A 72,089-nucleotide genomic window follows, 5' to 3' on the forward strand; every position below is an offset into this window, starting at 1 on the left:
TCACTCATATTGTCAAACAATTGATCTACTCATGAAGGAAAATGAAAAAGGTGAATAGGTGCTTAGAAAAGAATTAATGACTAAGCCACAATTCGTCATATAGCTGATTAGGTTACTGTGCACCCAAATTTCTCTATCTTTTGGAAAGTTGATGTAACAAGATGGAACAATATGATTCTCATAGTTGTTCATCAACTGATTTGATTAATTTAGATACTTCCATCATTTTTACTGACACATATAAAAACACATGCTCTCTATAAGTTGGGCATACTCCACGGTGGACAGGTGTCGTACCGGAGCCATGTGGGTTGACGCGTGGTAAACTGACGTGGCGGGGAGGGCGCACATGTATTGGCGACCCTCCCCTAGGTGATTGATAAAAATCATAACTATGTTCTTTATTGTATTTCTAGTTTCCAGCAATGTAAAGTTCTTATTCATTCTAATTCAATCAATAACATGCTAAGTATAGAGTTCCTTACTACTAGTGCCTCGTACATTAGAAGCGAGCAGGAGGTGTTTCTAATTGTGAGTGTAGACTTCTATTCAGTGTTAAGTGATTGTAAACTTGCCCAGCACTGTCATCACATTATAACGGTCCACTTATTGGAGCCATAAGTGAGTTTAGAGCTTTGTACAGTGTGCACAGAATAACTTATAGAAATAGTTTTATCATAATTAATATTTTACAGAAAGACATATTCCATTGAAAATTTCTTATCAACACACAGTTAGGTTGCCACAAGAAATCACTACTAGGTTGTAAGCCAAAATGTTGCTGTGCCAAGAAAAAGATACAATCCATCCAAAATCCACATCATAATGTGGTTAGAACCGAAAACATATGACACCCCTATTCTTTATGGCCCTGAGAATCTTGAGTGCCAAAACTCCCCGAGTTACCTTCTTGAGCCAGGTAGGTTTGCCTACCAGGCTGATTAGGAAATGGTTGATTGTTGCCATATGATTGATTCCAATTTGCAGCTTCCAACCATGGAGGTATTGAGTACCCATACCTCACATTTGCACTACTGACCCCTGCATTAAGTGGAGGTGTGTAATGAGCATACAGAGAATTGACACCAGCTCTGGTAGGAACAAGGCAAGTGGGTAAACCCTCGGTTTGATAGTGGGGCACTTGAATGTTTATGAGATCTTGGAATAATGGTGTATTATCTGCAATGGAGTCCAATGAGTTTGAAATAATCCTAGTTTCATCAGCTATTCTTGTATCGTTGATCATCCCTTGTTCCTTTTCAAGCATTTGTTGTGCCTTTCGTTTTTCCTTTTCCTGTCTTGCCATTTGCTTTTGTTGGTCCTTAACTTGCCTTGCTTTATCTCTTTCAATCCTTTCTTCTGCTCGCTGTTGTGCTGCAACAATCCTTGTTGCCTTCTTCTCCTTGACCATATCCTTCTTTTTCTGTTTTAATTCTTGCATTTCAAGTTTCTTTTTTTCTGACTCAACTAACAGGTTTATATAGTCCTCTGAGGTGAGTAGCTGTGAGCTTCGGCCCAGACGAAGACTACCCGGTGCACCTTGCGTTTTTCTCATTGATACTCTCTCTACTGGTAGCTTTAGGAACCGTCCAAGTGTCTTCTCCACCCCTTCCACCTGCATGTCATTGCTTGGTACTTCCCTTTCAGTATCTGTTGGAACTGATTGAACCATATCATTATCTTCATTTGATGCCTCATTATGTCCTTCATCTTCTTCCATTGATCTATTGTCCACAAAAAAATGAACAATTTCACTGTTCAATTCTGCTGGTTGTGAGGGCATGTTCATGCTTTCTTCATTGGTTGCTGAGACACTATGTGCATTCAAATTGATCATTGCTTCTGCTAGCCATGAAGGTGGGGTTACTTGGCTTGGCAATGTCAATTGGTCATTGTCAACTGCATGTTCAACAATATCATTAGCAATATCAGCAACAGGAATTTGATGTTCTTGAGTTGGTGGAACAATCTCCATGTTACTAGGAATTTGTTCATTGTTATATTGTGTTTCACATACAGTTTCATCATCTTCAGCATATAACTGTCCTTGAGACAGGGAAATCATATTACCAGCTGCAACAACATCATCTTGGTCATCTTCTTCTTGCACTTCAACACATGTTTGGACATTCCCTTCTTCCTGACCATCCACATGAAACGCTTGGCTACAACCAGTATCATGCATAAGAGCATCATAGTTCAGTGGCCAGATTCCTGTCCTCCTAAAGCCAGCCTTGATATTTGATGGTGTCAAAGCCCTTTTAAAAGCTTTACTTGCAAGCTCTGCTAGCTCAAACCTTTTCACCTCAACCCCTGGATTCTTTGCCATCCATGCAGCACGCTCCGACCTGAAATAGTTCTTGAAAGGGCCAAACACACTAACATCAAGGGGTTGCAGCCTATGAGTGGTATGAGCGGGCAATGTCAACAGGTCGATGCCTAAATTGTTTGCTTCCTCAATTGTTTGTACAGCCATGTGGCTCCCATGGCCATCTAATATCAAAAGGTGTCTGTTATTAGGCGAGACGCCACCTGGTACCGATGCAGCAAAGTGAAAAAGCCAACTTAGAAACAGTTCTTTAGTCATCCATGCATGGGGATGTGCAGCGATGCATGCACCTGGTTCACAGTTCTGTATATAGTTTTTCAGTTGATTTTTACCTTTGAATAGATAAAATCCTGGGATTGAAGTACCAATTGCATTAACACAACATAAAATAGTTATCCACTCCCTGCTCTTGGGCAAAATCTTTGGCACATTTCGGATCCCTCTCTTGGCAATTACCCGCATGCCACAATTCCTCCCTGCCTGTAAACCTGTTTCATCACAGTTCCATATATGGTCTGCTCCATAAGAATGTTTATCATAAGCACTAGAAAGTGTGTCATAGAATTTTTGCACAACTGCAGGGCGCAAATTTAATGCTCTGTCTCTGTCAAGGCCCTCAGCAGTACGCAATACAAGTTCTGGATGCCTTTTTTTAAACCCAAACCACCATGATTTACCAGGAAACCCATGTTTGAATGGGTTTGGCCTCCCTTGACAGATTTGAGCAACTGTTGATTTGAGTTGTATCAACTCTAGCCCATGTCCCAGTTGGGCCATCTCTTTACACCACTCAACCACCTCGGCCTCCTCATTCTCAGTCATAACTGTAAGAGGCCCTCTACGTTTTGTATGAGTCAGTCCATTTATCCAATAATGTATTGACGAGGGAGGAATACCATGTTTTTTTGCAGATGCCCGAACTGAGTATCCATTAAATTCTATGTCGTCAATTGCAACTAACATTTGTTCTTTTGTCCATCCTCTTATAGCACTGATCTTTTTAGTTGAGCTTGCCCCTTGGACTGTTGTTGATGGTGGTTCTGTGGCTGATGGTGTGTTAACATCAGCGGCTGTCACATGGTCATCTTCAACAATGTTCCCTGGTGCATTGCTGGCATCGACATCAGCTGGCCTGTCATCATCAGACGATGTGCATCGCAGCTGCGCACCCCTTGTCACTCTCCTGCCACTTCTCCTTGTACGAGCAGAGTAACTTCCTTTTGCCATAGATGCAACAACCTGTAAAATTATTGCATGCATTTAGACATTAGAATATATGTTAAATTATGCTTTATTACTTCTGCAAAAATTACTTTTCCTCTATTACAGGAAATTATCAAAACATTTTGGATACAGAGCTTGTTACAGGAAATTATCAAATGTGAAGGAGATACGTGCTACTAAAATAGTTACACTTCCTCCATACAAATATGTTATTTTCCATTTTTATTAGGCTAAAAAGAAGTGTGGGTGGGGAACTGATTGTCAGTTTGCTCACTCAGAATAAGAACTTCAAAAGGGTCAGCAAGTATTTTCTATTTTTGGTCAGAAACTAGAAACAATTTATGGCAATGCAATAAGTTCCAACATTTATGACGAGGTAAATAATTATAAAATCAAGTTGTCCATGCATTATGAGAAAAAGGGAACCTATTCAAATGGGTTGAAGTGCAAATTTTCCCATGGACACAATGAGCTTAGGCCTTTAGGTCACAGATTCATGCAACAATTTTTCCTAACAAAGCATTTTTTTTCAACGTTGTCAAAGAAAGACTCAATTTGTTGATTTTGTCCTGATAGAGCATTTGTTTTCAGCTGTCAAAGAAAGACTCAGTTTTTTGATATTTTACAAGGATCGAATTTGTAACTTTTTTGGCCATGAATATTTCACTGAGATTGTGTGTTGAATTTCAATTTGATAAGAGATGAAATATTTCAGAACAAATATTATTCTATAGTTGCTAACAATTTGAGGATATTTAATGCTATTCCTAATTTGCTCTACATTTTTGGAATTAAAAAATCTTGGTCTTTGATTCCTTCTACTTGTTTACCCATGATCAAATTCTATTACCAATTGAAAATTATGTTACCCACATTTTTCATTTTTTCAGTAAGGACAAAACATTTTGGATACAGAGCTTGTTACATTATGATTCTATGGTCTCCCAGGTGTCATAGACAATTGGTTTTACTTCAGTTTAATTGAGTTTCATTGCAGTCATTTATTTTTTATATTTTTTCATATAATTTATTTACTTATTTTGAATATTGTGAAGAACAATCTCTGCTCCAAGATTTCTCTCCATTATCTGTGACTTAATTTACAGTGCTGAATTATGTAAATCCCCATTCCTTTGGTCCAACTTTTACAACTCCGTATGGCTTGGGCTCTCCATACCCTAAGGTCTCGAGCTCAACGAGGTGAAAAGATATGAAGGCCAATAAGACTGTCATCTGCTATGTTACTTATAATTGTGTTTTCTCATTATCTAAAATCTTACAGTCATCTAATCCAATAAAGAGAAATGGTCATCTGCTCGGGCTTCCATTCTAAGAAACCATTCCCCAGTTCTATGGTCCATTCATCAGTAGTATAAATTCACTTATTTGCAGTCTTTCGACTCAATATCAAAATGTTTGCTTTCTCAATAGCTTCATGCTTCTGAAAATATGTGAAAAATTGCTAAGTTTATCAGAGTCATTAAAGTTACAATTCGTTTTTGTTCTATGTTTTAACTCATCCATGTTCACTCGGATATTGTCACTTCTGAATTGCCCAAAATCGGATGGTTCACACTAGGAGTACAGTTTGACATCGGCTGGCATTCTTTCTTTTACAATAACCTTTCCTTCTTTCTGACAGGAGGTCTTATAATAATATAGTTGTCGACCAGTAAAGTAAGTTAAGCAAGCCAGTTCCGTAGCTGTCCAACGGGCAAAGGCTTCTTTCTTTAAAGTGCTGCCCGCCCCCTTCTTCATTCATTCATTTAGGCCCGACTAGGAGTGGATCCAGGGAACCTGGCTCGGGAACAGCTTCTTACTAGTAGGGGCTAATCACAGTAAGAGAGTCCAATCTCTGAAATAGAGCTTAGTCTCTCCCCATAGTAGTATACTAGTAAAAGGCGTAGATTGTGACTTGATCCAATAGAGTCAGAACACCTTTATATCTAAAAGAAATGGTGCTCGATGAAACGATCCAGATTCCACACTATGCTGTGGGCTGGGGGGAGAGCTGCTCTGCGAAGCTAGGCATTCAGTGTTCTTATGGAGGAACCATAGAACCCAAGCCATAATAATCGCTCAATTCCTGTAAGCTAAGGTTCAAGGTTCAATTCCTGTTAGGTAAACAAGCTATCGCTCAAATCCTGTAAGCTAAGGTTCAAGGTTCAATTCCTGTAAGCTAAGGTTCAAGGTTCAATTCCTGTTAGGTAAACAAGCTATGACTACAGTACTAGCACGACATACGTAACATTTGGACATACGTAACATTTGTGATATGTAAGTTGTAATCCCTATGAAGTTGATGATCGAATAATTCGTGTAAGCTAACCTTCAATTCCTGTAAGGTAAGCAACCTGTGACATTGATTAGATGGATACGACTGTATTCGATAGCTTAACTCTATAAGCTAGAACACATACATAAACTCTGTATAAAAAAGGTTAACTGTAACTGTATAGGTTAACTGTCACCACCCTATGGACAGAACTGTAATGTAAGAAATCTGATAAATGAATGGAAAGAACTGTAATGTAAGAAATCTGATAAATGAAAACAATGAAAACAGAAAACAATGAAAACAGAACTGTAAGAAGAATGAGTTGTAATTCATATAACTGACTTGAATATATTGGCTACTGTTTTGTGATGTTGTCTTGAAGTTTGCTGAATAGTTTGAAAGCATAAGATGCAACTTCAACAGTGGGTGGACTTCTTTTATAGTTTTGGGGACTTGATTTTAATTGGTGGACATGGATGCACATGGATTGCAATGGCTTCATTTTGAATGTGTGGTATGGATTTAATTTGCTGTGATCTAATGGTTGGGAATTGTTTATTTGTTGATCCATGTGCTTTGATCTGTTTTAATGAGAAATAGAGTGAGTTGGGTGTCATTTATTGCAGTTATTGGGTCTGGGTGTCATTTATTGAACAAAGTGGATTTAATTGTTATTGGGTTGGGTGTCATTTATTGAACAAATTGGATTTAATTGTTATTGGGTTGGGTGTCATTTATTGAACATAGGGTGTTTAGTTGTTGAACAACACAACAGTTATGGCTGACATACATTCCTTTTGTTATGTGCAGGTAGGCATATTTATTTGGGATGCAAAGTTGCAGTTCTGATGAGTGGGGGTTGAAGTGACTGCTGTTTTGTACTTCTGGAATAGACCAGTTTGGAAGCCTTTATGGCTCTAGCTGTTTTCTACTTGGGTCAATATGTTTTGCAATATTAAATAGTTAAATACTATTTATGGACAGTTGTGGGCCCAGTCAATATATGGGTGATTTTTGGACATAATTTAAAACTTATTTATACATAATGTTATTTATTTCTGTTTAAATTTTGGTTTCAAAAGTCTTAATCACTGGTGGTTTGGTGGGACCAGTATTATATCAACTACTGGTCCCTGCACAATATTAGGAATCTCTCCCCTAATCAGAAAACACACGCCCGCCGAAGCGGCCTATGAATTGCCATATCGGTATGAATATACTCACCTCGCCTTCCAGATAACCAAGGGCAGTTGCTACCTGGTTTCAAAATAATATATAATAATTAAATAAAATAATATATGTTGGAAAATAATGAGATATAGATTAATTAATTTGTGGAGGGTTTAGGTTTTTTTTACCTTTAAATTTATTATGTTATTTAGAAAAACTATATTTAAGTAATAAGATTTTAATTATTTTTTCACTTATTCAGAACAAATTTAATTGACTTTTAGAAAACTTATTTTTTTGTTATTAATTTAAATTTTATATAAAAAAGTTAAAATTAAAAACTATTTATTAAAAAATTAAAATAATTTTAAAATAAATATATTCCATCTAAATTAATTATATTAAACCAGTTAAAATGTAAAATACAATTTTATTTAATATATATTTAAAATAAAAATTCAAAAAAATTTGATTGTATGATTTCTAATTTGTATTCAGCGTATTATTATTATAAATGTTTGTTAATTTATAACAAAATACATAATAACAGGGGCCATGGTGCTATCATGTTGGAGCAGGGGCGGGGTCGTCGAGGAGCCTGGACCAGGCTAGATCGGCATTGTAGCACACACGCGAAGCCCGGAAAACTAGAAACAAAATTATATATATATATATATATATATATATATATATATATATATATATATAATCATTTGTTATGAAAAAATAACACTTAAAACAAGGTATAAAAATATTACATTTATGTAACAAACAAAGTAATCTAATATTAAATTTATAAAACAAATAATGTTCATGTATTATAAGTAACACTTTAAATAATTTATTCTTATTTAAGTATGATTTCTTTTATTTTTTATAATGTCTAGTAAATGTGTTATTTTTGGAATAAATTTTGAAATATTATTTTAATATAAATTATTTTTGCAATTAACCATTTTATTAATATTAAAGAAAACTATTATAATCAGCTTAGATCCATCTAACATCAGAGGGGTCAAATTCCTCGAGGTGCAAATTTTCTTTTTGGAGTGGAGGAAATGTTTGCAGTGAAATCAATGCATTTAGTGCAAATAATGAGATCTAATTAGGAATCAACATATACATTGAAATTAGTGCATCTAGTGCAAGCAATCAAATAGGATTAGGAATCATCATCTACATTGAAATCAATGCATCTAGTGCAAGAAATCTTCTTCCCTCTCCCCCCCTCCATCTAATGAGTTTCAAGATTAACAATATCTAATCCATCTAATACAAGCAATCAAATACGATTAAAAAACAACATCGACACTAAAATTAGTGCATCTAATGCAAGCAATCAAATAAGATTACAAATCAACATCTACACTTAAATCAATGCATTTAGTGTAAGCAATCAAATAAGATTAGAAATCAACATCTGCATTGAAATCAATGCATCTAGTGCAAACTATCAAATCGGATTAGAAACACCATCTACACTGAAATCTATGCATCTAGAGAAAGCAATCAAATAGGATTAGAAATTAACATCTACACTGAAACCAATGCACCTAATGCAGGCAATCAAATATAATTAGAAATCAACATATACACTGAAATCAACTCATCTAATGCAAGCAATCAAATAGGAATAGAAATCATTATCTACACTAAAATCAATGCATCTAGTGCAAGAAATCTTATTCCCTTTCTCCCCCCTCCATCTATATCTTTATCTCCCTCCATCTCTCCTTCTTTATCTCTCTATCTCCTCCCCCCAAACTCTCTCTCTTTCTCTCTCTCTCCATATCTATATATCTTTGCCTCCCTCCTTCCCTCTCTCTATCTCTCTCTTCTTCTCTCTCTCCACCTCCCATCTATATATCTATCTCCTTTTGCCTCTCCTTTGTCTCTCTATATCACCCCCAAAACATACACACTCTTTATCCATATCTACCTATCTCTCCCTCCCTCTTCCTCTCCCTCTCCCTCTCTCTTCTCCTTCTCTCCCTCTCTCCCCCTTCTATTTCTCTTCCCTCTTGCTCTCCTCTCTCCCTCTCTCTATATCCCTTATCACTCTCTCTCTCTCTCTCTCCACCTTTCTCTCTCTATGTATTTCATTTTACCTCCCTCTCTCTCCCCCTCCAACTCCATCTCTATCTCCCTCAATCTCTCCTTCACTCTCTCATGTCCTCTTCCTTCTCTTGCCCACCTCCCTCTGTCTCCCCCCCTCTCTCTTCACCCTCCAACTCTGTCAATATCTCCCTCCCTCTCTCCTTCTCTCTCTTCATCTCCTCCCTTCCTTTCATCCCGATTTATTTATATCTCTATTTGACCCTCAAACTTACACACACTCTCTCCATCTCTCCTTTGTCACTCCCCCTCTCTCTCCACTTCTCTCTCTTTGTTGTTCTTCTTCACTCCCTCTTTCCCCTTCCAAATCCATCTCTCTATCTCTCCTTCTCTCCTCCTCTATCTCAAGTATTCTCTCTAGCCGTTCCCCTCCCCCCCTTTCTCTCATACCTCCCTCTCTCTTCCCCCATCTCTCTCTCTCTCTATGCCATCCAACCTTATCACCATCTTCCTCTCTTTATCCCCCTCTCTCCCCCTCCATCTTTGTGTCTCCCTCTCTCTCTCACTTACCCTTCTCTCCCTCTCTCACTACTCTTTTTCTCTCTCTCTTCACTCCTCCTCCCTCCTCTCCTTCATTTTATCTCCATCTCTCCCTTGTCACTCCCTCTATCTCTCCACCTCTATCACTCTATGTTTTTGTTCTTCCCTCCATATATATCTAAAGTTAATACATATCATGATATATTAATATATATTGTAATATGAAAAATTGGATATTATATTAAATTTATTATTGTATTAATCAAAGTTATTAAATTTAATAATATTATAATATATTAATATTAATATTATATTTAATGTTAATATTAGATTTAATATTTTTTTACATGGCATGGTAACAAAATTTAGAATAAAACTACATGAAATTAATATTTTCAAATATTGCAACTTTGATGTGAAAATATTTATGTCTTTAAATATTTTAATATATCCATAGGATATGATTTTCCCTTTAAAGATTCATTTTACAAATATTTATTTAAAAAAAAATATTAAAATATTTTGGACCAAGGTTTTTTATTCTTTGTGTTGAATTAACCTTTTTCTTTTGATTTAAGAAATGGTATTGGCTTTGGTAAAGAGTAAAAATGTTTAATTTAATGTAGCAATTTCTTTTTATTAAAGGTAAATTTATGACCCATTCAAATTCATGTATATGATAAGCATGAGATAATTTGTTATCCATTAAAATTGTATATAACAATACATAGTTATATTTTAATAATCAATCTTAGTAAAAAGTTATATATAATCTAAAGATTCAAGTTATATATAGTTTAAGATTCAAGCTAATGTTTTGGCTAACATTAGCCAAAATTACATGTATTGTTTTTTGAGACGTGACATATTAACACATCGGGGTCATACTGGGTTGTAGAATGCGCCTCTCGGTGCAATAATTTCATATTGTCATCAATCATTAAGCTAAAGTATTTGGTTAATAAATATTAATATTTATAAAAAAATCTATCAAAATTAAGTTCTCTCCTCTTAAGAAGGATTGAGGATTTTAATAGTGTTTGAAAATAATAACACCTATATATATATATAGATTGGGAAAATGACTTAGCATGATTTTTATTTTTGTTCACATTCCTTATCTAAGTATTTGAAAGACAAATACTTCCATTGCTTGAACTCTACCTACACCTATTAATTATATTAAGGTATATTCTTCATCCTTTTTCGTTATAACAATTTTGATGTCCAAGATGGATTCATATATTTGGTCTATTCTAATTAACTTTTTTTTTTTTGCTAGTGTTGTCCTTATTATTCACCAACTTAGGACATAAAGGATTTGTTGAGTTAGTATATGCCGACCAATTCCATGTATTTGGTCTCTCTACTTTTGGAAAAGCCTATGTCTAGAACCTACCTCACACTGTTTCGTGTCAATATACTCAATAGGAGTGCACCTTCTTTTGCCTATAACTACATTTTCAATGCATTCAACTTATTCTCTAGGATGCTTGGAAAAACACTAATGGTACTACCAATTAACTCAAACCATCACCTCAACTTGGGCGCTAGTCATTTTCTTCTTTCACTCTGACCCTTCCAAATTCTTGTGCGCTTTTTTTTTCTTCCCACACTTATCCCTTTACCATTTGATTTTATCCCAACAATAATCTATCTTTGAATTCTTAAAGGATGAGATGAAAACATAAGAAACCCCAAATTACTCAAAAGTATTTTAAGAATGAAATAGGGCCACACAATAAAAAAAACCATAGAAGAGAAAACCAAAACCATAGGGGGGCAATTTAGGATGAAGAAAACCAAAACATCAAGATTACAGCTAGAGTTGGAGGTAATATTGGGGAGCCTCTTGCCATCCATGTTACTTATCTTATTCTTGTACATTAAATACCTAACCATGGCCATGGATTCATTTGGGAAGAGGTTGGATTTTATGAAGATAGGATTGGATTTATTGTTTTTAATATTAAGATTATAAGTTATAAAATTCTCTTGGATTTGATCTATCTATTGTCGTTTTTTCTAGCACCTGCAGCACAAGTGCTTCAAGAGATATAAAAAGCTTCCTAGAGGTAGCCTTTGGGCTGATTGTAGACCAGTGCCAAGGACATCTTAAATAAAGGAGTGCATTTGAGATTATCTGAGGGATTAGTTGCACTCCAATTGTCACAAAATTTGAAAAAGAGAATAAAAGGGGGCTTGGTTCAGTAGCACTTCATCAAGGTAGACTCAAGCCAATAGATGGATCCAAATGTTTAGGGGGTAAATCAGGCCAACCTCAAAGAGAAATGTCTGGTTCTAGTGGCTGACACACAACAATAGGCAGCTCAATATTAGAGTTGTAGTAAAGGTGAAGAGGAGGAGATAAAGGATGGAAATAGATGCATAGGGCTGTAAACAAGACATAATCCTAAGCAGCATTGTTCCGGCCGAAGGATGGAAGGCGGAAGAGATGGAATGACAGGAATTATTGAGTGCGAATTAATGTTTCATATTCTATAGCTCATGGATACACTTATCACTAATCAACATATGTAAATCTGTGCTCATACAGGTACTGTAGGCTATCTAATAACACAAGTAAATCTATAATTACCACAGGTAAATCTGTGCTCATACAGGTATTGTAGGCTATTGAATAACACAAGTAAATATGTAATCACCACAGGTACTGTTACTACTTAGAAACATACATATAACCATGAAAGAATGAGACTGACAGCTTCATTACACAATTTCAGTAGGAAGAAGAACATATATGAAATGAGAGTTACAGAGAGGAAAAACATATTGCTTACAACCATGATTGGAATCACCAAATAGTTTCATTAATCCTCAAAATGAGTCCAATTGACCAATCCATTACATTTAGCAATACATCGCTCAAGTCCCTCATGAACAAGAAGATAGAACCAAAAGTGGAATCACAGAATTTTACCCTTGCTGATGCAGAATTCTGGAACCTATATTAAGTGTTTCTTCCTCCCTTTTATAAGGAGAGGGAGAGTTTGGAAATTAATTAAAAAAATATCTCAGCCTGAGCATCCAGTTGTCTAATCGACTAGCTGTCTCGGTGTGCGATAGATTTGTTTCCCAAAATGATTCTAAAGGATTCAATTCCGTTCTTGGAAATATAGAAATTATAGGAAAATAGAAACAAGGAAACTAAATGATGATGGAGGAAAATATCACTTTGCGGTTCCTATGCAGGCCCTTGATTAGGCCATGTCTCTATGCTGATGTGCCTCTCCTGCTCGGTCAGTTCTTGTCGCTTTCACCTTAACTGCTCGACTTCTCCACTCTCTAGAGTTGGTAGTGATCAACTGTGTTTGCTTGTCATAGAGTAGAAGCAGAGTTTATCCAGGAACTCCTTTACATTTATGCCTGAGTGGAGCTCCACGCTGAGGCATTAAGTCTTTCTAAGTCCCCATACTGATTTATCGCTGCACCATGCCTTCATTCAATGCCTCAACTACCGACCCATTCGCCTTCAAAGCTCTATGCCACACTATCGGAACATCACCGCATCGGGACTTTTACTCTCAAAAGTGTTATAAATAGTGAGTTTCGATGCTCCTTAGCCCCCTTTGGTTTAGCCCCTTTTAGTATTTCTTCATCATAGGACTGCCGGCTATGACCCAGGGCTCATCCTTTATATCGGAGCTCCCCAGTCGATGTTTTCAAATCCGGGATTCAACTTAGAGTGACGTGATATCAGGTTTCGTCAACCACCTTCCACGCCTAGCCCTTAGTTCCTTTGTCTCTTTATGTGACCGTGGGCCAACCCCTGTATCATAACCCCTTTATCGGTGGATTTGTGTTAGGGTTTACATATTGGATTCACAACATGTTTGCGATCTCTGATTGCGATAGTACTTTAGCGCTTGGCCTCTAGCTCCACCTTTGATTTTTATGCCTTTGTGACTGTGGATCAACCCCCACATCGGAGCCCCTTTATCACACTTTCCCATGTGTGCACTATGTTACAAAGTGCCGATAAGCCTCAACCTTTGATTTGCGATTGCTGATGTGACGTCATCACTAACATGTGGCACTTTCTGAGAGGTGACATGTGTCACCTAGATATGCCCTCTTTGGACCCTTGAAAATGCCAGATTTACATGCCACATGTCCTTTGTATCGCCACGTCATGCTAACATTAGTGCTACCATGTCTTTACTGGATCCAATAACACTCTGCCACGTGTCTCCCTGGAGGAGAGAGAAAAAGGCCCGCCTACCCCTGGTTTTTCACTGATTTCCTTTGTAAATCACTTTTGGCCTTCTTGGTGCTTCAACACTAACATATCGCAACTCGAGATATCGAAATATTTTAGATTTGTCACCTCGCTGGTGCGCCGATAAGCCATGTTGCCTGGTCCTTTGATTTGTGATTTGCGATATATCTATGTTATTGTGATTGACGATCACTAATTCACCCCGTCAATATGCTTGATTGCTACCTTGGACCTCTGACATTTGCGATCGCCGATATGTAGGATCGTTGGAAGCTCCGATCTCTAATATCGGTGATCGATGATCGTTGGTTTTCTCTACCCTCCCCTGCTATTGCTTTAAGAAAACTCCAATTGCAATTTGCAATATGCTCCTGGAACTCCAATATGTGATTCTTTCCTCCTTTCAAAGGTGACAAAACCCCCATATTTAACATGACATATCTTCCTTTTTTGGGGTCCACTGGAGGGGTTCCATATACCATCAGAAATCTCATACCGAGTACTATGAAATGGAGGGGGTTCGATTTGGCTTTGAGTGATTATGCGGTTTGGGAGATGGATGCAAAATTTTCTGCTCTTTTGCACCCTTTGGGCAACTGAAAACACATTTTGCAGTGAGTGACAACATTAGCTCCAACTGGGGATAGTGCCTTGCTGGCAAGGTGCTGAGAACCTGCAGACCAGTAGCCTTCACCATTGGGCATGGAGTTAAAAATATAATGAATTTATATAACCAGAAAATCTCCATGAAACTTTATTCGCAGAGAGTCCTTTCCTCATCAAACTAAAATGCAGAAAAATAAATTCTACCAACTGGAAAGTAAATGCTCAGCTAGTGAGCTTATTTATGTACAATTCCTACTTACGTATAGGGCATTAATTCACCTAAGTGATTTCAACCCTCCAATGGTACCAGGTCAACATTTGGGTGTTGGACCTTATGCCATTGTGCTATTGGGAGTCAACAACTAAAACAAGCATACACCACTGCCCCCAAACAGATATTTGAGGCTCATTTCTTTTGATCTCCTCCATGAACCTTCTAATTTGGATGTGTTCTTGAAAATCAGTGACTAAAATAGGCATGCACCATGAAAAATCTTCAGAAAAAAGTTTTGATACATACCCCAGGGATGACATCTATTGCTGACCAAGGAATGTTGTCATGTAGTCAGCTACTGGGTCGTAGAACTGATGAGAGAAAATTGCAGCTGCCTCATTTTCTTGAAAAGTCTACTGACCAATATTCTCTTGGTTAGGGTAGCCACAAACACTACTTGGCTCTTTTCCTTTTTCACAGATGGGCCAGAGAGGGGAGGGTGACTTCTCTTCTTTGAGGATTTCGGGCTTACAGCAATTTGGATCTAAAGGCCCCTTCCCCTTGTCAGCTGGCCTAGGAGGCTCTTCAGAGGAAGTGCCTTCATTTTGGTCGTGTCCCCTTGATCTCTTTCTAGATGACCGAAGAGAATTTCTCTTGCGCAACTGAGCCATCATGAAATCAAAGAACTACTTGTAGCAATCATCTATCTCATCATCATTTAGCATTGCATCAAGATCATCCTCCTCTTCTTCATGTGTCCTGACTTCTTGTTCTTCATTAGAGAAAGAGGAATACCGTCGTCGGAGGTTTATTCTAGTTTTACCAATCTATATAAGGAGTTATTTATTGAGCTATTGATCTCTTCCATGTCTTGATAGTGGAGTCATGAGATTGTTTACAATTAATATTCAAATAGTGGAGTCGTCAGGGTATTTATAATGAAATTCAGTCAGTGGAGTCGCCAAGGTGAGATATCTTCAACCCACACTTCCCTTGCTCACCTAACAAAGGAAATGTAAAGATTTGTCATACCCAGGGAAAAATATTCTAATATGTTCCCCGAAAATGACGCCAGAAAGATGTTGTTGATTTTTCTAGCACCTACAACACAAGTGCTTCAGGAGATATAGAAAGCTTCCTAGAGACAGCCTCTGGGTTGATTGTAGACTAGTGCCTAGGACATCTTAAATAGAGGAGTGCATTTGAGATTATCTAAGGGATTAGTTGCACTCCAATTGTCACGAAATTTGAAAAAGAGAATAAAAGGGGCTTGGTTCAATAACCCTTCATCAAGGTAGACTCAAGCCAATACATGGATCCAAATGTTTAGGGGGTAAATCGGGCCAACCTCAAAGAGAAATGTCTGGTTCTAGTGGCCGATACACAACAATAGGCACCTCATTATTGGAGTTGTAGTAAAGGTGAAGAGGAGGAGGGAAAGAAGGGAAATAGATGCATAGGGTTGTAAACAAGACAAAATCCTAAGCAGTAATGTTCTGACAAAAGGATGGAAGGCAGAAGAGATGGAATGAAAGGAATTGTGTAGCGCAAATTAAGGTTTCATGTTCTATAGCCCATGGATACACTTATCACTAATCAGCATATGTAAATCTATGTTCATATAGGTACTGTAGGTTATCTAATAACACAAGTAAATATGTAATTACCACAGGTAAATCTGTGCTCATATAGGTACTGTAGGCTATCGAATAACACAAGTAAATCTTTAATCACCACAGGTACTGATACTACTTAGCAGCATACATATAACCATGAAAGAATGAGACCGACAACTTCACTACACAATTTAGTAGGAAGAAGCACATATACAAAATGAGATTTACAAAGAGGAAACACATATTTCTTACAACCATGATTGGAATCACCAAATAGTTTCATTAATCCCAAAAATGAGTCCAATTGACCAGTCCATTACATTTAGCAATACATCACTCAAGTCCCTCATGAACAGGTAGATAGAACCAAAAGTGGAATCACAGAATTTTACCTTTGTGGGTGCAGAATTCAGGAACCTGTATTAAGTGTTTCTTCCTCCATTTTATAAGGAGAGGGAGAGCTTGGAAATTAATTACAAAAATATCTAATCCTAAGCATCTAATTGTCTGATCGAATAGCTGTCTCGGCGTGTGGTAGCTTTGCTGCCCAAAATGATTCTAAAGGATTCGATTCCGTTCTTGGAAATATAGAAATTACAGAATAATAGAAATTACAGTAAAATAAAAACAAGGAAACTAAATGATGATGGAGGAAAATATCGCTTTGTGGTTCCTGTGAAGGCCCCTGATCAGACCATGTCTCAGTGTTGATGTGCCTCTCCTGTTGCTCGGTCGGTTCCTGTCGCTTTCGCTTTAACTATCCGACTTCTCCACTCTATGGAGTTGGTAGTGATCAACTGTGTTTGCTTGTCACAAAGCAGAAGCAAAGTTTGTCCAGGCAGCCCTTTACATTTATGCTTGAGTGGAGCTCCATATTGAGGCATTAAGTCTTCTTGAGTCCCCATACTGATTTACCGTTGCACCATGCCTTCATTCAATGCCTCATCTGTCGACTCATCCGCCTTCAAAGATCTATACCATGCTATTGAAACATCACCGCATCAAGACTTTTACTCTTAAAAGTGTTACAAACAACGAGTTCTGATGCTCCTTAGCCGCCTTTGGCTTAGCCCCTTTCAGTATTTCTTCATCATAGGGCTGCGAGTTGTGACCTGGGGCTCAACCTTTATATCGGAGCTCCCCAGTCGGTGTTTTCAAATTGGGGATTCAACTTGGAGTGAGGCGATATCAGGTTTCGCCGATTTCTGATCGATGACCACCTTCCACACCTAGCCCTTGGTTCCTTTGGCTCTTTATGTGACCACGGGCTAGCCCCTATATCAAAGCCACTTTAACAGTGGATTAATGTTGGGGTTTTTTATATTGGAGTCACAACATGTTTCTGATCTTTGATTGTGATAGTCCTTTAGCGCTCGACCTCTAGCTTCAGCTTTGGCTTTTATGCCTTTGTGACCGCAGACCAACCCCCACATTGGAGCCCCTTTATCACACTTTCCCATGTGTGCACTGCATTACAAAGTGTCGATAAGCCTCAATCTCTGATTTGTGATTACCGATGTGACATCATCACTGCCACGTGGCATTTCTTGAGTGGTAACACGTGTCACTGGAATATGCCCTCTTTGTACCCTCGAAAATGCCAGATCTACATGCCACGTGTCCTTCGTACCACCATGTCATGCTGACATTAGTGCCACCGTGTCTTTATTGAATCCAATAACACCCCACCACGTGGCTCCTTGGAGGAGAGAGAAAAAGGCATGTCTGCCCCTAGTTTTTCGCTGATTTCCTTTGTAAATCGCTTTCGGCCTTCCTGGTGCTTCAACACTAACATATCGCAACTCACGATATCACAATATTTTAGAGTTGTCACTCTGTTGGCGCACCGATAAGCCATGCTCCCTATTCCTCTGATTTGCGATTTGCTATATATCCATGTTATTGCAATCACCGATCACTGATTCACTCCGCCGATATGCTTGATCACTGCCTTGGATCTCTGACATTTGCAATCGCTGATATGTGGGATCCCTGGAATCTCCAATCTTCGATATCGGTGATCGCTGGTTTTCTATGCCCTCCCCAGCTGCTTCTTTCAGAAAACTCTGATTGTGATTTGCGATATTCTCCAAGAGCTCTGATATGCGATTCTTTCCTTGTTTCAAAGGTGAAAAAACCCCCATTTTTAATAGGCCATATCTTCCTTTTCTGGGGTCCATTTGAGGAGTTCCATATAAGGTTAGAAATATTGTTCTGAGAAATATGCAATGGAGGGGTTCCGATTTTGCTTTGAGTGATTCTGCAGTTTGGGATATGGCTGCAAAATTTTCTTCTCTTTTGCACCCTTTGGGCAACTGAAAACACATTTTACAGTGAGTGACAACACTATCCTTCTCCAAGAGTCTTTATAGATACTTCATCTCCAAACTTCACATTCATATAAGATAAGATGAGTAATGAGAGTATTGAATAGTTATTTTTTCTTATCTCACAATCAAAGGTCTACCAATGTACACTTGTCTTCGAGCCCATAGTGACCTTTCCACGCACCATTTATGTTCATGTTTCGATTTTATGTGCTACACATCATGTAAAGTGAGAGAAATGGTTGGCATGCATAGGTTAATGAACAAACATTTTAGCATGCATCAAAGTGATTGCAGAGATAATAACATAATAGAATTAGACTATAGCATCTACTCAACTTTAGTTTTATGGTGAAAACTTTACATGGGCGCACCTCGAGGTCAATGCCAAAACTCACAATCATTTTTATCATTACTCATTAAAAACCAATTCATACCCATTTGATGGCGTCCTTCTGAACCCCATCTCCATAGATTTGTGGCATCCACATGTATATCTATGGATTTCTGCATTATTATAATTATTTTCATTTTAATTATATGTTATATTAATATTATATGGCTTATATTACAAGTATACAAATTTATCTAGGGGAAACCAACTGGTAAAACCCCCTTAATCTTGCTTGCATTAATTAGATGAATAGAGAATGTATTACAACTGCTTGCTCACTCTGAGCTCAACCTGCAAAATAATAGTTGTTCTCTCTGCTCAATGAGAAGCTCTGACCCAGACTTAGTCAATTTCTTCCCCCACCTGAGCTCCTATTTCCTTTCACAAATCCCAAGGACTTAGGCCCCTATTTTTTAGGAATTTTTCTCCAATTGATTGTGCAATTCCCAATGATTGATCATTGATTGCATGCAACACCTGTACACTCAATACTAGTCTACAACAGATGTTACATTTCCTTGGAATATCCACCACAAATGAGGAAATTGAATTCCTTGCATGCACTAGCAATTTTGAGTTGATTGATCAGTTAACTAGATGATCTCTCAGTTAGACTTTTGTCCCACTACACAACTTACTTCCAACTAGTTCTATTAATTGTTAGAACTAGTTTAACTGAATACAACTGGAAATAACTAAAATCAATTTCTACAAGTTAGCAATCAAACATGCATAACTAAAATCCAAGCCATATAACTCAAATTTACTAAGCTAACCGAGTGAGAAGATCCATGTCACCTCAGTTAATTGCCTCCAAGTTGTCTGCTGATGTGGAAATTTTGATTTTTTTCAATTTGACCAATGCTTAGTCACATTGAGCCTTTCTTGCTACACTTCTCAACACTGCCTCTTAGCAAGAAAAGTATTTTCAACCACCCCTATCCTGCACATGTGGAATTCAAACTTCCCTCTTGAGAAATCCTTTGTCAAGATGTCAACATCTTGTTCCTCTATCGGAATTTATTGTAGCAACATTATTCTCCTCTCCAAACATTCCCGTAAATGATGATACCAAATATGTATATGTTTGGATCGATCATGAAATACCAAATTCTCAGAGAACTTAATGCAACTCTGATTATCACAATGGATCATAGAAGAAATAGAAGTTACACCAAAGGAATAGAAGATTTGGGAAGATCATCTTGAAAAAATAAATCACTAAATATAGAATCTCTTATTTCTATGAAAATAAATGTTATATAAAGATCAAGGTCGATCTCTTGTCGATGTCCTAGAGCCCAACGACTCATTCCCTAGGCCGCACAATGGGTCCTCCTGCTAGATTCCACTAGTCTAGTCGACACTACTTCATGAATGAGGCTAATGTTCTTAGTACAAGAAGAGCACAAAAATTGTTGGATTATGAAGAGAAACCTTCTACTTCAGTGGTTGCTTACTTGCTTATGGAAATTTGTCGTTGCAACATTTGGTTATGCCTAGAGTAAGATGACTGATGGTAAAATACGCAAGTACATATGATGTAAATTCTAGCATAATTACCAAAAATATCACAATCATATAAATGAATACATCTAGAAAATATTACCCTAAAGTATTCATTAAGATTCTCTTGATTTTAACTTCATGTACTATAAAATGTGTCATTGGGCCATAATTCATCTATGAAGTTTTCCCTCAATGGCATTATAATTTAACATTAAGTTGATAAAAGGAACATAAGCAAGTCATGACTTAACCTTTGCAACTAAGTCTGGCTTATTTCTAAATCTAAATAGGAAACTGATAAAAAATAAATAAAAATCAATTACAAAATGTAAATTACCATAAAATTTGAACCGGATAGAAATGTAACACAATCCACAACCCAAGCCATCCCAATACATCTTGCTTAAAATCAATAAAAACAATTCATTAGCATTAAAAGATTGGGTTCAGGGGCAGAACTCCCTAGAGATCCCCCTTCTTCACCATTGGATGGCCAATATTTCGACTCTCTTTCATTATTTCCTTGATATCTCCTTTCTCCATGTGTATCGTGAGAAAAACATGGAGGCAGATTCCCTATCTAAACGTGGGATCCCTCTCCGCCCTAGGATGGTGTTTTTTGAATTTCTGATAAAGGGATTTATTCACAATTTCGACTCCTTTGAAATCTAAATCGGAGTGATTTTGATCTAGTTTATTTTTGCATTGTTTCTGAGATGTGCCTGAGATGCATAATGATTTTGATTTGGTCTCTTTTTGTATTGTTTCTGAGATGTTTTTGTATTGGCCCCTTGCCTTCTCTCTCTACCCCCTGGATGGGCTCAGATTCGTTCTGTCTCTCTTCAATATGTGTTGATGTTTTCTCTATTTCTCTTGGTTTTGTCTGCATGACATACTTTTGTTTTCCCTAAATTGCATGCAGGCGATTACCTATCTTCCTCTCATATGTATGTAAACTCCTCATTAATTATTAATGAAGGATGTTATGTTTTTTTTGTTGAAAAAAAAGAGCATTGTTTGTCCTTGAAATGATGGTAACATGATGATTATTATATCCTTTATAATAATCTCTCGTGCAACAATATTATAGATGAACTTAATGGCAGAGTGGTAGTAAACACAAACATGGATATTCTTGATATAACATGAATAATTTTTCTAGATAGTGTGTTAATAAGTGCAAATGAAATTGCCAGCTCCTCACTATGGTGAAAAAGAACTTGTTCCTTTAATAAGTGCAAATGAAATTGCCAACTTCTCACTGTGATGAAAAAGAACTTGTTCCTTTAGTAAGTGCAAATACAATTACCAGCTTCTCACTGTGGTGAAAAAAACTTGTTCCTTTTGGTTATCCTCCATGTCAATTAGGGTGAATCTTGTGTCGGCGCATACCATGCAACCTTCATCTGCCTTGAAAAATAGTCAAGCTTGGCATAAATCCTCTACATTTGTGGGTGTAAGTTGTCTCCTACAAGAAAAGTATGCACATGTTTGTTAACCTCAACCCAACTGTATCCAGGTGGATTTTGCACCCTCCGATATTTCATCATTTTCCTTACCTTTCCAACACCATCCCACCTATCAGCAGTAGCATAGATGTTTGACAAATGCATAAAATGTGCAACAATATTAGAATCCAACTCAAAAAGGTATTCTTCCACCTTTTGGGCTAGCTCTACATTGTTATGTATTCTACATGCACCAAGTAAACATGTCCACATAGTAGTACAAAGTTCTATTGGCATCTTGTCCATACACTCTTATGCCTCCTTCAAGAGGCCAACATGGCTAGGTGCATCAACCATGTAGCCATAATGCTTTATTGCGGGTGTGATGAGATATTGTTCATTCATGCAATCAAAGTAATGTCAGGCCTCTTCGACCAAGCCTCCATGGTAGCATTTCATCAAGACAAAAACTAAGGAAAGGTAATATGAGTTGGGTTCATAGTAAAGAGTTACATTTGTTCAAAGATTTTGAGGGTAATAACCACATGAAAGCATCCACTTGGGGTAGCTCAATGTTGGGTTGTGTTATATTCTTTCCACGACTAGCCCACATAGTTAACTGGGGGTTTGAGGGGTGTAGGTAACCCCACTTTATGGGGTCCGGGGTAGAGGCCCAGAAAATTTTGGTTTTGGACCCTATGTTAGGTTGGGTGGACCCACCTGTGGTTTTAGATGCGATGGTTTTCGGTCCATGGTTTTGGATGCGATGGTTTTTGGTCCATGGTTTTGGACGCGATGGTTTTTTGGTCCATGGTATTGGATGCTTCGGCATGTATAAATATGTATTGTAACATTGAAAGGAATATAATGAAAAATCAAGTTGGTAGTCTCGGTTTTGGGATCCAGGGGAAAATCTCTGTGTATATGTGTTTTATGTGTTATGCTCTCACATTGTTTATTTTCTGTGTTTTAGAATTCATATGCAGGTAATTTCTGTACGGTGTTAAAACCAACATTTGGTATCGGAGTTGTTTTGGCTTCAAGGGGACACCTTTATTGCTGAGGGGTTTTTCTCGAGCCTGTGGTAGACCTTGTTCAGTGGGAGATCTGCGAGATCGATTCTGGTGGTGAAAGAAGATGGCGAGCAGTGGAAAGATAGAGATCGAGAAATTTAATGGTCAAAGTTTTGAGTTGTGGAAACTCAATATGGAGGATCTGTTGGTGGATAAAGATCAGTGGATCACGGTAGATCCAGGTACTAAACCAACGGGAGTGTCCGATGAAGAATGGAAGAAGTTGGATCGGAAGGCAAAGAGCATAATACGATTGTGTGTCTCAGATTCAGTATTGCTAAATGTATCAGGGGAAGCTACGATGAAGGCTTTGTGGGACAAGTTAGGGACTTTGTACCAATCTAAGTCTCTGGTGAATAAACTATTCCTACGGAAAAAGTTGTATAACCTAAGGATGAAAGATGGAGACTCAGTGACAGAGCATCTGAACGCATTTAATACTGTGGTAAGTTAGTGAGCATTTGTTGATATTAAAATTTCAGATGAAGATAAGTGCATCAATTTGTTGTGTTCTCTACCAGATTCGTGGGATAGTCTGGTTATTGCAATAGGTAGCAATGCAACTGCCTTGCAGTTTGATGAAATAGTCTCATCCTTTCTGATGGAGGAGATGAGACGGAAAAATATGGAGAGCCAGAATGGTGATGCCTTGTTTGTACGAGGACGGTCCCAGAACAGGAACAAAAATAAGTCATCGAGTAGGAGATCTAAATCTAGAGGGAGATCTAAATCTCCAGGAAAACCTGTAAAGGTGGTGTGCTAGAAATACAGAAAGGAAGGGCACTACAAAAGGGACTGTAAATCTAAAGCTCCTGATAAAGGAAAGGGATCTGATGATGCTCCTTCTGCAGAGGCGAAAACCACCTCAGATGAAGGTGGGGATGTGTACTTGGCTTCTTCAAGTACACATGTAGATCATGAGGCATGGTTGATTGACTCAGGTGCATCCTTTCACTTCACTCCCCATAGAGAGTGGTTTTGTGAGTATGAGAAATATGATGGTGGTGATGTCTTCTTGGGGGATGACAGGAAGGCTAGAATCGTTGGTCGTGGAAAAGTAAAGTTGAAGTTGAAAGGTGGAAGGGTTAGAACACTTCCGGGTGTTCTGCATATTCCTGCATTAGCCAAAAATCTGATTTCTGTAAGCAAGCTGGATGATGCAGGTGTAAAAACAGTGTTCGAGAAGGATACCTGCAAAATGGTTCGGGGAGCATTGGTATTGATGCGGGGAGTTCAGATTGGAACTCTATACAAGATGCAAGGTAGCACTGTTATTGATGGGTGCAACAGTTCTGTGGTTCCTAAAAGTGGAGCAGAAAATCTAGTGGTCTCTGGAGAAAAGACCATGCTGTGGCATCAAAGGCTTGGACATATTGGAGAGAAGGGCCTTTGAATACTTCATGGTAAAGGTATGGTAGAAGGTATGAGTAATAGCTCTCTGGATTTTGATTTCTGTGAAATTTTTTTATATGGGAAGCATAATCCGATGAGTTTCCCCTCTGGTAGTAAGAGGGCGAAACAAATATTAGAGCTTATGCACACTGATGTTTTTGGACCTGTGAAGGTTCCATCACTGGGTAAGTCTATGTACTATGTATCATTTATAGATGAATTCTCAAGGAATCCATGGATATATTTCCTTAAGAAGAAATCTGAAGTCTTTGATAGGTTTAAAGAATTTAAGGCTCTCGTGGAAAATTAGGCAGAGAAGAAGATAAAGGTGCTGAGGACAAATAATGGTGGAGAGTTTTGTAGCAAGGAATTTGAAGAATTCTGTAAGAAGTGTGGTATCTCATGGAAGAAGACTACTCCATATACACCTAAGCAAAATAGAGTTGCAGAAAGAATGAACAAGACATTGATGGAAAGGGTAAGAAGCATGCTCAGTGGTGCCGGGTTAGGATAGGAATTCTAGGCAGAGGCGGTGGATACTGCATGTTACTTGGTCAATAGGTCACCTTCATCAGTGTTGGAGGATAAGACTCCACAAGAAGTATGGACTAGTAAGAAACCCTCTCTTTCACATCTAAGGGTATTTGGATGTGATGCATATGTACATGTTCCAAAGGAGAAACGAACCAAGTTGGATAGTAAATCTCAACAGTGCATCTTTATTGGTTATAAGGATGGTTTAAAGGGTTATAAGCTTTGGAACCCAGTAACAAGGAAGGTTGTGTACAACTGAGATGTGGTGTTCAGAGAGGTGAAAGATGTTATTAAACATGAAGTCCAACCAAAGGAACCTAAGAAGATAGAGTTTGAGCTAAAGGAGGAAGAATCAGACTCTATAGCAGAGGAGGAATTAGAAGATGAAGAGCCACAAACTCCGGCCGTGATAAGATTAGTTCAAGAAAGAAGGCAGCCAGAAAGGTATAGTCCATCTACTTTCTTTTCAAATTTTTCTTTGTTTGTTACTGATGATGATCCCAAAACTGTGAAGGAAGCAGTGGATTCAGAGGATGGAAAACTTTGGAAAGAGGCCATGGTTGATGAAATGGCATCTTTGCACAAAAATGAGGCTTGGGATCTGGTGGAGTTGCCAGTTGGAAGGAAACCCATTGGTAGCAAATGGGTGTTCAAGAAGAAGACAAATGCAGAAGGAAAGGTGGAGAAATACAAAGCTCGGTTGGTAGCAAAATGTTATTCTCAGGTACCGGGAATTGATTTTGGTGATATTTTTTCTCCTGTTGCCAAGGTAACCTCTATTAGATTACTTTTATCTTTTGCTGCTGCTTTTGATTTTGAGGTAGAACAGATGGATGTGAAGACAACATTTCTTCACGGGGATCTGGAAGATGAAATCTATATGAAGCAACCTGAAGGCTTTACAGTGAAGGGTAAGAAAGAATTGGTATGCAAGTTAAAGAAGTTTCTGTATGGTTTAAAACAGTCACCAAGGATGTGGTATCAGAAATTTGATACATTTATTTGGGGACTTGGCTTCACCAGAAGCAAAGCAGATCATTGTGTGTATTTTAAATTAGTTGGTGACCGTGTTATTTATTTGGTCTTGTATGTGGATGATATGTTGCTGGTTGGAAATGACAAAGACATTATCCAGGATTTGAAGACCCAAGTGTCCTCCAAATTCGACATGAAAGATCTTGGTGCTGCAAACTATATTTTGGGAATGGAAATTAAAAGAGATCGAGCAAAAAGGAAGCTCTGGTTAAACCAGAGGAAGTATGTCGAGACAATATTGCAGAGATTTAATATGCAGGATAGTAAACCGATGAAGGTTCCTATTCCTGTAGGTGTAAAGTTATCTGCTGAACAGTGTCCCAAGACACAAGAAGAGGAAGAGGACATGTCCCGTGTTCCATATGCAAGTGCAGTTGGTAGCCTGATGTATGCGATGGTCTGTACTAGACCAGACATTGCACATGCAGTGGGAGTATTGAGCAAGTTTATGTCAAAACCAGGGAAAGAGCACTAGACAACAGTGAAGCAGGTTTTCAGGTATTTGTGTGGCACTAGTGATTATGGTTTGTGCTACCAAGGAAGACCAGGATTGAACAGAGTGTTGGATATTCATGGCTTTGTTGATGCAGACTGGGCTGGAGATCTGGATCAAAGAAGATCTACAAGTGGGTATGTGTTTAACCTATTTGGAGGTGCAGTCAGTTGGATGAGTAAGAAACAATCTGTAGTGGCACTATCAACTACAGAGGCAGAATACATGGCAGCCACTCATGCAAGCAAGGAAGTAGTTTGGTTGCAGAGATTGTGTTCAAATATGGGGTTAGTACAAGGAGCTATAAGGATAGACTATGACAACCAAAGTGCAATTTTCTTGGAAAAGAACCCTGCATATCATTCAAAGACAAAGCACATTGATGTTCAGTATCACTTTGTGAGGGATATGATAGAAGACAAAAAGGTGTTGCTAGTAAAGGTGGACACTTTGAAGAATATTGCAGATGCATTGACAAAATTTGTGAGCTCTGAGAATTTCTCCTGGTGCAGAGAAACAATGGGCATTACAGGGTTGGATAAATGACTAATCTCTGATGTGGCCCCCTGTGGAAAGAAAACAACAAGTGGGATAATGTTGGGTTGTGTTATATTCTTTCCACGACTAGCCCACATAGTTAACTGGGGGGTTTGAGGGGTGAAGGTAACCCCACTTTATGGGGTTCGGGACCCTATATTAGGTTGGGCAGACCCACCTATGGTTTTGTGCATGATTTTTGCACATGGTTTTGGATGTGATGGTTTTCGGTCCATGGTTTTGGATGCGATGGTTTTTCGGTCCATGGTATTGGATGCTTTGGCATGTATAAATATGTATTGTAACATTGAAAGGAATATAATGAAAAATAAAGTTGGTAGTTTCGGTTTTGGGATCCAGGGGAAAATCTCTGTGTATATGTGTTTTATGTGTTATGCTCTCGTATTGTTTATTTTCTATGTTTTAGAATTCGTATGCAGGTAATTTCTGTACGGGGTTAAAACCTGCATTTGGTATCGGAGCTGTTTTGGCTTCAAGGGGCGCCTTTGTTGCTGAGGGGTTTCACTCAGGCCTGTGGTAGACCCTGTTCAGTGGGAGATCTGCGAGATCGATTCTGGTGGTGAAAGAAGATGGCGAGTAGTGGAGAAATAGAGATCGAGAAATTTAATGGTCAGAGTTTTGAGTTGTGGAAACTCAAGATGGAGGATCTGTTGGGGGATAAAGATGGGTAGCTCAATTGGAAATGTCCGTGGAAATGAAGTATCACCGAACCAGAAGTCATGGGTTCAATCTTGTGCTATCCCCCCCAATCGAGGTGAGAAGTTGGACATGATGAAGATGTAGTCCTACCAAGCTTACAAAAAAAACCACATGAAAACAGACTTGGTATAACTACACTTAATACAATATATAAACACTTGTTTCTATAAAATATAACTCGTATCATCTTTGAACAATTATGAGAAAAAATCACTAGCAACTAATATGCACTTGTATACAAAAAATTATCGTTGGACTTTGTTTCTTTGTTAATTCATAAGTCCTTTGTACATGCAACAATTTTTCTTTATTTAATAAAAATTCATATTTCATCCATCATAAAGGAGTGCTTGTGAAAATAATTCTAGTTTCAAATCACTATCTAACAGCCTTGCAACATGTATGCTCGCCACAACTTGTATTATAAATTTCAACAAATTTAACATATGATGATGATGATGACCATTCATTGAAACCAAGGTCTATTGGACCTTTAAAAAATAAGGATTTAACTTATTTTTTATAATATTTTGTTTCTATGAGTGATAATATTAAAGAGAAACTTTCATATTTTTTCTTTTTTATTTTCATGAGTTAACAAGTTATGAAGATTGGTCGTGTTATAGCTATTTTAAATTAAAACCTTATGTGCCAAAAGAGGGAAAGTCAGTTGGCGATGGTCATGTTATGAAGTATTATAATGTAAACTATATGATTCAATATTCAAATCACCCTTAGGTCAATGCAACAAAAAAAAGATAAATTAAAACCCAATGTGAGGATAGGCAAAGTCGTTAAAGAGATAATGATTTTCAACCTCCACTTTTTTAGTACCTAAATATGTTTCTATAAACATATATAAATTATCTTATAGAAACAACAAATATAAAATTAAAACATGAAATTTGAGTGGTTTGGATTTATATGCTTTCATCTCCTATTATTTCTACCTCAATTTCCTTGTCTTGGCATTCTTAGCTATCCTTTGGTTTGGATTTATATGCTTTCAATACCTATCATTTTTTCCTTAACTCCTTTTCCTAAAATGATTCGCTTAACTCCTTTTCCTATCATTATTATATTTCCTTCAGTGGCCCTGAGAAAACACTCCCACTCTCACTTGGAACAAGGCCCAAGGAAGTTTCTAGTTAATATCCTTGCAACATTTAATTTAGGGTAGAGTTGGTGATATGTGTGGCATGATATGCCTTTTCCATTAATAGACTCAAGACAAACTCGGTTGTAGTTTGAATATGCATAACATGCTCCCACTAGTAGAGAATACACTACTATTAATGCTATGACTTAGTATAGCCATCAACAAAGGCTCCAGTTTTTCATTTTCTCTCTTATATTGAGCTCTAGGACAAATACTTTAGCAGTTAGGGACAATCTAGTGAATGTGCCCACTTTCTAGGAAGACAAACTTTGAAAACTTGTATTGGTTCTATATTTTTGTCAAGATTATATGGAATGGGTGTATACAAGTTGTAATCATCTACTCCCTTCTCCAATTCCCTAGAAATCTTTCATGTTAGAAAACAAGTTTCCTTGGGTAAGTATAGTATGAGATAAGCTTATACATATACAGATTAGGTTACAGTGTAATATTGTATTCAATATACCATGATAATTATCTAGGTGGTTACTTATATGGGCTTGAATGCCACTTATGCTTTGGATGTGAGTCATATTACCATTACTAAGTTAGGTGAAAGGTGTAATGCTTAGTTATGCTTATATTGTAATATCAGTGAAATCAGGATGGTTTAAGCTCAATATCACTATGGAATTAGCTTTATGATTCAATTGACTACTACTAGTGTAATGAAGCTTTGATTAAGTAGATATAAATGTTGATACTTACATGTCTAGCCTTGTATTACATGATACTCGATAAGGGTTAGCTTATTATGCACAACACTTATTTGATGCTTACATAACTTATACAAAGCTGGTATGGTAATACAGAGAGAAAGTTGAAATACTACTAGGTTAAATGCAATGACATTCCTAATATGTATGTTATTCATGTTCCTCTATTCCCTTTGGATATACAGAATCATGCAATATCCAATTAAGGAAACTAGTCATATATAGAGAGTAGTCATTTCTTGTAATTAGGCCTCTTGCAATTGCCTCTTGTAATCATCATATATTTTTTGATATTTTTTTTTAAATACTATGATGTATTAGTCTTTCGATGACTACTGACTCATTCAAGCGTCGATCATATGATGATAGGGAAGTATAACCATCTCAATAGAAGCATGGCCGATATAGCAAGTTTATCATAAGATGTTTGTGGTTTTCGATCCACTGACACTAACAGTTCCATCAGTCTTTGGACTTCTATGCCCGAGGTTGTCAATAGACTAATGAAGCTTAATAAATGGAACTATCGATAGAGTGAATCCTACTTCCATTGGTTTTACGTCGACCCATTTCATCGAAGGGTGTGCATTTTTTGTGGTAAACCAAATTCTACTTTCATTGGCCTGATGACAACTGGTTTCGACTAAGGATGTAAGCTTTTGGTGCTAGAATTAATCCTACATCCATCGATCTTATGATGACAAGAAGATCATCTTTTAGTTGGTTTACTGACAAATAACAAGTGTTAGAATTAAGACAAATTTGAAAAATGTCGATAATACAACTGTACCATCTTCCACATTTAGCAAAACCTCCTTTTTTAATTATAGTGATGAAACATCATCGTAAGAATGACAAAGGGATGTCAAAAATTGGCTCAATTTTTATTAGTGAAGGAAGTTATTCACATGGAATTATATTGTGCAAAGGTCAATTGCTAAAGTTCTGGCTTGGTATGGATTAATAATGATTATGTAACCATATTTAAATTTGATTAATAAGCACATAAAAAATTAATAATTACAATAAACTTACAGTATAACTATATTATTAACCATGGATATTCACCCCACTTTACCATGGATATTATTAACTTGTAAATAAATTTTGTTACAATACCATGGCTTATCAATACAACATGCACAAAAACCATAACTCATTTTTCAACAAAAAAATAAAATTTAAAATATAATGTAAAATGTAATGCAAAATGTAAAATACAAAATCTAAAATAAGGCACAGAGCTACCAATTTGATCAGAAAGAATTGTTGTTTATAATGTAAATTTAACATACTATTGTTTCTTTATATATTATTATTGGTATAATAATCAATAATATTTATTATTATTATTCCAATATATTATAATAATAATCATCTCCATTATAAATATTATTATATTAGGTCTTACATTTATTATTAATTACACAAAGTGACAATTCTTGATTATATGGATGGAGGGCACGGGGGGGGGAAGAGAGAAAAGAGAGAGGGGGGAGGAGAGAGATCAAGAGAGATGGATGGAGATAGTGACAGAGAGAGAGAGTGTGACGGGGCATTGAGAGAGAGGGAGAGAGAGGAAGGGAGAGAGATAGAAGGGGATAGAAAGAAGGAGAGAGGGAGGGAGAGAGAGCTGGAGTTGGAGGGGGAGAGTGAAGGAGTGAATAACAAATGCATAGAGAGATATAGGTGGAGAGAGAGTCAGTGATAAGGGAGATACGAGGAGATATTTATCGAGATAGGGGCAGAGGGAAGAGAGAGATAAGGAGAGGAGAGAGGGGAGTAGGGGAAGAGAGAGAGAGAGGGAGAGAGAAGGAGAGAGGGAGGGATTTAGTGATAGAGTTGGAGAGAGAGAGAGATATGGGGGCGAGATAGAGGGAGGTGGGAGAGGAAGGTAGAGAGGGGAAGGAAGAGAGAGATAAGGAGAGAGGGAGGGAGAGAGATATGGAGTTGAAGGGGGAGAGAAAGGAAGGGAAGAACAAATACATATAAATATAGATATGGAGAGAGAGTTACTGAGAGAGGAGAGGAGGAGGGGAGAGAGAGAGGGAGAAATTGAGATGGAGGGCGAAGAGAGAGAGGGAGGGATATAGTGACAGAGTTGGAGGAGAGAGAGAGAGATATGGGGGGAGAGACAAAGGGAAGTGAGAGAGAAATGGGGGGAGAGGAAGGAAGAGAGAGAGGACTTGAGAGAGAGAGAGAGAGAGAGAGAGAGAGAGAGAGAGATGGGGGGGAGAGAGGGAGGGAAGAAGAAATACATAGAGAGAGAAAGGCGGAGAGAGAGAGAGAGAGGGAATGATAAGGGATACATGAAGTGAGAGAGAGAGAGGAGAGTGGGATGAAAGAGAGATAGAAGGGTAATAAAATGAGAGAGAGGGAGAGGAGGAGGGAGGTAGGGGGAGTGAGACAAATAGATATGGAGACAAAGTGTATGTTTGGGGGGTGATATATAGAGACAAAGAAGGAGAGATAGAGGGAGATGGAGATATAGATGAATGGGGAAGAGGGGGAAAAATAGAGAGAAATAGAGAGGGATGGAGGGAGAGATAGATATATATGGAGAGAGAAAACATGTGTTTGGGGGGCGAGATAGAGAGACATAGAAGGAGAGATGAAGGGAGGGGGAGAGAGAAAGGAGAGAGGGAGAGAGATAGACACAAGGGTGGAGGGGGGAGAAAGAGAGGGAAGAAGAAATATATACACAAATAAAAATACATATATCATATAGTGTTATACAATATTGAACATTATTAACCATAGAGAAAGAGGAAGTAAGGATTTTACAAAAGGTAAAAATAGTTGGATTTAGAAAGCCATGGATATTTTGGTTTTTCACTCAAATAGATGCATTGATTTCTAATATTATTTGATGGATTGCACTCGATGGATTTCAATTTAGTTGTTGGCTTATAATCCTATTTTATTGCTTTCACTAGAGGCATTTATTTTAGTGTAGTTGTTTATTTCTAATCCTATTTGATTGATTGCACTAGATGCATTCATTTCAATGTGGACATTTTTTTATAATCCTATTTGATTGCTTGCAATACATGCATTGAGTTTAGTGTAGATGTTTACTTATAATTTGATATAAATTTATGTATGATCTACATTAATTTCAAATTAATTATATTAATAATGTACATTTATTTGAGTGTAAGCACAAAAAAGTAATGACGATGTGCATTGATTTCTATGTTATAGTAATTCAGCCATAAATGAAATACTATTTTCATCTTAAATAGAAGGTTCACTTACCTAAATTTTTTTCTTCTTGAAACTATAAACTATTTTTAATTGACAACATTTTTATTATTTTCATTTTCCATCATTCAAAATTGTTAGTCACTTTGAATTGAAACGAGGTAAGAGAAAACAACTACCATCGACACTTACTCAGGGTTTAACACTCCACCCTATATACTATTAGTATTGGAGAAATATACTATTAGTATTGGAGACAAGAGAGACAAGATATGCCATTTACTACAATGCATCGAGTAAAATATTTGAATGGTCTACGATTTCAACCACCCCTTTCATATGATCGATATGAAAAGACGGAAAAACTAATAGGTACGACAATAAGAATGGTAGAATAAATAGTTTGAGATTGATCACAATGAAGACTATTTGTAATTGACTACATTCTTATTATTCACATTTTATATCATTCAACACTGCTACATTGTCACTTTGCATTGAAAATTTGTATTTAATCATTTTTAATCATTCAAGTTATTAACAGTCTTTATCATCTCAACAAACTAAGGTAACATAGTAAATCTAAAAATAAAATGATCAGATTAATCTTAGACATATCAAACATATTTAAAATGATGAGAATAATTAAATGTTCAACAAATTTTGTGTGACAATGCATGACTAAAACCAACCTAGACCCATCTTAACCCTGGATCTATCAAGTGTCGAGAAGATCAAATCTCTCGAGGTGCAAACATTTCCTGAAGTTTTGCACTCAAAAAAGATTTTTTTACCTCAAGAGAATTGATCCCTTTTGGAGCTTGATAGATCCGGGGTTAAGATGGATTTAGAAATGTATATAATTAATAATATTTAAGATTCATATATTTAATAATCATAATTTATTATACATTATTGAAAGTAAATATATAAATAAAATCATTAATATAAAATTAAATTTGTATGAATTTTATTTTTTTTATTGTAATAATTGATTTTTCAACCTATACTCCCCCATTTAATTATTATAAATGAATTTAAATAAAGGAAGAATTAATTCATGTATCATACTACTCTATATAAACCATTAAAAAAAATCATGGGAAAAATAATCTTAACTTTGTTGTCAAACTAGTAGTGGGTATGTAAACCATATAATATTAAATACAACATAGAAAAGTATTAATAATGAAAATAATTATTATAATGCAAATATCCACAGATATACATTTGGATACGATGAAGTTATGAAGGAATTTATAAGGGAACCATCAAATGTGTATGAATTGGGCTTTAATGAGTTAATGATAAGGAAGATTATGAGTTTTGGCACTGAACTCAAGGTGGCCCATGTAAACTTTCAATCATAAAAATGAAGTTTAGTAGATGTCATAGTGTAGTTGTATTATGTTATTCTCTCTACAATCACTTCAATGCATGCCAACACATTTTTTCATTAACCTATGCATGCCAACCACACCTCTCACTTTATTTTGTGTTGTGTAGCACATAAAATCCAGGCGTGAACATAAATGGTGGTTGGAAAACTTACTATTGGTTCGAAAACAAGTGTACATGAGTAGAACTTCGATTGTGGGATAAAAAAAATTATTGGATACTCTCATCACTCATCTTATCTTATACAAATGTTAAGTTTGGAGATGAAGTATCTCTAAATACCCTTGGATAAGGATAGATCAAATCCAAAATAATTTTATAACTTATAATATTAATATTAAAAAGAGTACATCCTATCCTATCTTCATAGAATACATTGTCTCCCGAATTGACTGCATGGCCATGGTTAGGTACTTAATGTAAAAGAGTAGGATAAGAAACATAGATAGAAAGAGGCTTCCCAGTATTACTTCCAACTCTAGTCATAATCTTGATGTTTTGGTTATCTTCTTCCTAAATTTCTCCTCTATTGTTGTGGTTTCCTCTTCCATGGGTGCATTTATTATGCTTTCTATACTATTCCTCATCATGGCTCTCTTTCATTCTCAAAATAATTTTGAGCAATTTGGGGTTGCATGTGTTTCGTCTCATCCTTTAAGAATTTGAAGATGAAGTTTAAGAAAATGGTTGGGGTAAAAACAACCGGAAAAGGATAAGTGCAGGAAGAAAAAAAAACCACAAGAATTTGGCAGGGTCAAAGTGAAAGAAGAAAATGACTAGCGCCCAAGTTGAGGGGATGGTTTTAGTAAAGTGGTACCATTGGTGTTTTTCCAAGCATCCCAAAGAAGAAATTGAATGCATTGAAAATGTAGTTAGAGGCAAAAGTATGTGCACTATTATTGAGTGTCTTGAAAATAAATTTGTGAGGTGGGTTCCATAAATAGGATTTTCGAGAAGTAGAGAGACCAAGTACATGAAATTGCTCAAGTTATAGTAACTCAACAAATCCTTTATGTCCTAAGTTGGTGAATAATAAGGACAACGATAGAAAAAAAACGATTAACTACGTTGATTCAAATGGACCGAAATATGAATCCATCTTGGACATAAAAGTTGTTATAGAGAATAAGGATGAAGAATAGGCCTTAATAAAAGTAATAGGTGTAGGTAGAGCTCAAGAAATGGAAGCATCTACCTTTTTATATATTTAGATGAGGAAGGTGAACATTAATAACAATCATATTGGTCATTTTCCCAATCTATTTTATGATTTTATTGCTTATCTATATATGCTTTAGTTATATTTAGGCGTTACTATTTCCAAACATTATTAAAATCCTTAAGAGGAAAGAAAATATTTTGGACAACTTTTCTACAAATATTAATATTTATTGACCCATTATCTTAGGGTGTTATTGACAATAAGGAAGATTATATTTTTTTTATAATATTAATAGAGGAGTAGTTAATACAAAAATAATGTGCATTGGAGTTCCAAGAATGACACATTTTCTAAGCCCTGAAAAAAATAAAAAAAATTATCATACTTTAACTAGGAATAAATTACTTTAAAGTTAAGCTTTAGTTTAAGGTACTTTTGCATGAACATTTGTTTGTTTAATAAATTGTAATATTTTCACATTTCTTATGTGTTTAGGTGTTATTTTTTTCATGGTGGGTGATTTGGAATTTATTTTAATAAGATATATATGTATTGACCCACGTCATTCTATTTCTATCTATTTATAGTTTTTCTCTTAAAATAGATTTTCGAGGGAAAATTATCATGATTTTTTTTCTCATTTTGAGAATGACACACAAGATATATATTTAAAAAAAAAACTTAACGCTTTTTCAATATAGAAATCAATGTTATTAAAATATTGTACTTTTTAAAAATTCAATTTGTGACTTCTAAAAATTGAATTTAAGTGGAGAGGGTAACATTCCTCTCAACTATATAACCTAATTGTGATTTACATACATACATACATATATAATTTTTTTCCAATTTGTTGCAATGAGCAACAATACTTGTTGAGTTAGTATATTAATATATTAATCTAGATTAAGGGTAAATGAGACAAAGAAATTTTGGTATTTTCTTTTTTTGACAAAATAACAAAACTCTCCACAAGAATATGAAGTTAAAAATATCACATAACATTGATATTTTTCTTCTGTTTTTTTAATCATGCCATAAATACTTTTGAAAAATCACGAGAAAGTTGAATTATTATAAGGAAATCACTATCCTTAAGTTGCTTTTTACATAAGAATTATAAAGAAATAATTATAAATGGAAAATGCATTGGGTGGACCTCACCAGGACAACTCATCCCATAAGGAAGACATCGACGGTTTATGAAGGGGCATAGGCATATTACGTTAGGAAGTAAGCATCAGGACACATCGGTTAGACAATTCATCCCAGCGGGGCCTTTGATTAGATAATGGAAGCGCAGGGAGGACCCCATCGGGACAACTCATCCCGTTAGGAAGATCCTGATGAGTTGTTAGTTGTGCGCGAGTGAAAGCGCTGGGAAACAAGTGTCGAGACACAAAGGATAGATAGGCTGACAGGTAGCACCAATCAAAACACAAGTGGGCGGACCCCATGGGACACATCAGCCTAGAAGATAGACCCTGGCGGTTTATACAGAGGGTGCAAGATAATGCATCAGGATAGAAGGGTACTGCTAAGACTTAACCCTTGGTCATTTTGTGTAGAAATAGACCATGGGTGCAATGTATAAAGAAGAAAAAATAAAAAGTGTTGGGATAGGGAGCTCCAGCCTTAGAGCCAGGCCTTGTTCATTTTGCGTAGAAATGAGACCAATGGCGCAGAGCCATTAACAAAGGGAGTTCAACCCACGAAGGGCGTAGAGTGACTTAGCACCTATAGGATTGGCTGATAGTCACAAGAAGCAGTCCTATTACGGAAAATGAGTGTAAGGGAGCGAATAAGTTAACGAAGAGAATAAGACCTTAGGGCTATAGCTCAAAACGTGCCTAGGTCTCGGTCCTGCAACAGTTTTGTGCTATTAAAACCATGGGTATTCTGGCAAAATACAAAAGAAAAAAAGGGCACCTGGAGGAATAAAAGGGCTAAGCGTCAGCATGAGATGGGCTCTAATAAAAAAGGGCCACAAAGTTATATTTAGCAGTTCTTTGGCACTTGTGCCATATTTGAAGAACCTCTGCAGGTGATTATGCTGGCATGAATGAGTCGGTAGCTGGAGTAATTGAAACTACAAAGAGAACTGGGTCAAGGCAACAAGGATCATGATTATACAGATGTTGCAATGGATTCAATGGTCATTGTTGAAGGCAGGAGACTAAGACAGACAAGACCATGATTTTCAGAGGTGGTAGTTGACTCCAGAACAACTATGCTTGGTATTCCCTACATACTTCATGAAATTGAATGAATATCAAACCAAGCTTAAAGAAGCCATGTTGAAGCACATTTTTTATCTTTGTGTAGTTCAAATGAGAATTAATTCTCAGTATGGAGAAATGCTTGGGAGCCCATTCCCAATGTTAAATGAGAAGCAAAATTGGAATGGAGAGCCATGTTGTGTACGCATGTAGAGTTTAATGGAAGAAATCCTTGAGTCTGTAGCTTGACTCAGATTTAATTCTTAGTATGGAAGAACACTCAGGTGCCCATTCCTTGAATTAATTTAGCTACAATGGCCAAGCAATTTCGATGCAACAACAGGATGAGATTGATAAGGAAGACTTGTCTTATGCAGTATGGGAATCCATGCATGGAGTACACACTTGGGTAGTGTGGATGACAACAGAGACAACATCGACCAATGTAAAGCGAAGGAACAAAACTAAGGATTGCAATTGAGAAATTGGGGAATGCAACATTGTTGAGTGAGTTGTGTGGAGATCTCTGTGTGTGAGAGAGTTGTTGAGAAGAGGCCAAGTGTGCCTGCATTGAAGAAGAGGGATGAGAGTAGAAAGCTTTGAGTGAGGATTGTGTTTATTCATATGGATGTTGTTATGGTTTGTTAATGGTTGCTCTCATATAGTGGATGCCAAGTTTGAATGAGTAAAGATAAATTGGCATAAATTTTTAAATTAGCCTTAATACTTATTCATCCCCCCCTCTCAGTATTAAACATTGTTTCCAGCAATTATTAACTTGTAAATAAATTGGCATAAATTTTTAAATTAGCCTTAATACTTATTCATCCCCCCCTCTCAGTATTAAACATTGTTTCCAACAATTATTAACTTGCAAATAGTTTTTGTTACAATACCATGGGCTAATACCATGGCTTATCAACAAAACATGTTAAAATACTACTACTCATTTTGCAATAAAAAAATTAAATTTAAAATATAATGTAAAATTAGAGACAACTTGTTTGTCATTGCATTTGAGAAGTTTGCACAAAGATTTGATGAGTGGATAGGGGATAATTATATTTTTAATTTTTGAAAATAGATATCCAAACCACATGAAATTTAGTCATATCAATTTCTATCTTTTATATTATATTTTTCCTTTTTTTATTAATCTTTTTTAATTAAATATAAAATTAGAATATGCTAATTATATTAATTTTTTATTTAATTATAAAATAAAATATAAAATTTTTAAAGTTAGAATATTTCTAACTAATTTTTAAGTATTTAATTTAGTGGCATTTATTTGAAAATTATATAAAAAATTACATAAAAGTAATAAATTAAAGATAATTTGATTTCAAAACAATTACACTATACATACCACATTCTAAAAATATAATAAATAAATAGATAAAATTTATTCTTTTTAATTATTAGATAAATAAATAAATTACACTATCCTTACCTTGCTTTACCAACCCACCTGCTAGAACTTGACTTTTCGTCTCAACACGAATTGAATGAAGTGCTTAAGAGGTAGGTATCACTATGAACCCTTCGATTAGATGTTGCTGGTATCAAGACCAAATCAAATAACTACCAAACCCTTACCCCTTACCTCTGTGTTTACTAAATACCTATACCCATCGGGTTAATGAAGCGCTTAGGATGTATTGATCCCTTATAGTCTTTGTGTAGAATAGCATGGGCATGGCATAACAACATTGATAACAAACATCAAACCTTTCTTTACCTTACCTCTTTCTTCACTTAAGTGTTTCCTAATTACCCTATACAAATCAGATGATTCGAGCTCTTAGGCAAGTACGTGACAACTAAGCTATAGACCTGAGAAGATTGATTGATTGATTGAATGGATGGCATCATATGCATGATACAACTTTCTTACCCTTAGAACTTAATTAATTTGGTGTTTACTTACTACTTGCCTACCTGTCCAACCCACTACCATACCTTGGATAAATTTAGCGCTTAGTAGGTACCACTATTTTACCTCTTAGAACTAGAAGCTGGACGAAATTTGACTTACCCTTACCTTTATACCTTCACCCTAGACCCTAGTACCAATCAGCCTGAATCAATACCTACTAGTCTTGGTTCCACCTTCTGCTAGAACTAGTCCTGGAGCCCTAGACCATGAATCACTTAAGAAGGAGTGCTATGAACCTACCTTAGAAGAAGCACCAGATTGTACATTAGCCGAGGAATTGTCAGAGATTTCTCCCTCCAATTCTGGATTACATAGCAGAGCAGTTGGATGGATGGTTGATTTATTAGCCGAGGAACAAAGTGGGATTGAGTGAGTGATTGATTAAGGGAAGAACCAAAAGAAAGTCAGAAAGCTCTGTATGGCCACTTTTTTACCTTATTAGGGGTGTTTTCCATTAGAGGGAAGAAGTGTATTGAAAACGCATTTTGACTTCACAACGAAGGGTTCTTACGTTGCCGACCCCACAAAGCCTAAAGAGTGGCTAGCCTATCAATGTGCCTCAATTGATCAATCAATCACTCAAGATAAATACGAAGGGAAGAGGCTTTCAAAGTCCATTTCTTCTAGCCATTATTTATATATGTAATTACACTATTTCATATTTGATCAAACACGGATGGTAATTGAACTACTGAAAGGGAAATCACCCACCAACCCAAGAATATGGGAAATTTGCGAAATAAAAGGTGGCGTGTGGTACCTTTCCCCCCTCCTTTCTCCCCAAAGAATAGGAAGGGATGTATGGTTCTTTCATTAATAATAGTGTTACTTACATATGAGGTAGAAATAATCATTGGTTTCACTGGTTCAGTTTTTCGGTTGAACAAACAATCCATAATCTATCTTATATATCTAGTCTACACACACACACACACACACACACATATATATATATATCTATATATATATATAGATATAGATATATATATATATATATATATATATATATATATATATATATATATATATATATATATGTATATATATATGTATATATGTATGTATGTATATATATATATGTACATATATACATATATATATATATATATATATATTAAAACGTATTTGGATGGGAGTGGTGTTTACATATAATTACGACCTCACTCTCTAGTTCTTTAAACTATTAGGCACCTCGATGCAAGTGAAGAAGGTCCTTAGCTCTGCTCAGGGAGGGGAAGCCAGCCAACCAACAAGCTAGTTAACTATCCTTCTTACGGATTTATATCCATATATAGAGATAGATCCAAATCCATATACCATTGAAGCAGTAGTTCTAGATCCAGATTGATACCCAAATTATGATGTTTTAGATCGTGATCTAGATTCTGAGTTTCGTGGTCATTATTCAGATGTTCGATCAGATTCGGATGGAAGAACTGGGCTAGAGAGGATAAGAGAAACAAAGATTTATTTGGCTAAAGCTTGCCTCCTTTCTACCCCCCATAAGTGCTCCTGCCCCCTTGTAAGGGGTAGTGGGGTAGTGGGGCAACCCAACCCACCGGGAGAGGGATGAAAAGTATCAATATGTCAGAATGGAGGAGTCGGTCCCAATGCGATGTAATGCCAAACAAAAAAATGAAAGATATAAACCCTACATGGCTCTTCTATAGCCATTAGGTGGTTGTATCCTTGATCAATAAAAGAGTTTAGCCTTGGATCACCTTTTCCTACCGGTTTCAGATGTTATTTCTTGGCCCACATCTAGCATTTGGAATGAATGAAGTAGTGGAGATCGATAGGCGTATCTATCTGCCTAGTAGAGGAGCAAATCTCATTCAATACCAGCAAACCTAGCAAGTATAGGTCTCAAAGGAAGGATGCAACAATGAGAAGAGATGACAAAGCACTAACTTCATATTCTAGATCCTCGTCTCCAGCTGCGAGCTAGGTTGAAGGGCGAGATATCGCCAGTTATTATATACTTGAGGAGCACTGGAGGTGCAGGTAAAGCTAAGACTGACCTGCCATCTGGGAAGGAAAGGGGTAAAGCACTCGACTGACCATACAGAGGGAGAGGGGCTCAACCAAAGGGAGAGGATATCCCTCGATTGACCTTCTAATAGGGAGAGGAATTAATGACTCCACATCAGGATTTAGAACACCCTTTTCTTTCCTTTCCCAATACGTCCATTTCTAAATCTAGTAGATCTTGTGAGGTTGTTAGCCATTCATTCCCATGCTGCTTTAGATAACCCATTTAGCCAGCCATTGAAGTGGGCTCCACTACGATGCCCATTCAGACAACTCATCCAACCAACCATAGAGATAATAAAGAGAGAATACCACTACAGACTAGGAATCCCACACCAGAAAGAAATAATCAATCCAAGGCGTTTTAAGGAACTCTGAACCACATTTTGCAAAATAGTTCAATTCCATCTTAAGTACGCCAGACACAAAAAAAATTATCTTATGAGGTTATGTATTCAATAAGGAGTTAGCTGGACAACTCAAGTTATGAATCCGCGCGCTTTGGCTTTTGTTGGCACGCACTCATTCTCTTGGGGCTGGTCTTTTGTTTTCCCTTGTTATCCCTTGTCCTAAGTGCTGTGAAAATACTATAAGCCTACATATGTGTTTCATATTGATATTTAGTATATTGACCACCATAAGATGCCCTTCAAGACTTTGGGATATTTATGGGGTAAGGTTTTGAATTAACCCCCCAAAAAACCCCTAATCCCCAAAGGACATTCTGCCAGAGTTGTTATAATTCTTTCTCTTATCTTTAGGCAATATGGTGTTCGATCGGACTGTGAAAATGTCATTCGATAGGCTAGATTATGAGCTTTCTATCAATAGATCAGGCTTGCTTCGGCTGTAAGAAGGTGAACTTCGGTCAGCTATAGATTTCTGTCTCCCTGAAAGTCGTTGTCAATAACAGGTAGTGGACCATCCCAATAGATGATTAGAATGGGGTGGTTGGTGCCCTATCTGTCCCCCTTCTCTTTAGGAAATAAATTGGAAATCTCATGGAATTATAATTGAAGAAAAATATTTCAAAGGTCAGTACAAAAGTTGCTAGTTGCGGTAGCGAGGAGATCGAATTGCTAAGGATCGATTTGCTTCAGGCTAAAGTTGGTTCTCGACGGGATAAAGGAAAGGAATGGTGATCGGGCTAAAGGATTAGAAAGTCTCTGGGTTAGTGAAGGTTGTGTATACAAATGAAGTGACCAATATGTCACATTTTTTACAAGGAAAGTATCTAGTCAAGTTGAAAGTAGTTGGCTCTAATGTATGTATCCCCTAGTTATGACCAGTCTGTCTCCCGCGGTAGTGAAATTGGCCTGCCTAGTGAGTGGCTCTCCTACCTTTTAAATGAAGCGTGGTACCAATAAGCTTGGATAGAAAAGAATGAGGTACATTATCTGCCTAGTAAGTATTTGTCTCCTGGTAATTATTTATATTGGGCCATCCCGGTAAGGTGGATGGGTTAGCTATATTTCAAAATTAGTATCTTTCTTGATTGTTTCCCTCCTTGAAATAGGTTAGGTAGGTTGAAGCTTTGACCGAAGCTTGTTGGTTAGTGATAATCAGTTTTACTCGTACTATCACTAGCTAGTTTTTGGGTTGGATTCCTCCCGTAATGTTTTAGGCTGGTAAGCATCTACTGGTATATTGGGTTGGTCATCATACCAACTAAGAGGTGAGCATCCATACCTCTTGATTGATTAGATTGAGGTGGTAATATTATTGACTATGGGTTGGTAAGCATTCCTCCCGAGCTAGCTGGTCGTTGGGCTGGTCAACCTCCTACTGCTACTTCCTGGAACTTCAACTTTCACTGGGACTAACCTACAAGTAAGTGACATAAACCAAGCAATAGCTAACCGAATATAGGTTTGAAACCCTTCTAGCACTTATCAGAAACTCATTGAACTAATCAACCGAACCATCCAATAGATATTCTCATGGGATACCTCACCTATTAGCTTTGGGAATGAATAACAGGTGCTGCTACTACTCCCACCAATTGCTATTCTCGCAAGCTACCTCACCTACTACTGCTTCCCGCTAGCTACTATAACTACTAATGCTAATCTTAAGGTGAATCTATCTATTGCTATTGCTACTACTCACTACTGTTATTCCCGCTAGCTATTGCACTTACCAAACCATTCAAGCAATATCACCATCCAAGCTAACTAACCATCCAAGAAAGTAGTTCAGGCTAGTTATTATTAGCAAGTTACTAAACCATACCTACAAGTGACCTAACCCCACCTCTACTCACTGATTCTTATGACTAACCCTACCTACAAGCAAGTTACCTAAAACTGCCAAGCCATACATCCAAGCAATAGTTTAGTGATTATCATCTAGCTACATATACCTACAAGCAATTTACCTAACCTACAAGCTAAGCTAGTTAACCAAGCCAGTAGAAGTAGTTCAGGCAGGCAAGGTATAAGAAGTTACCCATACTTTGTAATACCTCCAAGCAATAGTTCAGGTAGGTTGAAGCTATTATCGAACCATACCCATACCCATCCAAGAAAACCTACCAAACAAACAACTAGGTTAAGCTAATAACAACTAAGTAAAGCTAATCCTGCCCACCTAACTAATAACTAGGTAAAGGTAGTTATTAGGGAAGGAAGATAGGCTATAGTTGAATCAATATATAAGGCAATAATTACCAATTTGCTATAAGGTACATATTTCCAGGGATAATAACTACTTGGCTCCTAAGTAGGAGAAGTTCCACATCAAATCTATCACCAGATAACATCCCTTAACAATCTAGGGTTCACTAGCCCCCAATTTTATATAAGGTGATTGAATAGATAGGGTAGTAGCCTCAATCATTCTATTTTTAGTTAGTCTGGAGATGAGATACATATAAACCTCCATGCAACAGAATAAGTTTATAGTGGAATCAATAAACCTACATGTGAGAAAGCCACAAAATAAGTTTATTTCTAGTGATGAAACAATGATTGATGAAGTGATGACATCCCCTACACCAATCTGATATGTGAACAAGGGATGGATGAGAATGAAATTGAATCAAAATAAATAACATTGATTGGTTGAGTGGAGTGGTAGTGAGGCGCTAGCTTTCCCTCGCTTGACCACTTGCGTGGAGATTGACCATCTTCCTCTAAATACGTGACGTCTTACTTCTGACTCTATCCAGGAAACTTTAATCTCAACCATCGATAGGGAGAGATGGATTAGGAGGTCAAAACGAGATCTTAAGATAGGGGAATACCCCTAATAAGATGGTTCCTTGTAATCAGAGAGCGGGAGACAATCCCCTCATGCATGTTTGGGATGTTCAGGTGGTTGTTCCCTTCCACTTTAGGCATTGATGAATGGGGCATTTAATAGGAACCAATCTTATCACAATTATCGCATTGGGTATCTGCTTTATTTCCCATTCGTTGTGCATGCCTACCATATCATCTTGAATGAATTGGTTGTTCAGTGGTCTGTGTTTTATAGGTCAATTTTTTTTATGAAGATGAAAATGAATTATCCTATGGTTCTATTCAAAGTAATAGTCATTCAGACATAGGAAGGATAAGTCTGCTAGCCTCCGTAAAGCGTACAAGAAGCAGGTAATATTAGGACATGCTAAGCCTACCGTAGCAGAATTGGGTCACCCTTTCCCTTCCTCTGGGCTAAATAGTTTGAAAGCCAGTGGGATGCCTCCCTCTGGTGGGGGGAAATAAATGAATGCTCGCTCTATTTTCTTTCATTTTTTCGATGATCAAAGAGCATCATGCTAACCACTAGGAAGGAGTGAGATGGTATAGGGTGGGTGGTCTACTGGGAAGGAAGTGTTGGGTGGGTGTAGGGGTGTAATAAGCCACAAGCATCTAGGATAATTCCTTTCCCTTATTGTAGGAAGACTTTGCATGTGAGCTTGACCTGATATAACCCCAATAATCCCTGCTCTGTTCACCCCACCTGACTTTGTCAATTTTCCTAACATTGATTTTGGCTACTGACAAGCATTATGAGAAGATTCACTTATGGTCCTACTTCTAACCCAAAAACTCCTGCCTGATCAACCATTGTAAAACAAATACCCGTTGGAGCGTATATCTATGGATACCACCAATTTTTGGATTAGGGACCCCTTCAAGAAAGACTCTATGAATGCATGTTGATCCATGAGGGAGACGATAAACCCTTCATGAAGCTGGCACATAACCAAGTAAAACACAGGACCCAACTTCTAGACGATATTGATATGCATGCATAGGCCCCTGAATTGGGTGGGAAGATCTTCTTGCACCCACATATTAGGTTAGGGTGGGAGTCCAAATAAACAACTTATAATACTTGGTGGTTCACCCTAACCCATTGTTTTCTCTACCTCAGGCACTCCACAGAACACATCTCAAATAAATAACATCATCATTTACGTAGGCATAGAGCACCTTGCCTTTGGCTCTGGATGGGGCTCAATTACCTCAACGGGTAGAGGGTTTGATGTCACCCTGCATGCGAATGGAGGTGATTGAATCCTTGCCTCCAGGCTTATTCCACACAATGTGTCGACCTGATCTCAAAGCATTTAGAATAAAAAAGCACCCACATTTTGTTTTTACCACCCTTATCTACTTTTGTGATTGGACTTGTGGGTCACTTAGAACCTTGAATATGAACCCTTTACCCTACCTTACTTTTACTTCAACAATGTTTAAAAACACACTTTACCAAAAACCTGCCCAACAACTTAGTTATACCCAACCTAGTGATTCAAGCAGGAATTCCTAGTGAGTGGGTGGTTACTACTATTGAGATTTTTGGTACGGTCTTCCAGATAGAAACTTTTAGGAATGAATTCGGACTCCATTCCTTCCAGGAACTTTAGATCCTTACTTTCCTTAAACTTATGTTTACCTAATCTACCTACTACCACTTGCTGAACCATATGACTTACCTTTCTTTGGACATGCATGCCCCAAACAGGCTTGGACTAGATTCCCATAGAGTTATTTTCCTTCTAGACAACATTCACATACTTGCAATTACACTTGCTGAAAGATGGATGCTTCTTTGGTACCACTATTCCCTATTATTCCTGTCAAGACTTGCTTATACTCTTCATCAATTCATAACTATTGCATAGACCTACCTACCTTTCATTTAATGCATGATACCTACCTTCTAGTTACCCACCTCAAGACCTAGACCTTTAGCCTTATACCAGAAACTTCATTAATGCACTTAGGAGGTACCACTATTCACCCTCTTATCAGGATTCCATCAAACAACCTCACCCTTCCTCACCCTTACCCTTATACCTTACTTATTTGATAAATACTTGCCCAAGACCTAGTCCCCTATATAATTTCCTGAATAATTCACTTAGCTTAGGAGGGACTACTATTTCATCTTATAAGGACTAGACAAATCAACCAACCTTTAACTTACTAACTTATACCCTACTTTGTGATGCCCAAACCTCATGCTGAATGAATGCCCTAAGGGTACAAGTACGACAGACAGGCACTATATTCTTTGGGTCAGGCTTCCCAAATACTAGTTATTAATGAAGACAACAAGCCAACATTGCCAGGATATTCATGCATGGATGGATCCCAGTCAACATTGAGAGGTAGAAGAGAAGATGCCCAGCTAGACACCAGAGGAGATACCGACTTTACCTTTCATGTTAGTACCCGCTACCCACCCACCTATCCTATAGACCTTACCCCAATTACTTATCACCTAGTGAGCCAGGAATCAGGAGGCTGGCTTAAACCTTTACCCCCTATCTTACCTTGTTACCACACAACCTCTTTACCCACCTAAAGGAAGACCTACCTAGACCTGCCCTATACCACTTGCTTAATTAATCGCTTAGGAAGTACTACTATTTACCTTTTATCAGGACAGGACCGGATCACTTCGTCCCTCACCCTTACCTTTTTTACTCCCTTCACCCAATTTTGAGTGCTGCCAACCACTTGATGAATGAATGCTTAGGAGGTACTGCTAGAGAACCGGGCGGGATCAGATCAAACTACTGACTAGACCTTTACTGAACTGTTTCTTATAACCTATTGCTTTAGCCAGGAATCGGGGTAGGGATACAACACGATATTTACTCTTTAACTTACCTTATGATTCTTGGTACCACATATTAACTATTATTTTTAGTCCTTGTTACCCTTACCAACCAGACTACAACACTTATACGGGCGGGATTGGATGGCATGACACAACAACCTCACCCTTACCCTTGATTACTACCTTCAACCTAGTCCATGGAGTGATGCCTTGGGCACCCATTGGATGAAGCCAAGAACTAATAAGAAGATGAGACTAGGCATGGAAACATGCTATGACACCTTTTCCCTGCCTTACCCTTAACTTTAATCCAAGTGGTATAAGTTCTGGAGAGTAATAAAGGTGAGAGTGAGGTAGTCTACCCACCCCCCCTGTCCTGATACCTGCGCCTACTTCTAAGAGAAGGCCTAAGCATGCTTCTTTCATCAAACAAAGTATAGGGGGTATTCTCTAGGTGGGGCATAAGTAGGTGAGTAAAACAGAAAAGTGTGTGTCATTCCATCCATCTCCATGACATGATATGTTACGCCATTCCACCTGGAGACTATAAGGGTTAATAGTGATATCTCTACTTCATTGATTAAAGTAAATTTCTGGAGAGTAATCAAGGTAAGAGTGAGATAGTTTTAACCCGTTTGTATTGATAGCAGTACCTAATAGCTAAGCGATTCATGAATCCAAGTGTTCTAGGGGAATAGTTTTCTAGGTAGGGCAACAAGTAAGTGAGGAAACCAAAAGGTAAGGGGTTGTATTATCTAGTCCTGATAAGAAGAGAAGGTAATAGCAGTACTAACTATGTACTTCATTGATCTGATTGATATAGGGAAGTAGCTAGGAAATCATAAGTTAAGGGTAAGGGAAAAGGCTCAATAATCGAAGGCATATGGCAAACAATGAGTGACGTTTCTAAGTCTAAGGTAAAGCATAAACCACCCATCTAATATGGTGCTTCTAATTAAAGGGATTATAGCATGCATGCCATACCTGCCTACTTTCATTTTCTTGACTTATAGGGTGGGTACTCCATCTCCTAGGGTGAAGGCAATAAGAGAAAGGGAAGGTTACCCGGTCTAATCTTGACCTGCTAATCGAAGGTCTAGTGTAGTAGCCATTAAGTGATTCCATCAAGTTGGTATAGGACTAATAGGTCTAGTCCTAGCAAGTGGGTGGAGCAGTTATTTCTTTGGCTACTGACTACTGATGAGAGCACCTATAAGTAGTAGAGCTAAGAAAAATTATCTCATTTCAGTTCTGTGAGAGTTGGATCAATCCCTATTGTTGAGGGCCAGAATTATTCAATCTTCTTTGGAGGGGAGACCCTTTCGCTAATGATCCTAACTATCTTTCCTTTCATGTCTTGTGTTTTGGCTGGTAAAAGGACTAGACCCAGAACTCGTCTCTACCCAATCTATGTGAGCACGACTGACCTAAGCTTCAGATGGCTTTGAACTGGTGGTAATTTCATTAGTTCAAGGTGGAAAAGCTTCCAAGAAAGTAGATGGCAAAGTAAAGGGGAAATGATATTTTGTTTCCTAGAGCATCATAAGTTTAGGATTTCGACCCCACCCTTAACAACTTTGTGCCAGTCTCCAACCTGATGCTAGTTTCAGATGGGGATCTTCTCTACGGGGAGCCTTATTGTGCACAGGATTTAGAGGAATCCCTTACAATTATATTATGGAGAGCTCTGCTCCTCTCATAGTTGATTATTATTTAGCAAACACCCTCACCATTCATTGACGATATGTCTTTTATAGGTAGGCACTTGGATGAATAAAGGCTCCAAAGTGAAGTAATAAGTTGAAGGAAATAACAAATTTAGGTGCGAAGCAAAGAAAGGGCCTATTTTCCTGCTATGAAGTCATCAGTTTTAAGGTATGCATACTATAGAAAATAGAAATGAAAAGATAGTTAGCATGAAGCAATGGATGATTTGCCAACCTAAGAGCTATAGAGGGTGGTAGTACTATACTAACAACTCTTCATCTATCATGGTCTTCGGAGTTGGGGTGGGGCTCCTCCGTTTATGGACGGTATTCTACTTGAATCCATTTGTCTACCTTTCTCTTTTTGGATAGTACGGTTGGATGGACTCATTGTTGGGAGGGATCACTTGCGTGGGATCACCAAATGGGATGGATGGCCTCAAACACTAGCACTAGAGAAATTATTGAATTCCTCAAGTTGATTAACAACAAAAAATAGAGTTTTGGACCCCAAATTGGGAATCCCCTTACGAACCCCCACAAGCCATATTTTCTTTATCAAACATGCGTTTGGTAAGCTTTTTGGGATCCGATTGGACCAACTACAGGGCATGGCATGGCTGCATGGTCGAGTAGCTGAGGATGCACAAGTAGTCTCGACCATAAGGGGGAGGAATTGATTTGCTCCCCTTGCCCGATTTTGGATGGCATGGAATGTAGTCTTTCTTATTGCTGGATCACACTAGGCATGTAGCGATGGGATAGATAGGGTTCTCACGAAGTCGAAACATGTGATGGATTTTATATTAGGCCTTATATATATTATTTGTTGGGATAGGGTCCCTACGATAATTTTTGTCAAGTTTTGGGTCAATTTTATAATATCTTTTTGTAACAAATGTAAAGTCTCCGTGAAATGCGGAAGTGGAGCGTGAAGCTAGTAGAAGTCAAAGGGGCTTTAGTCCCTTAGGTGGGTAAGTGATAGAGAGTTTTGGAGACCCACCCATGATCTATAGACCATGGTATTGTAAAGAAAATGCTATATATAGATGAGTCATAGCGAGTTGTAAGAACTATATAATAGTGAAGAATCATTGTAAGGGCAAGGTGTTAAGGTAAGAAATATCTATTTCCTGTACTTAGGAGAAAGGGGAAGGCTCCTGCAGCTGAGTGCGGGTAGACCTTGGTAAGTCCGCAGGCTGAGTGCATGGGCCCCTGCAGTTGAGTGCGTAGGGAGAATAAGTCTATATATGAACGATTATACTTAATAAAGACTATTTTGAACCAATTCTGATGTATTTGTGTCATAATTATTACTTCTACAAAGTTTATGTATCTTCGCTATATGTTATGATTTACATGAATTAATGCTTGTTTACTGAGAGAAAGAAGTAGATCTGTAATATTTATGCATGTTAAGGATAATTAAGGGCATTCGCGAAGATCTGGAGGTCATTTAGATAGATTTACAGTAGTTTTCAATTCAGAAGGGTTAAAGGTGCACGAAGGTAGATCTAAGCCTTAAGGACTGGAATAACACATCACACAAGCCTCTGGATGCAGAAACCTAGTTCTAACATCCCCCAATACTTCTTCAGGTGAGACTACAACCTTCGCTACACGGGTTGTTGCCAAAAGCGATAGCAGTTAGGGTTTTTTTTGGTTGGCGCATATAATGCTAAACCTGGGTCAGGCCCCATCAAGCCAACATTATTTATCTTACTACCTCACCTAACTTTGTTATTCAACATACTTGGCTTGCTTGGACACTTTCAACCTTGACTATTTACCTTTATAGAAAGAACAAGGGCTTACAATTTGAACTTTTCTATTGGAAGAGCGTTCTAAACAACCACTTGCTTTAGGCACAGAGTGATGGTCCATCATAGAGGAGAGCCTTGTTAGATGGGGGGCTTCAATAACCATTAATTTCTTACATCTTAGTACTTGGCACGGATGACACCACTTAGACCTTTGTTAGTACTCTCCCTATTTTCTTTAGACCACTGAGTTTTGTGTGGGATTGTCAGAGGATCAAAACTGCCCTATTCAGTAACTAAAACCCGACCTCTGCATATTGGACGGAAGGAAGGGTTGGTTGGCTCTCGGGTTGGCACCTTCATCATTCATATGAACAGAACCAAAACATACTTACTAGATTAGATTCATTTTAGTAGGTGGGTGGCATAGGAACCACCATTTGATCATATGTGGAAACTTCCCTCTTGAATTGATGAAATGCAACAAACAGACCCCTAATATTGCATGAATAGATGGAATAAATTTCAATGCAATGTGGGCATGAAGTCTATTTAGCTAAAGAAAATTTAGAGTTATCAAATCTGGTGGATGGATTATGCCTCCGAGCCCATATACACAACGGTTCACCTTATTAAAACCCACATCTGAGAAGCTTTTCATCACTTTTCCCCTTTACTTTCTCAAATGAAGGTAGGGGCCCAGGCCAAAAGCTATGGGAATTCTTAGCGAAAGGAAGGTGCAAGCTTCACTACATGAATTTTTCAAATTGCTTCAAGAAAAATTTCAGTTCAAGACCCGAATGGGAATTATGCCTACGAACCTTTCCAACCCAAGTTTTTCTTATAAAATGCACAGTTATGGTCAAGGAATTTTTAGGATTGACCAGAACCACTTATTGGGCACCCAACCTTATCTTCCGTGGAATATGCAAAGGAACTTATCTGAAGACACTTCTTATTTATCTTATTATTACCCCACTTGAGATATTAGAATAACGACTTGATTCAGTTGGCACTTAGTTAGTAGTAATGCCCCACACTTTGGTCCTTGTATTGGTTGGTTTACCATAAAGCCTTTTTGTTAGACCACCTTCCAAACAGTATTAATAGGTATGGAATCACACCACTTTCTTGCAACTCTGGTACCGCAAACTTGGATTTAAGAGCATTCACAGACAATTTCTTAAGGCATTATCAATAACTGCATTCCTAGTCAGTCAGAGCCCCAATCGCTTTTACTTTTAGGACTAGCTACCCCAACTACCCACGATAAATGAGATCATATGGATGAGAGGAATAAGAATCACCTGAAATAAAGGCTCTCAGTCAGCGATTTCACCTATAAAATAATGTTAGTTTTATACCCTAGTGGATCCAATCTCGGACCTCATCCCAACACGGAGTGCAGTGTCTTTATACAATGTGCGTCTTAGAACATTTTCAAGTTAAAACCCTTTACTTGAGGATTATGGCACCCAGTACCAAGGCTATGGGAATTATTCAATGCATCAAGTTGGTTAAATAGAATTGCAAGTTATCAAACCAGATATAGAATCCCCGAACCCCCACAACTGAGGGTTTCTTATAGATAAAATAGCATTTCAGGAGCTTTATCCACTTGTCCGCTCAATTGAATGAGTGATTGACACGATTGAAAGAGGCTCAAAACCTCGTCCATCAAAAACAAGATACATCCTTCCTCTAGGTATCGTGCTCCAATCGAGAGAGAAACTGAGTGAAGGGTCTTAATGAATCATGGGAGGGGGCCCTCATGGTAACACTTAATTTGTACGATTTCTTGAAAATGGCTAGTCAAATATCTCTGATCAGTTGGGGGGGGGGGGGGGGAGCGAGAAACGGGTGTGTAGCTCAACAACAAATCTTGAGGACTTTGTGATAGAAATGAGAGAAACTCACCCCCACACTTTCTCCACCCCTTCCCTATCTCATACATCTACTTGTCCATCCAGGAACTTCAAACAACCTTACTTCCTATAAGCCACACTCAAAATCCAATGGAAGGATTCGCCAAAAGTAAGGGGACGGGAACCATCACATCTTCCCTTCATCACGCACTAACTGCACTAGGTGAACAACACTGACTCGTAACTCAAATTATACCTTTCAAGACATCATGGAAATCTCTATAACTTCGACGAACCCCCATGAAGAAGGCCCGTACAATGACCACTTACAAAAAAACGGTCACCACAAACATCACCCATACAATGCGCACTCAAATAACCATTGTAGCCAGAAATTCTACTAGAATTGTGGGTACCAAAATTGATAGGTACAAACAATCCCATACTTAAGTGAATGGGAATCTAATTCATTATGGGAGGAGTTTAGAGGAGGAATGAGAGTCTAGAAAGAGGTTGAAAGGCTTGAATATAACGAGTATGCATAAACCACCATATCCTCTTCTTCTTCGTCTTCTTCTATTGGTTCAAATCTTTCCATTGGGTAGTTGCACCAGGCATGTAGAAGTGGAAAGTTTGTTGCCCCACCTCACTAACTAACTAACTCACTAACTAACTTACTAACTAACACTCTTGAGATGTTTTTTGGATGTAACTGAATTAGCAAGATTGCTAGTGTTGTGTGCTTGTGCTATTAGTCGCCATTAGCTATAGCTTATAGTGTTATGTACTGTGTCAGGGATGTGAACATACGCCACTCATAGAATACAAGTCATTCGCTGCACAAATAAATCCATTCATTCAATAAAATCATGCCCCTAGCTAGCTTCATTTAATTAATCACAAGCCATGATTGCATTATATACGTGCATATATGTTAATTTTAGGCAACAATGGTGTGTTCTATGCTTTAGAGAAATTTTACTTCAATTTATTTATTAGCCCAATATCAATATCTAGATTAGCAATCACATCAACATGATAGTAAAATGCAGATAAAACATAAACATAAACAATAGAAGACAAGCCAGGACAAGAGGACATAAGATGTGGCACTAGCTAGGGACAAACCCCAATGTGGGGAAACCCTTGATCAATTCTTCTTATATTCTTCAATAGTTCAACAAAGAGAGATAATACAATTTACAAATCTGATAATTTATGACAACAACAGAAAATCCCTAACCAGAAACGTCAACGCTAGTCAAACAGGGCAGAATTCTTCCTCTAAACAACTCAGTCAAACCTAGTCAACTTTGGCCTCCAACAATAAGCCCAATCAACCCAAAACAGTCTGAAAAAGGTCAGTCAAAGACTGGTGAACGAAAGTCAAACAATCAAATAGAAAAATGTCCTCCTTCCTTTGCATGTGTGAGAGACAACTGCCCAGATTTGCGTACCCAATCAGATGAGGAGAGAGAGATGAGATGAGATGAGATGATGATAAAATGACTTGAGGTCTCCTCCTTTTATATGAAACATTGAGGATGATCTGGGGGTTTGAATGCCTGTTTTTCTTGTTGGCCAACCTTGACAGTTTGCCCATAATATAAATAAATTCATATCTTCATTTGTACATGTCAGAATCAGAAGATCTTTAGATCAATCCTACACCTCTCAGAGAGAGGAATCCAAGAAAAATATCAGCTATCATAAATAAGATGACCCATGTGGAGTTTGGCCAAAGTTTCCAATTTTAACACTCTCTCTGAACTAGGGAGAACTCCATCTGCTAATCCATCTGTCAGTCAATACTATCTCTGCTATCAATGCACTGCTCTACTCTGCTCTGCTGAACTATGAAGAAGAAGAAGTGATCGAGAATGTATCATACCATTCTCTACTGACCCGAAGTTAGTCCCAGAAAAAAGAGAGTGTCTCATACCACTCTTACTGACCCGAAGTCAGTTCCAATCAAAAGAGAGTGTTTCATACCACTCTTACTGACCCGAAGTTAGTTCCAATCAAAAGAGAGTGTCTCATACCACTCTTACTGACCCAAAGTTAGTTCCAATCAAAAGAGAGTGTCTCATACCACTCTTACTGACCCGAAGTCAGTTCCAATCAAAAGAGAGTGTCTCATAAAACTTTTACTGACCCGAAGTCAGTTCTAATTAATCCCAGATCAATATCGGTCATCCTAGCATAGGGTGTACTATAGTACATGATGCGTCCATCGGTATTACTATGGTCCCTATCCTCATTTCCCTACTCATTAGCTAGATGAGAGGTACTTCCCATGAGTCCCAGACTACATGGGAAAGATGTCTCAGCAAGAGAAGGATGAACCACTCATCCTACCTACGTGTTGCCAAGGGGTATTGCAGGGGAAGGTTGAACCACTCACCATGTACACAACAAACCACTAGGGGAAGGTTAAACCACTCACCCTATGGTTGCTCATCACTCCAAGAAGTACTCCAAGCCCCTTAGAGCTCTTAGAGCTCAATGTCCATCTCATACAAGACCCTCATAAGAGGGTCTCTCCATGACTCCAAGTCATTCTCGAAAGATCACTTGACCTTCCCCAGGGACTTTGTCAGAATATCGACGACTTTCTCATCAGTCCCAATGTAATGGAGCCTTATTGCTTATCATTGTACCATATCTCGGATAAAGTGGTACCTTATATCTATATTCTTGGAGAGATCATGAAACACGGGATTCTCTAATAATCAGATCCCACTTTGGTTGTCGCAGAGGATCATGGTGGTATCCAACACATCTCTAAACAGCTCACTGAATAGCTTCCTCAAATAGACAACTTCATAGGAGGCCATATTAGTAGCTATGTATTCGACCTCGGCGATGCTCAAGGCAACCGATTTCTGCTTCCTACTCATCCAAGATATCGAAGCAGAACCCAAAGAAAAACAACATCCAGAAGTTCTCATGCGATCCACCACGCTGCCAACCCAATCAATGTCAACATAACCATGCAGCCTCACATCTTCGATAGTGTATCTCGGTCCATGAGTGATTGTGCCCTGAAGATACCTCAGAAGATTCTTGGCACCAATCCAATGTATATGATGAGGCTCAACCATATATTGGGTCAATGTGTTAACTGCAAAACATATGTTCGGACGATACTCAAAAGCATTTCCCAATTCAGGTCTAACAATACTACCACATAACTTCTTAAAGTTAAGTTCCACCAGGGTAATTATAGCCTTGCAGTCCACCATTCCAAATCTTTCCAATATCTTCACAACATATTTTCCTTTAGATAGGAAAATTTCTCTTGGATTTTGCCAGACCTCCAACCCTAGGAAATAGTGCATCGGTCCTAGGTCCTTCATCTCAAATTCAGAAGCCAAATCACTCTTACATTTGTGAATGAGAGGGTTTTCACTTCCATCAGCTCCATGCTTGATTTTTTAGAGCCACTTAGAGGTGACAACCGATTTGTCTTGGGGTCTAGGGACTACATCCCAAACATCATTCTTCATAATTGACTCATATTCTTCATTCATAGCATCCTTCCATACTTGATGCTTCACGACTTCTTTGAATGATGAAGGCTCATTTTGAATGATAGTGCTCATGGCGGTCAAATATCCTTGATACTTGTTTGACTTCTTGATTTCATGGAAATTCCCCTGTTGATGGTGCTGGACCCGCCAACATGTCAAGGGGATCTCCCCGGTAAGAAGTCCCAATTAGACCTTAGACCGTTTGGTATAGGAGTCCCAGAAATGGGACGTAAGGTAATGCCTTGACCGTGATGTCGCACAGAGGCATGTAAGATAACTCTATCAGTAGCAAGGGTGTGACTGATGTAGTGAGTCAAGGAATGAGTATGAGAGGTTCCAACACTTCAAAAGGGGAGGAAGGTGAAGGTGAGTTCCAGGTTAAAAGGGATCAGTCCCAACTCGACTAGGAACACATCACCACAAAGGACATGCACAATTTTTGGCAGAGCAGTCGACACGAATGCGACAGTCACAACATACAAGGTAAGATAACATGAACAACACTCACGGATTAGTCCGAGATGAGTGTGACCGTTGATATAACAAGGTTCAAGGAAAGGTCTGTCTAGTATCCAATATAGTAGTCAACACAGACGGTGCCAACATTAATAAGATATGCAACACATTAACAACAAGATTCATATAATTGCATGTGAATCAGTTCATACACAAGCACGTAAGTTAAACAACATATATCATTAAGGCAGTCGAAGCAGTCCAACTACAATAGCAACATATGCATGAAAATGTGCTGGCTCTTATTATTAAAGAAGTGTAAGTCACAATCATACAATACACCATGTAAACCTGCTAGCCCCGTCAGTGGAATGTTACAACCACATCTGCCTGGTCCTCCAAAGAGATATACTAGCTCCCCTTTGTGATAGTTCAACTACCCTCATGAATCTTCACCTACTCTATGACTGTTACATTCAATTGTTGACACTCGACTTACACTTGACATGACTCAACATTACAATGCACATGTGCTCATGTGAGACGACATGGCTTGAGCAAGCCTTGCAAGACATCACTGACACTCGGTTTGTTGTGATGAGACCAACTCTTAGACATGCTTGTGATGGTGAAGTTGGTGAGATGATGCCAAGCTTGGTCGTCCGTGATGGTGTGCGTGTACCTCGTGGTTTTTGGGTTGTATTATATTCTTTCCACGACTAGCCCACGTAGTTAACTTGGGGGGGGGGGTGTTAGAAGCGGGGTGGAGTTCCCCCTTCGTTGCACCGATTGCATACCAGGGGGAGTCATAGGGGGTTTGAGGGGTGCAGGTAACCCTATATTAGGTTGGGTGGACCAGGGAAAATTTTAAGAACCCCCCCTAAATTTATAAGTATAATAAATGGGCGAATCTCCATGGTATATAGGAAAAATGGAAGGTGATTTTATCAATAATATAATATGTATATATAATTTTTTGGCGAATCTCTCACCAGGCATGGCGAATATTTTACTCAATTATAAAATCTTGTAAGATCTTGGTATTACCATGGGTTATCATAAACGTGGAGCTTAAAAATTACTATTAGTAATTTATAAAAATTAATAAAATTAATAGTTTATTTTTATTTTATTTTTTATTTTAACCAAGCTAAAATGTTTAACATACATTAAATTACAACATCCATTTTTACTCTTGATCCCTGGAGAGGGATCAAATATTTTTTCACTCTATGCTAGTTTGCATATCACAATATTTGATACCTCTCGGGGGTTAGTAGATCCAGAGTAAAGATGGATCTATGCTGGTTTAATTCCCCCATTTAAATAGGCTACATTTCAGGTGAATACCATGGGTCAATACCATGTGCCATTTTGGTGAATACCATGGGTCAATACCATGTGCTATTTTTATTTTTATTAGTACTAATATTAGGGTTAATAATGTTGTTTTGCATGGTATTAATAACAATCTAGTCCATGGTATTTGTCCCATAGTATTTTGCCCATAGGTTTCACCTAAATATAAAGCATTTTTTGAGTGTTCGTAAATATAAGGTGACTTATGGAGTAAATATAAAAAAATGTTTTATTTGTTTACCATACCTCTCGTTTATTTTTAATTTTTATTAATTTACCATACCTCTTTTACAAATATGGTATTTGGCTCATAGGATTCACTTAAATAAAACCTCTTTCTTGAGCCTTCATAAATAGAACAAGGGTTATGGACTAAATATAAAAAGAGGTTTTATTTATTTACCATATGTCTAGTTTATTTATATTTTTATTTATTTACCATACCTTTTGAGTAAGTATAAAAAGACGTTTTATTTATTTACCATACCTCCACATTACTTATATTTTTATTTGTTTACACCCTTGCATGTATATAAGGTGACTTATGGAGTAAATATAAAAAATGTTTTATTTATTTACCATACTTCTCATTTATTTATATTTTTATTAATTTACCATACTTCTTTTATAAATATGGTATTTGGCCCATAGAATTCACTTAAATAAAACCTATTATTGAAAATGGGCGAATGGATTCACTTAAATAAAACCTATTCTTGAAAATGGGCGAATGGAAGGTTGTAGCTCCTAATTTCAATGGCTAAATTTACCTTTTTTACCCTCTCCCTTAAAAGAAGGTGGGCTATTTGAGGTGATTTGTAAAAATGTACTATGATACAAAATAATCGCCCACTAAAAATTTAAAACCCCTTAATTTTGCCAAAGGGCGAACATTCGCCCCTAAAATCACCCCTAGGGTGGACCTACCTATGGTTTTGTGCATGTTTTTCGTACATTGGTTTTGGACGTGATGGTTTTTGGTCCATGGTTTTTGACGTGATGGTTTTCGGTCCATGGTATTGGATGCTTTAGCATGTATAAATATGTATTGTAACATTGAACGGAACATAATGGAAAATCAAGTTGGTAGTCTAGGTTTTGGGATCTAGGGGAAAATCTCTGTGTATATGTGTTTTATGTGTTATTCTCTTGCATTGTTTATTTTCTGTGTTTTAGAATTCGTATGCAGGTAATTTCTGTATGGAGTTAAAACCTACATTTGGTATCAGATTTGTTTTAGCTTCAAGGGGACACGTTTGCTGCAAGTTTCGCTCGGGCCTATGGTAGACCCTCTTCCGTGGGAGATCTATGGGATCGATTTTGGTGGTGAAAGAAGATGGCAAGCAGTGGAAAGATAGAGATCGAGAAATTTAATGGTCAGAGTTTTGAGTTTTGGAAACTCAATATGGAGGATCTGTTGGTGGATAAAGATCAGTGGATCATGGTAGCTCCAGGTACTAAACCAACAGGAGTGTCCGATGAAGAATGGAAGAAGTTGGATTGGAAGGCAAAGAGCACAATACGATTGTGTGTCTCAGATTCAGTATCGCTAAATGTATCAGGGGAAGCTACGACGAAGGCTTTGTGGGACAAGTTAGGGACTTTATACCAATCTAAGTCTCTGGTGAATAAACTGTTCCTATGGAAAAAGTTGTATAACCTAAGGATGAAAGATGGAGACTTGGTGATAGAAAATTTGAACGCATTTAATACTGTGGTAAGTCAGTTATCATCTGTTGATATTAAAATTTCAGATGAAGATAAGTGCATCAGTTTTTTGTGTTCTCTACCGGATTCATGGGATAGTATGGTTATTGCAATAGGTAGTAATGCAACTGCCTTGCAATTTGATGAAATAGTCTCATCCTTGCAGACGGAGGAAATGAGACGGAAAAATATGAAGAGCAGAATGGTGATGCCTTGTTTGTATGAGCATGGTCCCAGAACAGAAACAAAAATAAGTCATCGAGTGGGAGGTCTAAATCTAGAGGGAGATCTAAATCTCTAAGAAAACCTGTAAAGGTGGTGTGCTAGAAATGTGGAAAGGAAGGGCACTATAAAAGGGATTGCAAATCTAAAGCTCCTGATAAAGGAAAGGGATCTGATGATGCTCCTTCTGCAGAGGCAAAAACCACCTCAGATGAGTTTGGGATGTGTACTTGGCTTCTTCAAGTACACATGTAGATCGTGAGGCATGGTTGATTGACTCAAGTGCATCCTTTCACTTCACTCCCCATAGAGAGTGGTTCTGCGAGTATGAGAAATATGATGGAGGGGGATGATAGGAAGGCTAGAATCGTTGGTCACAGAAAAGTAAAGTTGAAGTTGCAAGGTGGAAGGGTTAGAACACTTCCGGGTGTTTTGCATATTCCTGCATTATCCAGAAATCTGATTTTTGTAAGCAAGCTGGATGATGCAGGTGTAAAAACAGTGTTCAAGAAGGATACCTGTAAGATGGTTCAGGGGGCACTAGTATTGATGTGGGGAGTTCGAATTGGAACTCTGTACACGCTACAAGGTAGCACTGTTGTTGATGGGTGCAACAGTTCTATGGTTCTTGAAAGTGGAGTAGAAAATCTAGTGGTCTCTGGAGAGAAGACCATGCTATGGCATCAAAGGCTTGGACATATTGGAGAGAAGGGCCTTCGAATACTTCATGGTAAAGGTATAGTAGAAGGTATGAGTAATACCTCTCTGGATTTTGATTTCTGTGAAAATTGTGTATATGGGAAGCAGAATCAGGTGAGTTTCCCCTCTAGTGGTAAAAGGGCAAAACATATATTAGAACTTGTGCATAGTGATGTGTTTGGGTCTGTGAAGGTTCCATCACTAGGTAAGTCTATGTACTATGTATAATTTATAGATGACATCTGAAGGAATACATGGATATATTTCCTTAAGAAGAAATCAAAAGTCTTTGACAGGTTTAAAGAATTTAAGGCTCTGGTGGAAAACTAGACAGAGAAGAAGATAAAGGTGTTGACGGTAGATAACGGAGGAGAGTTTTGCAGCAAGAAATTTGAAGAATTCTGTAAGAAGTGTGGTATAGCACAACAGAAGACTACTCCATACACACCTAAGCAAAATGGAGTTGCAGAAAGAATGAAAAAGACATTGATGGAAAGCGCAAGAAGCATGCTCAGTGGTGCAGGGTTAGGATAGGAATTCTGGGTAGAGGCAGTGGATACTGCATGATACTTGGACAACAGGTCACCTTCATCAGTGTTGGAGGATAAGACTCCACAAGAGGTATGGACTGGTAAGAAACCTTCTCTTTCACATCTAAGGGTATTTGGATGTGATGCATATGTACATGTTCCAAAGGAGAAACGAATCAAGTTGGATAGTAAATCTAAAAAGTGCATCTTTATTGGGTATAAGGATGGTTTAAAGGGTTATAAGCTTTGGAACCCAGTAACAAGGAAGGTTGTGTACAGCCGAGATGTGGTGTTCAGAGAGGTGATAGATGTTATTAAACATGAAGTCCAACCAAAGGAACCTGAGAAGATAGAGTTTGAGCTAAAGGAGGAAGAATCAGACTCTACAGCAGAGGAGGAATCAGAAGATGAAGAGCCACAAACTCCGGCCGTGAGAAGATCAGTTCGAGAAAGAAGGCAGCCAGAAAGGTATAGTCCATCTGCTTTCTGTTCAAATTTTGCTTTGTCTGTTACTGATGATGATCCCAGGACTGTGAAGGAAGCAGTGGATTCAGAGGATGGAAAACTCTGGAAAGAGGCCATGGTTGATGAAATGGCATCTTTGCACAAAAATGAGGCTTGGGATCTGGTGGAGTTGCCGGCTGGAAGGAAACCCATTGGCATCAAATGGGTGTTCAAGAAAAAGACAAATGCAGAAGGAAAGGTGGAGAAATACAAAGCTCGGTTGGTAGCAAAAGGTTATTCCCAGGTGCCGAGAATTGATTTTGGTGATATTTTTTCTCTTGTTGCCAAGGTAGCTTCTATTAGATTACTTTTATCTGTTGCTGCTACTTTTGATTTTGAGGTAGAACAGATGGATGTGAAGACATAATTTCTTCATGGGGATCTGGAAGAGGAGATCTACATGAAGCAACCTGAAGGCTTTGCGGTGAAGGGTAAGAAAGAACTGGTATGCAAGTTAAAGAAGTCTCTGTATGGGTTAAAACAGTCACCAAGGATGTCGTATCAGAAATTTGATACATTTATATGGGGACTTGGCTTCACCAGAAGCAAAGCAGATCATTGTGTGTATTTTAAATTAATTGGTGACCATGTTATTTATCTGGTCTTATATGTGGGTGACATGTTGCTAGTTGGAAATGACAAAGAAATTATCCAGGATTTGAAGACCCATTTGTCATCCAAATTCGACATGAAAGATCTTGGCGATGCAAAATATATTTTGGGCATGGAAATTAAAAGAAATCGGGCAAAAAGGAAGCTCTGTTTAAACTAGAGGAAGTATGTTGAGACAATATTGCAGAGGTTTAATATGCAGGATAGTAAACCGGTGAAGGTTCCTATTCCTATAGGTTTAAAGTTATCTGCTGAACAGTGTCCCAAGACATAAGAAGAGGAAGAGGACATGTCCCATGTTCCATATGCAAGTGCAATCGGTAGCCTGATGTATGCGATGGTCTATACTAGACCAGACATTGCACATGCAGTGGGAGTATTGAGTAGGTTTATGTCAAAACCAGGGAAGGATCACTAGACAACAGTGAAGCGGATTTTCATGCATTTGCGTGGCACTAGTGATTATGGTTTGTGCTACCAAGGAAGACCAGGATTGGGCAAAGTGTTGGATATTCATGGCTTTGTTGATGCAGACTGGGCTGTAGATCTGGATCAGAGAAGATCTACAAGTGGGCATGTGTTTAACCTATTTGGAGGTGCAGTCAGTTAGATGAGTAAGAAAAGAATCTGTAGTGGCACTATCAACTACAGAGGCAGAATACATGGCAGCCACTCATGCAAGCAAGGAAGCAGTTTGGTTGTAGAGATTGTGTTCAAGTATGGGGTTAGTACAGGGAGCTATAAGGATAGACTCTGATATCCAAAGTGAAATTTTCTTGGCAAAGAACCATGCGTATCATTCAAAGACAAAACACATTGATGTTCAGTATCACTTTATGAGGGATATGATAGAATACAAAAAGGTGTTGCTGGTAAAGGTGGACACTTTGAACAATACTGCAGATGAGAAAATTTGTGAGCTCTGAGAAGTTATCTTGGTGTAGAGAAACAATGGACATTGCAGGGCTGGATAAATGACTAAGCTCTCCTATGGCCCCCTGTGGAAAGAAAACAACAAGTGGGAGAATGTTGGGTTGTGTTATATTCTTTCCATGACTAGCCCACGTAGTTAACCGGGGGATTAGAAGGGGGCAGAGCCCCCCCTTCATTGCGCTGATTACGTAGTGGGGGGAGTCACAGGGGGTTTGAGGGGTGCAGGTAACCCCACTCTATGGGGTCTGGGGTAGCGCATCGGAAAATTTTGGTTTTGGACCCTATATTAGGTTGGGCGGACCTACCTATGGTTTTGTGCATGTTTTTCGCACATGGTTTTGGACGCGCTGGTTTTCGGTTCGTGGTTTTGGATGCTTCGGCATGTATAAATATGTATTGTAACATTGAAAGGAACATAATGAAAAATCAAGTTGGTAGTTCCAGTTTTGGGGTCCAGGGGAAAATATCTATGTATATGTGTTTTATGTGTTATGCTCTCGCATTGTTTATTTTTTGTGTTTTAGAATTCGTATGAAGGTAATTTCTGTACGGGGTTAAAGCCTACAATGGTGACATCTTGCTAAAGAAAACTATTGCCTCCATTGCACTCGGTGCATTGGTTTGGCCTCTTCATCCAACTCGTCTACTAACATGCGCATGGTCTTTTTGGGTATGGCTAAATCGAAAACACACTGATGCATACTGTCTGTGCTGATCTCCAAGTGTGTGTTGGTGATCATGTGCATCAACTTGCTAAAGTACATGTTTAGCCCCAATTGGACTTTCTTCTTGTCTTCGCCTTGGTGAGTGTGTTGAATGGGTTGGATTGCATGCGTGCGCTAACGACATGCATGCTGTTGGATCCTTTGCATGTGATCAACAACATTACTCACCATGTTTGCTCTATGTCAGCTACTAGGATGGATCCTTAACTTGTATTGGCGCAGTTTCATCCGTGAGTGCATGTTGCACCCACTGTTGTTCTTGTTCCTGCTACAACTCATTGGACTATCTGTGCAGCTTCATGTTCTTCCTGAGTTGTTGCTTCAACACATGCAACTCCTTCTTTGTTCCATCTTCTGCCTTCGTGTGATCTTCATGTCACACTGTCACTTCATAGCTTGAGTCTCCAAAGTTTCTTTCATTATCAGTGGATCTGCTTGATCTTGCAACTTTGCTCCGCCTCTATGTTGTCAACAACCTTCCTCTTGCATTCGCTACATTTGGTATGCTGCCTTCAGCTGCTTTTCATGATGTTGCTCGTTGTGATGTTGTTGCTTGATGTCCTGGTCCACAAACAACTTGATGTCTTCGTGAGTAGGTAAGCCCATGGACACTTGATCGACTGCATCCCCAAGCGTGCTTTGAATGGTGTCTTCGTATTTTCTCTCTTGGAAACCATTGTACTTTTATTGCTGAGAGGCAGATGAACACCTGTCATACCTAGAGACATAGAAACACTCATAAAAAGCAATCTGTCAGTCGAAAACCAAAATGAACATGAGAACTGACTTGCAACATACCTTGGGTGAATGATCATGAAGGTTGCGCAATTTTGGCCGGGATGTCGGGAGACTGACTGCCAAGACTGCACAAAGCACAGTTCGGGCTGCTGGGAGACTAATTAACTGCTGGAACAACGAAATGTGCAATCCAATTGGCCAATTGGGTACTGGGATTGAAGAATGCACGATTCTAGCTAGGAAAGACTGTTGGCCTAGGGATAGATTTGCGCAAATTTTTGGGCCAAGCAGCCAACAATGCAAACTTTGAAACGGTAACTGATACTATTACCCGTTTCATAGAGATAGCAAAAAAGTGACCCGATTTTGAAAAGGGGTGATGCAGAAAACACATGTTTTTTTTTAGAGCATAGTTTTTGGCACTTTAAATTTTTTTATGTACATTACGTTTTAGAATGGTAGTGATTTTCATGGTGATTTAAAAAGGTGGTAACTCTGCATCAGACCCTTTTTTAAAAAGACTTATTTTTTGACTTTAAATTTTCTAATGTATGAAATGTAAATGATTATTTTTCTAAATTTAATCATTTTTGAAATGGTCTTCTTCTTCATATTTTCTTGTTTTTATTTTAATTATTATTATTATTATTATTTGTAGTGATGTTTTTATTGTTTTGCATATTTAAATAAGGAGGTTGAACTTTTGAACTTTTGATATTCTACACATTTATACATCGTTAATTAATTTTTCAATCCACATGAAATAATTGTCTCTAAAAAACAATATTTTTAAAAATTGACATAAAAATAACCATTTTCAACATAAATATAAATAAAAAACTACACATTTTGATAATTTTTTGCTAGAAATGACATGTCAAAATCACAATTTTTATAGGAAAATTTTAACTAAAAATGGTTATATAATAGTTTTTTTTTTTTTATGAATTTCATGTCAAAAAATTAATAATAATCACCGTTTTTTCAAAAAATAATGATTAACATAAAAATTAATGCGAAAATCACATATTACAAATATTGAATGCATAACAACATTAATTGAGTGATTATTCTTCTCATAAAATGTCAAAGTCAAAACATTACAAGCATAACTAATTAATAGTTACAAAAAATGAGCTTGATTTCCAAGTGTAACGTAAATTTAATCAACAATGTCACGTAATCCAAACTCTTTGTCCTCTAGAGTTTCATCATTGCCTTCTTCAACAATATTTTCTGCTTCATTTTGCTCATTTTTCTCTTCTAATGGATCTTTGATGTCTGCGAATCTCCCAATGTATGCCTTTCCAATCATTCCATGCAATGGTGGTTGGGGTTCCTTTGCCTTTTTTGCCACACGTGATTCACTAAAGTCCCCTTTCTTCAACCCAATTTCTTGCATTGCATCTGGAAGAAATTGAAGAACATTAATTCTTTGCTGAATAAAATTGCACTGTATTGGATCTTTTTCAATGACAATGCAATTTATTCCTTTTTGAAGGCAACATGCTAGTGTTGTACCTAATTATCAAGCACAAAAAAAATAATGAAGTAAATTAGTACAATGGCATATAAATTAAGAATAACATATTGAAATTCAATTCCATATAATAAAACTTACCTGAGCTAGAAAATAAATCCAGAGCCCAATCTCCTTCATTTGAACATATGTCTATAAGATAGTTAATCAATAACTGTGGTTTTTGATAAATCTTAACTATCTCTCCTTTTGCTTCTTTGTCTTCGTATGTTAGTTTTCTCACAATATCATCATAAGTCATTATTTGGCTATGACTCTTTCCATCTACTTGATTAAAAATCACAGACATATAGCTATCATCTTTTGCCCAACTATCAATATGGATGAACACACAATCATTTATAAATGGTTGATCTTTACAGTTAAGAAGATTTAGCTTTTGCCTGTAACATGAAATAGTAAAAGTTCAATTAACTTGTACATAAATGAATTTTTTAACATTAATCAAATAGACATTTTAAATGTCTTACCATGTAAGCTGCATCCATGAATTTGTTTTCCCCTTGAAGCTTGATAATAACATTGCCAATTGTGTGTCTGATGAAATGTCACAAATCTCCATAATGGTGATGATGTGACTTCTAGAAATCCCGCAACCACTTTACTAAGAGCTTGATAAGTATAAGTGTCACTATCATAGTCAATGTTTGGAATATTGAAACCATGGGGAATATCTGCAATAACTAGGGCATAATCCCTTTTAAGTATGAGTTTAGTAATGTATTCATAGTCGCCTTGTATTACTTGATATTGAATAGTGTCAAGCCCATTCCAAATGAAATGAGTAAGATTTGGATCAAGTTCAACATTCTTAAGACGTTGCTTCTTCAGTCTTTCGATCTTAATTTTTTCAATAAAGGTTCTGAAACTATCTGGTGCTCCATTTGCATCCTTCTTCATCTTTTATAAAATAAACAAATATATTTGTAAGTTATAAATTAAAAATAGTATACATATGAATAAAAATGAATGTATAAATCAACATACCTTTTTAAATGCAAGATAATTTTTTTTTAATGTTGATGTAGAACTTGAATTTGGATAGTTGCGTACAACATCATCCCAACTATCTTCATTCAATAATTTAACTATTTGTTCCTGAGTTTTCATGTAAACTTTGTAACTACATAGATAAAGTAAAAAAAGTTAATATAATGATATGTATAACAAATACTACCAAGAACAATATGTTATATTTAAAAGAAAATTATAATCTAGAAATAAATAAAAATAATTCAACAAACTTACTTTTGAAATTGATCTGGACTTAAACAGGAACGCAACAAATTACAGAGATAACCATAAACACAGATATGCAGCGGAAATAATGCTTCATTTCATTAATGTAAAATACTGAAATATGCTTACAAACAGTAATGGAAATAAACTAGCTAGGGCGATGGTAGCTTATCTCTGAGAAGAGATGTGGTGGCTACATGCCTCTGAACTGTGTTACAATGAGGCTCGAAGGCCTATTTATTGTTGAGAAACAATGGAAAACCCTTAACATTCCAAAACCTAACCCTAGAAGATGAAACACCAAACTGTGGGCCCCATTTGGGTAAATTGGTACACCAACTTCCCGGGGTCGTAACTTTGGCATACGATCTCCGTTTGACGTGTACAATAGCTCGTTAGAAAGATCTATCCGAGCACTACCACTTTCGAAGGCAACATGGGTGTTGCCCCAGATTTCCCAAAAAACATCGTTTAGGGCCTCAAAACGGCTCCGGAAGTTTAGGACCCGAAAAATTGCTAAAAATAGTAAGTTGTGCTACAATTAAGGAAACTGAAAACGCTGAGAGAAACAATGGTGGGGGTCCAGGTGGACTTGGCAGTTGGCCACCAATATCCACCTGGATCATTCCTCCCCCCTTAGGAAGCAATGGTCCCCATTGCGTTGAGTTCCTCCATGAGATGAGGAAACTTTTGCTGAACTTGTTCCCTAGTGAGCCACTTGCCCTAGTGAAGGAGTTGGCCTGCTTTGACAACTCGATATAGTTGGATATTCTGTTGGCGAGTGTTCTTGATCTGTGTGTCCATGATCCGATCAGTTGCAGCTTGTTCCATGCAATTTGGATTTAATTCTATAGGTGTGAGCTGTTCTGCAATGTCGGATGTGTCTAGCAATGGTGGAAAGTATGGCCGAAGGCGGTCCACATTGAACACTAGGTGCAGGCCAAGGAATGGGGGAATGCTGAGCTCAAATGCATTGTCTCCCACAGCCTTAGTAATGGTGTAAGGGCCATATCGAAGTGGTCTCAGTTTCCGATAAGCTCCAGTAAGGCGTTCATTTTGCAAATGCAACCAGACTTTGTCGCCCACCTGAAACTTGTGTGGCACCCGATGTTGATCATGTCGCTGCTTGTACTTGGCATTTGATTTCTCCAGAATGTCATGGACCTGCTAGCAAATATATTGGATACGCTCAATGAAGCTGGTGGCCTTATATGTTTCGGACTGGACATGAGCTGAATTTATGTGAGTAGCTGCAAGTGGCATGGCCACATCAATGGGGCATAGTGGCTGGAATCCCAAACCCACCTGAAAAGGGATATGGCCAGTGGAGCTGTGAAGAGCTCGGTTGTAGCTGTGCTGAACATAGGGGAGGCTCTCATCCCATGTACGTGGATGCTTTGAGTTATACATGCGTAGAATGTGCACAATCATCCTATTGACAACCTCTGTCTGGCCATCAGTTTGAGGATGGAAGGCTGTGGACTTCGTGAGTTTGGTGTCCAGCATTGACCAAAGACTGGACCAAAATGTGCTGAGGAACCGACTGTCCTGATATGAGATGATAGACTGTGGGATCCCAAAGTGCACCCACACTCGTTCAAAGAAGAGTTTAGCAGTGGCTTCTGCTGTGATATTCTTCTTGCAGGCCGCCATAATGGCCATCTTCGAGAACCTGTCAATGACCACAAAAACACAGTCATTTCCATGCTTAGTGGAAGGAAGGCCTAACATGTAATCCATGGAGATGGATTCCCAAGGTCGACTAGGGGTAGGCAATGGGGTATAGAGGCCATGCTTCTTGATGGTCGTTTTGGCAATGGCATAGGCAGTACATGATCTGATGTACTTCCCAACATCCTGTCGAAGATTCAGCCAATAGAAATGATTTTGCAGTACTGCCACTATTTTCTCGACCCCGAAATGCCCAGCAGCCCGACTGTAGTGTGCTTCCCAAATCATCTTGGCACGCTCGCTTGAAGGAACACAAAGGTGACCCAAGTGGCATAACAGGGCATCCTGGAGGTGAAAATCTGAAACATGCCGACCCTCCAAGAGTGTCTGGTATGTGTGGCCGAATTCTGGGTCGCTTTTGTAGAGAAGCAGCCAATCAGAAGTCTCGTGCCCACAAGAGTTGAGCACGGTGGTTAACGACATGATCGGTGGTCGACTGAGGCAATCTGCAACATTATTGGTGCTGCCCTTCTTATACTTGATATTCAAGTGGAACTGTTGCAGGTATGTAGACCACTTCTGATGGCGATCATTCTGCAATTTCCCTTGGGTCTGTATGAACTGCAGGGGTCGGTGGTCTGTGTGGATGACTGTTTCCTTCCCCAAAATGTAATGCTTCCATTGTCGTCAGGCCTGCACAATGGAATACATCTCTTTATCATAAGTGGGGTACTTCCGGACTATGTCTGAAAGTGTTTCACTGTGATATGCCACTGGATGTCCATGTTGAGTAAGGACTGCCCCAATAGCATAGTCAGAGGCATCTGTCTCGACCTCAAATGGTTGTTGTAAATCTGGTAACGCGAGCACTGGTGCCGTGTAGAGGCGATCCTTCAACTCTATGAATGCCTTCTGTTGAGATTCAGACCAAAAGAATTTTGCTTTCGCTCCTCCCTTGGTGACTTGACTCAAGGGCCAAGTAATATGAGAAAACCCCAACACGAACCTGCGGTAGAAGTTGGCAAGACCTAGAAAGCTGCGGAGCTCTGTTAGAGTGGTTGGAGATGGCCAATCCTGAATGACTTGGATCTTAGCTGGATCCACATGCACCCCCTGTTCATCAATGATGTATCCCAGATACTGAACCTGGGTCATGCCAAAAGTGCATTTCTCCAAATTGGCACATAGCTTGTGTTGCCGTAGTGTTTGGAGAACCTGTCGGATGTGGTGGAGGTGCTCTTCCCAACTCTGGCTGAAGATCAGAATGTCATCCAAGTATACTACTACAAATGAATTGGTGAATGGCCGCAAGATGTCATCCATTAGCCTCATGAAGGTTGTAGGAGCATTCGTCAATCTGAAAGGCATAACCAACCATTCGAAAAGGCCCTCCTTGGATTTGAAGGCAGTCTTCCACACATCAGAGGGTTCGATTGGTACCTAGTGATATCCTGACTTCAGATCAATCTTGCTGAAATATTTCGCCCCCTTTAGTTGGTCCAGGAGGTCATCAATCCGTGGGATCGGGTACCTATTACGGATAGTGATCTTGTTCAGTGCCTGATAGTCAATACAGAGTCTCCACATCCCATCCTTCTTCTGTACCAACACGATCGGGCTCCCACAAGGCGATGAACTCGGACGGATGTGACCTTTCTGCAGGAGCTCCTGAATCTGCCTCTTGATTTCATCGTTCTCCAAAACGGAGCGCCGATAAATTGGTCCATTGGGTAGCGGCGCACCTGGGGTCAGATCGATGGAGTGCTTGACCTGACAGTGCAGAGGAACCCCTGCGGGGGAGGTGAAGATGTCCTCGTACTCCTCCACGACCTTGTCCATCTGTAGTTGTCGTGTGGAGGGGCCCTGTCTAGAGGCCGCGGCCACCGTCTTCTTCTTTCCTTGAGGGCGTATCATCAGGAAAACAAATTTCCCAGTTTTGGAAATGAGCTTACTGCATTGTTTTGTAGTAATCAAAGAGATGGCGGTAGGTGGTGCTACCTCTGGTATCCTGTACAACTTATTTCCCAATGTAATAATAACAACATGAGGCCTTGATTCATACACAGCATGTCGCTTCCACAAGTATGCTTGTCCTAATAATACATCACAAACTTCAAGGGGAGCAATGTCACACAATACCTCATCCGTGAAGGGCTTGATGTTGTATGGAAGGCGACACTGTTGGCTCACGCGAAGATCTTGTCCTTGGTGAAGCCACCCAATGGTGTATGGTTGTGGATGTGCTATGGTCAGTAAGCCCAACCGCTTCACGACCTCTGCTGAAACGAGGTTCTTTTGGCTCCCGCTATCAACAATGAACTATAGCGGGGAGCCCTTTACCCACATCTGGGAGAGGAAGAGACGCTCCTCCTCCTCTGGATCTTCGGGTTCATTTTTCTGGATCTTAGCGGTAGCAACAGTGGCGTTGGGATTCGCATCAATGATATGCTTCCCTTTGTCATTCCCCTTGTCGGGTTCTGACTCAGAGTCAGAACATGCATCTGATTCTAAAACTTTAGCTCAGCCACCAGTGACTGCTTGGCCCGACACTCACTTGTGTTGTGAGTGGAGCTCTTATGGAACTCACACCATTTTCCCGTGTCCTTTTTCGGCTTCGCAGCGCTGTTCTTTGCTTGCAGCTTCAGCGGGTTGTCTTGGGCTGCCCCGC

Source organism: Pinus tabuliformis, chromosome 7 (genome assembly GCF_031772625.1).
Source record: "Pinus tabuliformis cultivar Carrire ecotype Pingquan chromosome 7, CPIR1, whole genome shotgun sequence".
Lineage (NCBI taxonomy): Eukaryota > Viridiplantae > Streptophyta > Pinopsida > Pinales > Pinaceae > Pinus > Pinus tabuliformis.